The sequence below is a fragment of the Petromyzon marinus genome, chromosome 21 (genome assembly GCF_048934315.1).
Source record: "Petromyzon marinus isolate PM22_M1 ecotype Great Lakes invasive population chromosome 21, UKy_Petmar_22M1.pri1.0, whole genome shotgun sequence".
In the NCBI taxonomy this organism is placed as follows: domain Eukaryota; kingdom Metazoa; phylum Chordata; class Hyperoartia; order Petromyzontiformes; family Petromyzontidae; genus Petromyzon; species Petromyzon marinus.
In genome coordinates this window covers 12461406-12533494 of record NC_133687.1, presented here as the reverse complement: position 1 = coordinate 12533494, position 72089 = coordinate 12461406, and the positions used below count along the sequence as shown (strand labels likewise).

Below are 72089 nucleotides of genomic sequence, written 5' to 3'. Positions count from 1 at the left end.
CCACCTTCACCAACAGGCCCTGACCAGCATGGTGAAGTATGGTCAGCGCCCTGAGAACTATTGTTTAAGGGCGCTTTATCAATTTTAATTATAATTAATAAGCCACCACGACCCGCCGTTGCGTGGAAAGGGGCCTCATCCAGCAGTGGATTGATTAAGCTTCTATACTTGTGCATGTTATGGGGAAGATATTTTTGCTTTTTTTGTCTGTCCAGACAATCTTTATTACAAAAATATTCACCCCGGTACAAAGCATCTCCGTATCCGGTGGACCAGCGTGGTGAAGTATGGCCAAACAACCGATTACGACCAAAACGCCGTGGCATACCTATCAAACCATCCGGTTTACCCCGTATTCTTGTACAGGGAAATTGAGTTTTCAAGTCAAGTCTACACGGCGTACAGCCGTTTGAAATACGGGAAAAAACATTGTCTATTTGTGTGTGCGTCTCCCTTGTGATGGGACTTTGTTGGATAAACGACAAGATTGATAAGGGCACGTGGTGACAAATAACGTCTGAATTGGTCTGTTATGAGTAGGCACTGATAAGGGGTTGACAGATGTGGGGGGGGGGGGGAGGGCTTCATCCAGCAGTGGATTGAGAAAGCGCTGTAAGTTGTTATTGTTCTTAGTAATCATGGTGTAGTCAACATAATTGAGGTGGATTAGTAATCATGGTGTAGTCAACATGATTGAGGTGGATTCCCGCCCAAAATCGAACGCTGCATTGTTGCTGGTTTGTGCAGCCCCACTCGGCGCGTCACTTGTGACATCACTTCCCGAATGTAAAGCGCCCAGTTACTGAATTTTTTTGTTCACATTAAATTGGATTAATAACAGCGAAGGTGTTAAATAGGAAATACATTTACCTTTATACGTTTGTCGGTAAAATGTGTTTTGCCTTTTATGTAAAATAAAGTACCTCGTAATATGTGGTTCCCATAGCGTTAAATGTGAGTTGCTCCATACATATACGTTTAAATGTCTAACCACTGTATCCAGAGCCTTCATTTGGCTTATTTTTTGGAAGCCCCGACTTGAAGCGAGAAGCTTTGAGTTTGGGGTGAGAATTAAATAAAGAATAATTTGTGCTACGCTTCGTGTTGGTTTGACTTTTGTTAAGATTTGCCGCTTCATGGTGGTGTACACACGCTGGTATCGAGCAATGTGTGACACGGCTTAACAATTCCTGGGTTTTATACTGCACGAGAATCCGTTATGATTAGACAAATGACGGGCTAGCACTAACTGTTAAGCGCATGATTTAAGCTATTATTAGGTTTCCATACTTGTTGGGTTTTCATACTCTTTGGGGCTTTCGTTAAAGTCACGGAGATGATAGGTTTTTTTACTTGTACAAAACTGTGTGAAAAGAGGCGATGGGTGGGTGTTTTAAGTAAGGTAAGAGGCTAGGAATATAATAGTTAAATGACGGGAGGAACTGTGCAATGGTCAATCTTGTGTGACTTTAATGTTCACAGGTTTTTTTCGGTTATTGTCATCACCCTAAGTCAAGAAGCATGATCAAATCAATGGTAACATGACTTTCGCTATCAACACTGGCCAACATAAAAGTTAATCACCTTACTTTTAGCAGGACTATGCTACATCATATGCATACACTTCAAAAATCAACGTGTCGTAATGTTATTTTGCAATGTACCCAAGCTTAGTAATGTGTTATCGTCTCAATCCTGTCATCCACTGCAGACAATCAATTCGATTTCGTAAACAGGTCCCTGCAGGGTGGGCTGGTAGGACAAGTCTCTGCGCTGTCTATTGCTGATTTTACACCCAACAGCACGAGATTTCACTTCGTTAAAGTATTGAAAGGGGACGGACGGACACATTAATGTATTGCAGGCTGGTACACTCAGTTTACAACTTCGTTCCTACCAGTATAATTGCGACTTGTGATCGTCTCACTACATATCTCGAAAATATGTACTTTTTAAGGTCACTAGCCCACAGCCCTTTCAATCTTTGACTATCCCCGAAACGTAATTTTAATTCCAGCTAACTTTTTACGCCTTAAGCAACCAGACTACTACGACGACTTTAATGCTGTTGGTTTCCGGCAGTCCGGGGGGCATTGCATTGCGGCTCCCTTGAAGCGCATCCACTACCCTGCGTTCAGGACGTGCTCCCCCGTTCTGTCAGCTCCGTCCGTCCAATCTGACGTGCCATGTCTCTCCCAGTTCTGCCCGGCAATCAGCTGAACAAATCCCGGCTCCCACCACCACTCCATGCTCACTTCCCATCAACTTGACGAGTGACCACACTGCCACCCATAGGGTAACAGCACGGTAAATCCGGATTAAGGTTCTCGTAGGCCTTCGGTGATAACTTTCTTCAGCTGAAAATGTTTAAATAGATTTGACCCTTTCTGGCAATAAAACAAGTATGGCACTGGTGAGGCTAGGCCATAAAGAAGTCTGTCTCTGGTGTAGGCCAAATCAGTTTCAAAGACAATGCGTATATTATCAGAGTTTGTTTGCAAGTTCACCAAAAGTACGTGTGGTTAACGCAGACTTGATGCCTTGCAAAAGGTTTTTCATTTGGTGTTCGAACATCTTAACAACTGCTTTATTTTTCGATTTAAAGCTTTCGTGACTGCAATGATTCATCTTCTTTGGTTCTTTCGGTAAAGTCACGTAGAATGAGAATAAAATAATAAATTGATAAAATAAAATAACACAATAATATTCTCACGACGTTTCGGCCACAACACAAGCGGCCTTCATCAGGTGAAGGGGCGAGACTGTCTGGTAGGACAGCGCTGGAGTGAGAGAGCCACAAAGAGCCCTCAAATTTGAGGGCTCTTTGTTCCTCTCACACAGCTTAAAAGCCGTGATCTGAACGTGGCTCTCTCACTCCAGCGCTGTCCTACCAGACAGTCTCGCCCCTTCACCTGATGAAGGCCGCTTGTGTTGTGGCCGAAACGTCGTGAGAATATTATTGTGTTATTTTATTTTATCAATTTATTATTTTATTCTCATTCTACGTGACTTTACCGAAAGAACCAAAGAAGATGAACTGCTTTATTGCCAGAGAGCGTAAACCCTATTCTTATTTTTCATCCATAATACAGGGTTTTTTGGGGGGTTAGATTGATTTTTTTCATACTTTGTTGATACTAACACAAAAGGCCCCATGATTTCTACAGTTGCTGCTGCCCCATGTTACATATTGCGCAACCCCACTCGCCCTGTCACTTGTGACATCACTTCCCGGAAGTAAAGCGCACAGTAATTTAATTTTTTTGTTCACATTAAATTGAATAAAAAACAGCGAAGCGGTTAAATAGGAAGGAAATTTCCCTTTACACCTGTATCTGTAAAATGTGTTTTATCTTTTATGTAAAATAGAGTACCTCGTAATACGTGGTTCCCATAGCGTTAAATGTCAGTTGTTCAATACATATAAGTTTCAATATCTGAGTATTGTATCAAGAGCCTTTATTTGGCTCGTTCAGTTTTCAGTTTCATTTATTAATATTTTTGGAGTCCCCGAACTGAAGCGACAAAAAGCTTTAGGTTTGGGGTTAAAATCAAAAAATGAAGGTTTGACCGCGATAATTCAAAAAATTTTGTTGGACGCTTTCGTGGGCGTGAAACTTATTTGAAAGATTTTGACGCTTTATGATGGTGGTGTACGCACGCTGGTATCGGGCAAATGTGTGACGTGGCGTTACGATTCATGGGGTTTATACTGCACGACAATCCGTCCTCTGGACAGTACGGTCCCTTCACCTGATGAAGGCCACTTGTGTTATGGCCGAAACGTGATTTAATGTTTTACTTTTTTACCTACGTGACTTTACCGAATAGAACCAAAGAGTATGTAAAGAGCACTGTTTAAGGTTGTCAATCGGAGGTATTATAGGTTTCCATACTTGTTGGGTTTTCATCCTCTTTGGGACTTTGGGTAAAGTCACGTAGATGATAGGTGTCTTTAAGACTTGTAAAAAAACTGTGTGAAAAGAGGCGATGGGTGGGTGTTTTAAGTAAGGTAAGAGGCTAGGAATATAATAGTTAAATGACGGGAGGAACTGTGCAATGGTCAATCTCGTGTGACTGTAATGTTCACAGGTTTTTTATCGGTTATTGTCATCACCCTAAGTCAAGAAGCATGATACAATTAATGGTAACATGACTTTTCGCTATCAACACTGGCCAACATAATAGTTCATCACCTTAGTTTTAGCAGGACTATGCTACATTATATACACACACTTCAGAAATCAACGTGTCGTAATGTTGTTATTTTCGAATGTACCCAAGCTTAGTAATGTGTTATCGTCTCAATCCTGTCATCCACTGCATACAATCAATTCGATTTCGTAATAATTGCTACTTGCGATCACCTCCCTACATATCTCCAAAATATGTACTTTTTAAGTTCACTAGCCCACAGCCCTTTCAATCTTTGACTATCCACGAAACATAATTTTAATTCCAGCTAACTTTTTACGCCTTAAGCAACCAGATTACTACTACGACGACTTTAATGCTGTTGGTTCTCGGCAGTCCCGGGGGGCATTGCATTGCGGCTCCCTTGAATCCCATCCACTACCCTCAGTTCAGGACGTTGATGCGCCCTAGAATGTCACCTGGGAATGTTTAACACGTTGTAGGGGGGCCAATCTTGATTTGAAGCTTTCGTGACCGCATTCATCCATTCTCTTTAGTTCTTTCGTTAAAGTCACGTGGGTATATTTTATACCTAAGTGTACCTAAAGAACGAAAGAATACGTTGTTACTATTTTGCCGACCAATGTAATCCATAATACAGGTGTAGTTTTTGTTTTGGGTTAGATCGCGTAAATATATAAATGCGTCCTTAAACCCGACACAGCCAATTGGTAAGGTTTGTCACGTAAACAGAACGTGCCAATTCGCTACTAGTACAGCACCACATGTTGAGTGTTGGAGAGTCCAATATGAGTACCAACGTTTCGCCAGTAATTACAACTAGCATAATCAGGCTGTCGTAAATGTTGTGGATTTACTCTCCCAACACACCGGTGGTCACGAATTGGCGCGTTCTGTTTCACGTGACAAACTTGTCGGGTGGTGGAGGGCTTAACGACACATTTATATATTTACGCGATCTAACCCGAAACATAACCTGGGAATATTTTCCGAGGTTACTGCTCATCTCCGGTATGGGGCCAGGTCCTTGTCAACCAGTAAAAGTGTCATTGTACATGAACAAGTCGATATAAAGGAGCTGGTTAGTGTTACTACTACACCTTATCTCTCTGCCTATCCATCTCATTCAACGTACAGGGACCATATGTTGTCTTGGTGTGCTCTGGGACTGTTTTTTTGTGCTGTTGTTTTGCCTGCCTTGCCCAAGCTTTGGAATTGGTGCACTTATACAAGTTTAACTTTCTGACCCCCACCCCTAGTGGACATCTGTAAAAGAAAAAGAGCTTCAAAGCTCATCGGGTTTCTCCAGGATAAATACTGATTCTGACAGGACAAATATTTGGTGCCTTTAATACCAAACGCGCTACGGTTTCACTGGCCCTGTCTCGCTCGCCGTATTACACAAGGGGGGTGGGGGGGATCAAATAAAAAGTTCCAAGTGTCGAAATATTTTCCACAAAAAATAAACACGAGGATAAACATAATTGCGACGCTTCATATAGGTGAAGCATAAACTACCATTACATATATAAAAATATATATTTCTAACACTTTACATGTACACAACATTTTGTTAAGTACAAATCTTAAATTTCCCGCTGAATAACACCCCCCCCCCCCCCACACACTTGGTATCGCCACCAACGTCACGTGACGACATTTTCGCGCCAAAAAAAGCGCGGGAAAGTGGCGGCCTGGTCGGCGAGTTCAGAGATCGGTTTACTTTTTGTGGCGCGGAGTGTCAATTCGCTCGCTAAACTAAACAAGCCAAGCGCCGTTCATTGCAAAGAGATGGCGCCTAAAGACTACGCTGCTGAGAAAGGTAAACTGCTTGCTTTTGCGCTGGACGTCTCGAGTCTTACTTTAATCGTCATGAACCGTGATCGATCCACTGCTGGATGAAGGCCTCCCCATATCCGCCACCATCTCCGGCATATCTATCGATACAGTAAAATAGTCCCCCCGCCGGAACGCCAGGTGACGATGTAAATCGCTGCGTCTTCCTCAGCGGTTCCGTTCCTTCATGAACTATGCAAGTCGAGTTGTCGCCTCATCGCTTTCATATCCACCCCTAAGATGGGGGTGGGATGCAAATTCAGCGTTGTCACAATGTACGAGTCTATCCACAGGACAACTCTAGCCGCTCGCGTGTTACGTGTTGCGTGTCCTTTGTCAATCGACTGCTGAATGAGGGCATTCTCCACTCTGTGCCGATCGCGGAGGTTATTTGTCCATACTTCAACCGTTATCGTACATTTGTATTGGTGAAGCCAGGCAGAGTACAGCGCATGGGAGCATAGCAGTAGCGTACAGCGACGGGTTTTGCTGTCCTGGCCCCGCAGCCTGTAACAGCAACCTGTCATTCGTGCGTGGTGGTCGCTCATTCGAATCTATTTCGAGGCGCTCGGTCGACGATAAAAAAAAAACTTCCGAGTTTACCCGCTCATACTGGACGTATGTGAAAAAAGAGCTTCATAGCTCATCGGAATCCTCCAGTGTGTATGTATTTTTTTTAAGTTATGTTTCGGGTCCATTCTTGCGTATGGTAACATGTTCGGGAGCCAAATGTCAACTTCGAGGCCTGCTGGTCACGAGAGGCCTTCAGGATGGAAGAGTTCTTGTAGTATTTGCCGTTCCCTCCACCTTCGTCGAAGGAGCGCAACTAAAGTGGTATTATTGAGTATGGTCGGTTCATAGTTTTAGGTGCATGGCCACAATCGCGCACTACTGAGACTTGTGTTTAATTTTCCTTTTGCGAAGTAGATGCGGCCTATCGGCCTGTTCATGTCCTGTGATGCGTGCGCTTGATGGTTTTAACACCATTGTGTTGTTGGAGTTTAGGGGAAATTTGTTTCTCGGCTCAAAACTACGTTTCCTAGTAACGTCAGTGAGTGTTTAGAGAAGCAAACAAATTAAAATGTTTGAGTTTCCTCTCCAGGCAACTTGCGTTGTTAAATGCAAAATAAAAGTAGTTTTTCCACAGGTGGCGTTTTTACTGTTAAAGTTCATCTTCGGCCGTCTCCGCGAACTCGATATTTTCAACCACACCCCATTATTAAAATAAATAATAACAATATTTAGCTGGTTAATGAACTAATCTTCCCACCTGTGTAGGAGGTTCTACCTTGGGCTATATGTTGTGCCGGGTTCAGTGGCATTGAGACTGATACACATTACCCCTGTGTGTGTGTTGTGTTTGTGTGCGCACAGATAACTGCAAAAAGTTCCTGCAAGAGTTTTACAAGGATGATGGTCTGGGCAAGAAGCAATTCAAGTATGGTGAGCAGCTGGTAAGAGAGGGATCTTCAGAACGTTTCGTCACATGTCCTTAGAAGTGAAGTGTGTGCGATGTGTAAACATCTCTGCTGGCGTGGTACTGGGCCCCCAACTCCTCTACCATGTCGGCCTTCATAGGTGCTCGCTAACAGCACTTGCCCCAGCAGTCTGTTTAGGCTACACGGGGCATCTTTGTCTCACTCGTGGTGCCAGACTTTACATTCTGCACCAAGTGTAGCCAGTTTTGGCTGCGCCTATCTGAGGGGAGCTTACCGATATAATTGTCACGTGGTGTGTGTGTGCGTGTTTTTCATGGCCAAGAAATGAAATTGGGTTTCTGAACCTTTTTGGCAAACTACCGGGCATCACTTTTTGTTTTGCTAATTTTTATCTCAGGGTAGAGTAGAGTGGTGGCGTAGTGGTTAGTGCACTGCGCTACAGTACCGGTGAACCAAATTCAATTCCTGCCCATGGCTAACGTCAGTCGAGAGTCGTATCGGAATCCTTTCTCAGACTATCCCGAGCTCGACTCAACCCTTTTTAAAAGGGTGCCTCTTGCAGTGTTGTGACAAAGATCGTAAAGGCAGCTGGCCCATGTGTGGTGTCGGTTACACCACCACATCTTGTGCCGCACCTGCCCCGACATACCGCCAATGAATAAACTTTTTTCCTTGTGCGCAGGTGCATCTGGCTCAGCGCGAGCAGGTGTCTCTCTGCATCGACCTGGATGACCTTGCGGAGTTGGAGCCGGAGCTTGCTGAGCGCGTCGTGGAAAACGCGCGCCGCTACGCCGCGCTCTTCGCGGACGCTGTGAGCGAGCTGCTGCCTGAGTACCGCCAGGGAGAGGTGAGTGCATGGGGGGCTGTCGTTAACGTGCGCGCGTGTGGGGTTACTGCCGCCATATCACTCTTTACGATGTGATGCGGGTGGGCTGGGAGCGATGAGACATTGGTGAGCCCTCGAATGATTTTCTTTACCCGTTGAATTTCGATGGGCTTTTCCCACCAGTTTTTTTAACAGCTGTGATGCGGTGGTTAGTGCATTGTGCTCTGAGCCCGGCGACCTTAGTTTTTATTCTTGGTTACGGCTAGCTCACATCGGCGGCGAGATATATCTTAACCGGTCCCTTCACCAACCTGTTGAAGTTGAGTGAAACAACCTCCACATTTTCTGGGAGGTCTTCATCCTCCAGAGTGATTGACAAATGAAGAATCTCAATGGGCTTCCCGCCATTTGTTATTTAATAGGTGTTTGCCAACTGCACTTGCAGCCAGTGGGAGCCCTCACCGAGTCTGTGCATCGCTCTGGCTTGCTATTATCCCTGCAGCCAGTGCAGAAGGACGCGCTGGACGTTTACATCGAGCACCGGCTCATGCTGCAGAACCGGCATGGGGACGCGGATGCACACGACCCCAAGAACCAGTACCCACCGGAGCTCATGCGGCGCTTGTACGCACACACATGCATATGCACATTTGTTTTCATGCTCGCTCAAAGGCGAACATGTTTTTATCATTGTGATTACTATCACCATCGTTTTCTTTATTGTTTGGAGGAATTGCAATGTCCTTGAAATGCTGGACTAAATTCAGTGTCTCTATCCACACTATTTTTGAGGATACATGCCATATCATTATCATTGTTTTGATATAATTAAATACATTTCAAAAGTAGATATAGGGCACCAACCACTGCACTCCCCATTAATATGCTGTTTGTGTGTAAACTGTGTGTGTGTCTGAACGTTGCGCGTGTACGTGTGTGAACATGCCGTACGTGCGTGATCATGCTGTGTGGTTGTAAATGTGCCGTGTGTGTGTGTGAACTTGCCTTGTGTCTATGACCGTGCCCTGTATGTGATCTTACCTTCTGTGTATAAGCGTGCCCTGTGTGAACCGTGCCCTGTGAGCATGCTGTATGTGCACGTGTGACTGTGCCCTGCATATGCATGTGTAAACCGTGTTGTCCATGTCAACGTGAATTGTGTGTCCGTGCGCTCTGGCAGTGAGCTGTACTTCAAGGCGCCTGGCACGTTGAAGCCGCTGAGCGTGCGCGATGTGAAGGCCAACAGCATCGGAAGGCTCGTGACGGTGCGCGGCGTGGTGACACGCGCCACCGAGGTCAAGCCCATGATGGTGGTGGCCACCTACACCTGCGACCAGTGTGGCGCCGAGACCTACCAACCGGTAACTTCCCGACTCTGTGCTCACACCTTTGTCTGTTGTAATTTTTTGTCGATTTGAGCAGCATTAGAAATAGAGCAGGGGGCGCTTCAAGCAATTGATTCCTCGACCTTAAATCGGATATATATAAACATTTGGGAAAAAAAGACCTCGCCTCTATTCCCACTTGTGCCGCTGGACTGGAGGTGGTTGACGGGGCTTTTTGACGTGACGTCATTTGGCATTGTCAGCTGTATCACGCAGGGCATTGCTGGTAGGGAGTTTCCCACCTTCGGGAAGCAGAATATGGAGTAGGCCCCCATTTTTAAAGGGACCAGAATAATCTGCCACAATAAAAGTACAGGGTGACGGAAGGGTTAGGTGCCCGAGAAACGATCCGTAACCCGGATTTTCCCCACAAAATCAAGATAAAATCCCATATCTGGAAATAGCTGTGCTTCCCCACTTCTGTTTTCTCTCAGTACTGTATTGCGCTGTCGTCCGTTTTCTATCGCTACCTGCATCGTATCGTTGCACTTCATATTATTCTTTCATTTTATCGAATATGTACCCTAACACTAACCACTATTAACTAATGGAACATATACTGTATTCAATTGTTTATGAATGCCGCAAAACATTTAATATTATTTCTTAACACAAAGCAGTCGCTTTGCAAATGTTCTTTTACCGTGGATTCATTAGGCTAGGCCTAGACTTTCACACACAGGCACGCACACAAAGACAAAGTTGGAGTAGGCTCGTCTACACATACACACACATTACATACAGTAAATAACTCGTGAAATAAACTTAAAACGAAGAAAACTAGCGGATATACGACGTTGCACTGCGTGCACGTTTTGAGCGTTGCGCAAACTTCAACCGCGTGGCCTGCCGCCGCTTTCCGCCGCGCTGGCAGATCGCGTCCACCTCCTTCATGCCGCTGGCGCTGTGCCCAAGCCGCGACTGCCAGACCAACAAGTCCGGCGGACGACTCTACCTGCAGAGCCGCGGCTCCAAGTTCGTCAAGTTCCAGGAGCTCAAGATACAGGAGCACGTACGTGACGGCCACACAGCAGCATCTGCAGTTTGGGTTTACGTTAGGCAGGAAGTGTTTTTCGCGAATTTACCGCGGGGGCATATATACAGCGCCCCCCCCCCCCCCCCCCCCCGCATGTCATCGTCGGCCACGGTAAATTCGTCCTGGAAGAAGCGGCACCGTAGGTGGTCACTGTAGCACGATCCTATAACAGTCCAGCACCAGCATACAAGCTGTGCGCTTCGACAGTACATGCAGTTCTGGTTATGTTAGGATGCACAGAGTGTTCTCGGAATAATTTGGACATGTGTACCCATGTTGAGTTGGCCCAGTATTTCCAGTTCACACCATTGTTTGTCTGGAGAGATTGCTTCCTTGGTAGATGGCAATGAAGTTTAATACCCCTGCATTAGCACCCACCCCCTGAGCCAGTTAAGACACTGAGATCATGTTGAGTCTGTTTGGATGTAAATATCAAAGTATTACCTCTCATCTCTTTTGGCCAGTGATGGTAATTGTTTTGGCGAGGACAACTCGCACAGCGCAGCAGCTGTTGACATCTCTTGGGGTGGTACTTATTTCGATACAAGTTGATAAATCACTACGTAACTACGCTACACTCTCTCCCCCCGTGTCTTCACATTTCCCCCACCCGTGTCTTCACGTCTTCCCCTATGCACCCCACCGTGCAGAGCGACCAGGTTCCCGTGGGCTGCATCCCGCGTGCCATGACGGTGTGCGTGCGCGGAGAGAACACGCGTCTTGCTCAGCCCGGTGACCACATCTCCATTACCGGCATCTTCCTCCCCGTACTCAAGCAGGGCTTCCGTGCCATGCAGCAGGTGACAGCATTTCTGATTTAAAGGTCCTCTTATGTCGTACGGCAGAAAATTTGATCGGAGGTCGTCGCATTGCGGGCTATTTGGTCAGAGGCGGAATGGCTCACGTGGTTCGTAATGTCCGTATCGGAGACAATGAGCTAGCACTCCTGAGATCTATGTCGTCACGTGCGATAACATCTCGCGATGTTGCACGTTATGCTCTGTGTGACATCATTTCATTGCGCGGCCAAGTAAATATTTTCCAAGACAAACACGTGTTCAAAGTGTAACGTAATCCATGCGTGATTATTCCTCACTTGCTTCCGACAGGTTTTTATCCGTGTGTCGCCCAGTCATCGTCACCCTCAATTGCGGTAGCTGCCTGATTATACTTCACAAAATCGCACGAAGCCGTTCGGCCTGACCTAGGGACTCATACTGACCCTAGTGACCCCTGGCCGTCTCCCGCGCTCTCCAGGGGCTGCTGTCAGAGACGTTCCTGGAGGCGCACCGCGTCGTCAAGATGAACAAGACCGAGGACAACGAGCTCGACGTGGAGGAGCTGTCGGAGAGCGAGCTGAGGCAGATCACGGGTGAGCCAGGGACTTCTTTCTTTCGTTTTTTTGTCGTTTTCACCACCGTCTTCGCCGATCGCGCCGTCGGTGTCAAGTCGCGACGAAGACGTGCGGGAAGCGGAAGTAGAGCAAGCCGAGAGGGGAAAAAGTGAAATATGACATGTTATGCAGGCGCTCGCGTGCGTTGTTGACTCGGGAGTGGGTCTGTCTTTTTGGGAACGGTAGCGTAACGGTTTAGCGCGATGCGTTACGAACACAAGCACCCAAGTTCGATTCCCGCTCATGGCCAACGCCAGTGACGATTATCTGAACCGGTCATGGCCCTCCCCTAGGTCGACTCAGCCTCAAATGAGTACCTGGTGCAGTGTAAGCAAAGTCAGTCGGGCATGGCACTGGCTACCCATCCCCTTGTGTGCCGTGCCGGCCTTCAGAGGTGCTGCTCGCTTAACAGCACTGTCCCAAAAAATGTTGTCACTGCTTACAAAATCTTTGTCTCGTGTACGCGTGGTGAGCGCTCTCCGGCACTAACCTGTGGCGTTCGCGATGCCACAGAGGAAGATTTCTACGAGAAGTTGGCGGCATCTATCGCGCCCGAGATCTACGGGCACGAGGACGTGAAGAAAGCGCTACTGCTGCTCCTCGTGGGTGGCGTCGACCGCTCCCCGCGCGGCATGAAAATCCGAGGTGTGACCCCCCCCCCCCCAGCCATCTCCTCCCTTCTCTGATTAGCACGGTTGACTACGTACAGTGCTAAATAAGTTCGACCTACATACGGTTCAACATACATACCTCTCTCCTGGTGGTGCCTCCCCGGTCTCCTGCCAAAGCAGGTAAATCACAGCTGTGATTGTATCACGAGCAGGGTTGCCGCGATGTGACGATATTACGATACATGGTTCGGTACGAGATTCGCAATAATCGTTTAGTTTGTTTGCTAAATATTGTTTCGTCATGATTATCGTTGCCTATTGTAATTACTTCACGAAATATTTCTGAAGTAAACAAAATAAGAAATAGCTATTACACATGAAATAAATGCCGTGCAAAACATGGGAGAATATTAATAGGTGACATTGGGTTTTTACGAATTTTTCGCTGTTATGGTTCATTTAATTCATTCCTTGGTGACGGACAACATTTGCTTTGTTAGGGATACAGATTGCAAAGTTGCCATAACTAGAAGTCTTGCAGCAGGCTTATGTTGTGTGAACTTCAGTGGAATAACTTTCAAGTAATCGTTATTTGTGCTGTAACCACAACAAAGCACACAAAAATACAATAAAAATGCTGAACGGCTGTTGCAAATTTATGGGAAACTGAAAAGTCACAATCGTCGTATTGTGAACATTTTTTAATCGCGGAAACCCGACTTTACCTCTTCGTTTGAAAGCCCTGGGTGGTATTGCTGATGATGCAAGAGTGTCCGTGCGTGAACATCACTTGCCAGCTTTCAATTGGTGCTCGCCGATGGCTCGTGCCGCTGCGGTGCATTGTGGTTAACTGGAGTCTGTGTCTCGCCGTGTGTTTCCTCAAGGGAATATCAACATCTGCCTGATGGGAGATCCCGGTGTGGCCAAGTCGCAGCTGCTCTGTTACATCGATCGGCTCGCCCCCAGAAGTATGTGCACACAGTCGCACAAACACCTTCCTCTGGCATACATGGATAATGTGTATGTTTGTATGTATGTACGTGTGTAATTGTGTATGTATGTAGTGTAGTGGTTAATGCATTGCGATTTTCGATTCCCGCTCACGACCAATAATAGTGGTGAATATTTGAACTGGTCCTAGGCTTTTCCTACGTCGACGCAGCCTTAAATGAGTACCTGTTAAATGTGATTTAAAGCTATCGTGACTGCAAATATTCATATTCTTGGTTCTTTCGGTAAAGTCATGTAGAAGGGAAACAATAAAATAATAAAAATATAAAACAATAAAATTCTCACGACGTTTCCACTGCAACACAAGCAATCATCATCAGGTGTGAAAACCACAGCAAGAAAATGTTCTTGCTGTGGTCGAAGCGTCGTGAGGATTTTATTGTTTTATATTTTTATTATTTTATTGTTTCCCTTCTACGTGACTTTACCGAAAGAACCAAGAAAATGAGTACCTATTGTCGAGTGTAAATATCACCGCTGTGGATACATATGCAGCCGAGCGTGGTGCTAACCACGCATCCCTACGTGTGCCGTCCCGGGCTTAACAGGTGCACGATACCAGCACTTACCTCAACAGTCTGCACCACCGATTAGCATGGTTGGCTACTAATGGTGCGAAAGAAGTTCATCATACATATGGGGGGAGGATCTTTGTATTTGTACGCAAAACTCCTATACCACTGCAACAATTTAAAGGAAAAATTGCAAATATACTCGTAACTTACCTCGTGTAGCGTAGCCACATAGCAACGTTGCCCCCTGCGGCAATACTACCGCAGACGACACTCGCCTGCAAAACATAGCGCCTTAACAATAGCCTTGTGCTCACGAACGAATGGCGCAATGACAAAATGTACACATTCTTGGTTGTTATTTCCCTTCTACGTGACTTTACCGAAAGAACCAAGAATATGAATCCCTGCAGTCACGAAAGCTTTAATTTGAAAAATGTACACAACTACAAAATGACGAGCAACCGCCACAAACCCTTGCGTGCGCCCGGTAGAGTGCGTCTTTGCGCGTGCGTGCCTGCCTCTTGTGCGCGCGTGTGCAACCCTTGCAGGCCAGTACACGACGGGGCGTGGCTCGTCGGGCGTGGGGCTGACGGCGGCCGTGCTGCAGGACCCACTCACGGGGGAGATGACGCTGGAGGGCGGCGCTCTGGTCCTCGCCGACCACGGGGTCTGCTGCATCGACGAGTTCGACAAGATGGCCGACAGCGACCGCACCTCCATCCACGAGGTCATGGAGCAGCAGACCATCTCCATCGCCAAGGTGACTTGGGGGGTGGGGGCTTCGACCCGGCACCGCGGTGGCGAGGCGTTAACTCCTCGCCTGGTATGCAGGAGATCGTGGGTTCGATCCTGACCCTGATGCCTGCTGTACATTTGGAGTTTACGTGTCTCTTTCCCCGTGGTCGCGTTAATTTTTCTTGGAGTCCTCCGTTTTCTCCCTCCACATTTAGAATCGATGTGCGTTTAGAGTAAATGGCCGCTATACATTGAACACGTGATAGGCGACTTCGTGAGCTATTATTTCTGGCCAGGTTGCGATGAAAAAGAGCGCTATAGCTCAGTGGGCCTTGCCTGGTAAAATAAAATTAGTTTAGTTTCGTTACGCACAGCGCTCTGCTCAGATGGTGGAGGCTGAACGGTAGCGGCGGGGCGCGCGAGTCGAATCGACGATTGTGTTTGGCTGGCATTAGTGTCAAATCAAATGTCTATCTCGATGTTCAGCTTAGACCAGGGTTCTTCAGCTGGTGGGATATGGCAGGGGGGGAGGGGGATCCTTTTGCAATCGCTGGCTGGGGATAAAGGTACAAAACAGTATTTACAGACGTGCAAGACAAACACGTTGGAGAGCGTAACAATCCACGCGTGTGCACGGTTTTTCCTGACTCGTTTTGGAAATATCTGCTCATCACCTCCTCCCGCCCTCTTAATTATTATTTCCCTCTTTTCTCTCCACCGCGGGTCCCGTCACCCAGGCTGGCATCATGACGAGCCTTAACGCGCGCTGCTCTATCCTGGCGGCCGCTAACCCCGCGTACGGCCGCTACAACCCCAAGAAGTCGGTGGAGCAGAATGTGCAGCTGCCCGCGGCGCTGCTCTCTCGCTTTGACCTCCTGTGGCTCATCCAGGACAAGCCCGATCGCGACAACGACATCCGGTGAGTTGTGGGTTTCAGTGTAGGTGAGTGAGCAGTTTGGTTAAGAGTTGACGAGGTGGCTCAGAGGTTAGAGCGCTAAGCTGGCACCGCTGATATCCTCGGTACGAATCCAGGCAGCTCATCGGTTAAACTGGGTCGTCAAGCATAGTGAAGTGATGGTCTTAGCCTCCGTCACCAATGACTGCAAAAAAAATCTTCAAATTAACTTTGGTTCCGCATTTTATTTTGGCTAAATTCCAGATATGAGAGTTAAGAATATCAGTGACGGTCATCACAATCATTATCGTCAGGGACAGAGATGGTGGCCTCTAATGTGTCGTCCAGAGGTCACTTGAAGGAATTGTCGAAGTAGCTCTGTGGTATTTTCTTCCCTGGATCATTTTGTTTAACACAGAGTTGCACTGCTTCATGAGAGTTCTAAATTGATTCTTTCTCTAAAACTTGGTTTTGTTAACACAATTTGGTAAAAATTGGGATTAAAGATCAAATGTGTTTTTTTAAACTCATTGAATCACATTCCCTGAAATAAATCCAGTATCTTAGCATTGCCAGCTCAGCCCTTGGAACTCTGAGCCACCCAGCCACCACCTTGATTACTAGTTGATGTATTGCGTGTGAATGAGAGCGTGTGCATGTATACACATTAGCACTTCGCACCTAGCCTGGCACGAGCATTTTGGTGATTTCATTCACTTCGTGGCGAATGGTGGCTGTTGTGTGCATGAGCGTGTAACCGTGTATGTGGATGTATGTTATACAGGCTGGCGCAGCATATCACCTACGTGCACCAGCACTGCCACCAGCCGCCCTCCCAGCACACGCCACTCGACATGAAGCTCATGCGGTAAGAATCCGCTTTCTCTTCTATTTGCTCGCTCGTTCAATCACCTGTGCATTCGTTCACTTGCTCATCCACTCACTTAATTAGTAGCACATGTACTTATCCAACCACCCATACACTGACTCGCCCACTCCCCAAAACAATAACTCATCTGGCCATTCATTGGCTCACTCACATATTCACTTGCTCGCTTACTCAACCACTGAGTCACAATACTTATCCACCCATAGATCGCCCCACTCGCTTACCCCACCCATCTACCCGATGACCAACCCACCCTCTCGCCCATTGATTCATCCACTCACCCAATAACCTACCCGTGTGCACCCACTGACAAAACTCGCCCAATAACGGATACACTCGCACACTGACCCACCTACTCGCCTAATCACCCACCCACCCGTTGTTCGTGTAAAGATAACTCCTTTGCATATATCAATACTACGTATTGCTCTCGCCTTCACATTGCATTTGGGCGGGTGGGTTTTACGACGGCGAGGAATTTTTGTCTCGTGTGATCTCGGCAGGCGCTACATCGCCTTGTGCCAGCGGCGGCAGCCGGCCGTGCCCGACACGCTGGCGGACTACATCACAGCGGCGTACGTGGAGATGCGCAAAGAGGCGCGCGTGAGCAAGGACACGACGTTCACGTCCGCGCGCACGCTGCTCGCCATCCTGCGACTGTCCACCGCGCTGGTACGTGTGTACACCGGCCGGCGCGTGATCATTCTCTAATCCTGCATGTGCAGGCTTGCGTAAAAACACGCACGCACTGACAAATGTGTATTCTTGAGGTGTGTGTTTGTGTGTGTGTGTATGCGCAGTTGGGTAGAGCAGTGAGCACTGGTTAGTGGGCTGCACTACGAACGAGGTAACCCGAGTTTGATTCAGAATTGAGCTTTTTGGGCGAGATCGCATAAATGTATAAATGTGTCGTTAAAACTCGCCGACGCAGCCAACCAAGTAAGGGTTGTCACGTAAACAGAACGTGCCAATTCGTCACTAGTAAACCGAGTTCGATTCCCTGTTATGGCTAACATCGGCAGCAGGTGATATCTGAACCCTTCCTGGGCCCTCCCTTAGCTCGATGGCATTAATTGAGTACCTTGGTTCAGTGCGTAAAAACACCAGCGATGGAAACACAAAGTGGACGCAAGGGGCATTGTGCCGTCCACCCCCAGCCTCCTCATGCGGTGCTGTAGGCGCTGGCTCACGGCGCTTGTCCCAACAGCCTGTGTGTACGCTGTCTGCGTGTGCTGCAGGCTCGGCTACGTCTGGTGGACGTGGTGGAGAAGGAGGATGTGAACGAAGCCATGCGACTCATGGAGATGAGCAAGGACTCGCTCATCACCGACCGCGGGCAGCCGACCAGGTACCCAACACAGTTCCGTATCTCCCACCCTGATGTGAGGGAAGTTGAAAGGCGAAAAGTGTGAGGAAAGAAGCCGAAAGAGAATGCCACAATAGAGGGTTTTTTGGGTTCGATCGCGTAAATATAAATGTGTTGTTAAACCCGCCACCAATCAGCCCAGCCAATTAGTAATGTTTGTCACGTAAACAGAACATGCCAATTCGTTACTCGTACAGCACACCGATGTGTTGGAGAGTAAATCCACAACATCTACAATCGGGTATAACGACACATTTATAACCCAAAAAAAACCTGTATTATGGATGATATTGTTTGCGAAAGCCTACATGTTAAACAGAGAATGGGTTGTGATATGCAGTATGATGGTTAAACATTGTATTGTTCGGGTAGAGTCTTCAACATGGGTGGGAGAATCAATAACTGAGGTTCATTTGGAACGGTAACTATGTGAGTATCGACAGATGGGTGATTAGGAGGCGACTGAATGCCAGTGAGCAAGTGACTTCACGTTGAATTCTCTCAATCATTGTCACACTATTGTCGCACCTCACTGTCACCTGGGCAGTTAATTCTGAAGTTTCATCGACGATGCTTTTGTCCTCCATCGTTGCAACGATGCGACTGTCGTGATGATACTCGCGCAGGACCCAGCGCCCATCGGACGTCATCTTCAGCCTCATCCGAGAGCTGGCGCCGCCCGACGGCACGAACCGTCGCGTGCGCTACGCCGAGGCGCTGTCGCGATGCGTGTCGCGGGGGTTCACGCCGGCGCAGGTTCACACTGCGCTCGACGAGTACGAGGAGCTGAACGTGTGGCACGTGAACCAAGCGCGCACCGCCATCACCTTCGTGTGAACCCGCCCGTCCGCCTCAACATTGACACACGTACACACACAACACATACACTCTTATGATCGCATATAAATATGCGTGTAGTTGCCCGTGACCAAAAAAAAATTGTGTATTCACATTGCCAATCGCACAATGTCTGTTTTAGCGTATTTACAAAAAACTTAGATTACACGTGATCAGAGCATTAAAACCTTGTTGCCACGATGTAGTCTACCTAAACAAATGGAAAAAATAGGCAATTTGTCAACTATAAATTATGGAGGAGGTACATCTTTAATGCCCCTATTAAATACCACTTGCCATTAATATCAACATTCAGGAATCGCAACCAGGTTTTCAAGATCGTAGTGCAGTGCTTAAACCACTGTAACACCAATCCCAAACACTCTTTTAACAATTATGTAAACAAAAGTTTGATTCCAGGTCCCCAACTTTATTCATGATAGTTTTGAAATTGATTATGCTTAAGGAACTGGTTATCAGTCTGGTGCAATCTTCCGAGCAAAAAGAACGATTATACGGTGCCAAAGAAGTATGTTGAACTTCTTTGGCACCGTATGTAGCCAACCATGCTAATCGGAGGTGCGGGGGATGGGGAACAACAAACTAAACACACAATCACTTCAAAATAAATGGGTTTTCAATCTAGATTCAAAAGTGCATAGCTCCAGTGACTTCCTAATATCAGTCGGCTACGTACGATGCGAAAGAAGTTCAACATACATACAAGTACTGACTAAAATCCTAATCTGTAGTGTTATTAACCCTGCCTTGCTCCATGATGGAACATGCTTTGTAAGGTAATGTGTGTAGGCTAAAATGTGTACTTAACTTGTCAATGTTGTACACGTTTACTTTTCACTATAGGTTAGTTTTTCTACCCCAGTATGTGTGAATAAAAATTGTTTGTGATTCGCATCTACATTTTGTAAATCATTGCGATCATCATCAGCCGCGATCAATCCACTACTCAATGTCAGCCACCCCAAGCCATCGCTATCTCTCAGGTTCCTGCGATGAAACAGTCCATCTGGCACCTTGTACATGAGCCAATTTCATCGCTCCACCATCGCTGCGTTGGACGTCCTTTTCCGGTGCGTTTTCTCTTTGGCTGCCACTCCATCATTAGTCTTCACCACTGGCCATCATCCCTTACAGCTGGCCCCTGCCCAAGCCCCCTTGCTTTAAGTTACAGGTCCCTGCAGGGTGGGCTGGTAGGACAAGTCTCTGTGCTGTCTATTGCTGATTTTACACCCAACAGCACGAGATTTCACTTCGTTAAAGTATTGAAAGGGGACGAACGGACGGACACATTAATCTATTGCAGGCTGGTACACTCAGTTTACAACTTCGTTCCTACCAGTAAAAGTGGACATCCACGCTCTTCTCTCTCTGTGTGTAATTCACAGCGTACATTTCTTCACGCTGCTTTGTATAGCTTTCATTTTTTCAGTTGTATTCATGAATGTCCTTTTTAATGTACCACAATTAATACAACTTTGAATGCGCAGCATTCTGGTTACCATATTTCACTGCTCTCAAGATAGCCTATGTGCCCTCTGTTTGGTTGTGTTCTTTTTGATAGAAAGCTATGTTGACTGGTGTGGTTTATTCAGTATGGTTTAAAATGTGTTACAAGGTTCACTTGTGCGGTAGTGGTTGGTTTGTAATGCATGGCTTGTAAGGGGCCATTTAGTACGTACGCATGGAGGATGAGGGGGGGGGTAACCCAAATGCGTACGCTTGCGTATGGGGTGTCTACCGACAATGTACGTACGCATAGGAAACCGGGGGGTGGTGCAGTCTCGATAATTTGTCTACATTGGCCTTCAAATTAGTCCCGCTGGACTATCTGTTTGCTTAAACACGTTATTAATCCTTGATCGTTTCTGCGTGGATTAAATATCGGCCGTTCTATAGGATTCGGGGGGGGGGGGTGGATGCGTCAAGCGTACGTACGCAGGTGGGGGGGGGTGTAAAAAGTACGCGTGCGTACAGGGAGGTGGGGGGTCAAGTTTTGACAGATTTTTGCGTACGTACGAATGGATGGCTCCTAATGCAGTTACCTGGTCCAGTTTAGTATTGCAGCATATGTAATCCTCTACATGTTGTGTCCTGTTTGAATAAAGTGCTCTTTCATTTGTTACTTGTCATGTATTTTTTTTTACCAAATGCAACTTTTAATTTGGCGTGTCAAACTGCGACTGCATCTCTTATGTTTGCATACCTCGGGAAGCGTTGGTCTGACGCCTTTTCAGGAGGGTCCTGTCAAGTTTTTGCACCAGGGGATCATGGTTGCCATGTACAATTACCGCTGAGAAATTCGCTGGTAGTTTTTTTGTTTGTTTCAAATTTGACATTGGGACCATAACACGCATTTCCCTACTTTGCAAATGACGCCACGGGATCTGTCACGAGCGCTGTGACAACGCGTGGGGTTGTTTGCGGTTATTTGCCCGTAGTATAGTACCGTGAACCTGCAAAAAGGGGAAAATGCGCTGTCATTCAGCCCCCAATGCGCAGAACTTGCCATTGAGTTAATTTCGTTCCTAGATTTCCCTCGCTGCAGGAGGATCAAAGGTTCAGATATGTTTGCTATACTATTTAAGGAGATTGAAACGAATGCGCAATACCATTCTGAAATGAAATTGCAACCAGTTCGCTCCCCGGTAGTTTCAGGTTGCATGGGGTGAGTATACACAGCTGCTGCAATTTATTCATTCAAGTAAAATCGAAATTTGGACGATATTTATCCAAGCCAATAGGCAGAAGTTTTTCGTCGTGTCTCCCACAATTCAGGTTGGGTCTATGCATGATAATCTCGTGGCTTGTTAATACTCGCCGAAAGTTAAGGGAAGATAACATATGGAGAGGAATGTAGGTTTAAATGCCAAGAAACGACGGTGGAAGTGAAAGCGATAGGCACGTATTACAGTAGTTAAAACGTGGCCATGCGAGTTACGTCCCCTGGGATCCTTTGGGATGATGGTGGCGTTTGAGTCTTCACTCATTAAAACAAATCTAAGCAGCTACAGAACTTCCAAGCTGATAATATCTTTTACGTACATACCCGTGAGCGCTCGAAGGCCGTACCACAAAGAAGATTAGAAGGTATACGAAACGAACAGTTTCTTCTCGTTCTGTCATCTTTCTCTCACCTCAATGCCACGGATTGGGGTTTAGATTCACGTGCCCGCCAACAGGGGGAGTGCACAGGGCTTAATACCCACAATTCATAGCGGCTTCTCAACGCGGAAAGTCAGATACGCACTCACTTTAGTGAAGTTAAATAAAGGAGCGAAGACAGTAGACGTATGAATAATTAAATTGAGAATAAACTTCGAGAAGCATTTTCTGTTGCCAATACAATTGCATTGGGTGTCCCCGTAAGGGTCCCATAGTGTACATTGCATGGAAGCTGAGTATAAGTAAAGCCGAGAAGACATATAAGTCTTTGATGTGTTTTCGGGTTATACCGAATTGTTATTTTTGGAGGGAAGCGGCCGAAACCGTTGGGTTTGTCGCTTCCTCTACATAATTTTAAAGAAAGGGTTTTCAACCGATGCTGTGCTCGATTTGTATATAAAGTCCCGGTCGTAACCACGCACAGAACAGTACCAGTATGACATAGCGTTATGGTCGCCGAGTGGCTATATACGTAGTCGAGCGCAAATGGTTTATCTTTCATTTGGGCATACCAAATAAAACAATGTTGATTTTGAGAAATACGTTTTTTATGCTGCCAACATTTTAGAAATAAATACCCGAAGACTCTTCCACGAATACAAAGAAGTCGATCTGTTATCCTTATAATACATTTTGAAGGGTGGGCAAATTCCACTTAATTTTTCGCTGTTTAATCCATCTCTTAGTAATATCTCCGTCAATTAATTATATGAGAAGCGACACCCGTATAGGTTTTGGCCGCTTCCTTACAACGACACAGTAAAAATGCACTTATAAAGTTAGTAATATCTCCATAAACTTCATATGAAATTTCATAACCTGTAAAAATGATACAACCCCAGGAAATGCTGGACACTCCCGCCCATTCCTCCACAAAAATGTAAAAAAAATGTATGGGCTTCTCAGGCTTCTGTTATCCAAAAACATGTCTTATAAATGTAATAATTGTTTTAAGCTTGAAGCAACCACATTGTATAATGTTCTGGTGTTCCAGCAGTCAGACATTGAGTCTTGATGCGCTGACGTCACTGCCTTGATGTCATGTCATCGTTAACACCGAAATGTGAATACTCAAATGTAAAGTATTACATAACGCGTCATTATTGCCGTTGCTTATCCATATGCATACACTATGTTTCGTGATTATGTACCGTTCTAACTCGGGGGTTTGAATTTGCTTGAACATTTTTCTATATATAAAAAAAATGATCCCATGGTGTTGAAGTATAGTAGCCTAGTATACATTAACGTAACGCGGATGCGAATTATAGCATCAACAAACCTCAAATCTAATGTCAGGATGGATGCGTTGGTTACCTCAGTTTGCTGAGCGAATGCCAATAGTGTCATCAAAACAAATATCGTCGTACATATAAACTTGCATCGTAAATGCTATTTTTATTTTAAACAGTAATAAAAACATGGTCCACGTAAAAAAAATAATGCAGAGGAAATGTTTTAAATAAAAAAAAACAGTTCTAACACATCAATTCCACGCGGGTGGAAACGTTCTTAAAGTTAGACATCGTGTTGTAAAAAAACGGTTACAACCCCACTAATACTCGAGACTTCCGCCCATTTCCCCACGTGAAATAGTTTTTTTAGTCCATCCGACTTCTAAGTCTTTCGTTATCCGGAAAAAATATATATATTGAGCTTCAAGCAACTCCGTTACAATGTTCTGGTGTTCCAGCATAAAGACATTGAGCTTTGATGCGCATGACCTCACTGCCTTGATGTGACGTCATTTGTAACACGGAATGTGAATAACTCAAATGTTAAGTATTGTATTGCACGTCATTATCGCTGTTGTTTATTCATATTCTAACACTATGTTTTGTGACGATGTACCTTCGTAAAGCGGGGGGGGGGGGGGCGTCTGATTTCGACTGGAAATATTTTTCGTAAAAAAACTGTTTTCATCCCATAGAGTTATCGTATAAAAACTTAATATACATTAACGTAACGCGTGTGGAAAGCATGTTAATGTCGACAATTTGCGTTTTCATTTTTTGGAGACCCGACAAAGTCACCAGCTTAATTTTGAGGTAGCCTTAATGTGAATGGCTTCAATGAACTAATATTATTACAGTGTGTTAATAGAGAAGTTCAAGGCATTCAGAATGTAAGTGGGTTAACCTGAGTTTGCCTAGCGAATGGAAAAATATAGTGTAATCAGTTAACCAAGTAATTTTATATCAACGTGAAATGCCGTTCCTTGAAAACAAGCACATTTGAATATTCTAGATTTGAAGTTTTCGTGACTGCAATGATCCATACTCTTTGGTTCTTTCGGTAAAGTCACGTAGGCGAAACATAAATAAATAATAGAAATAAATAAATCACGACGTTTCGATTGCAACACAAGCAATCATCATATTTTATTTTTTATTTATGTTTTCACCTATGTGACATTTGAATTTACAATGCATGTAACCAACGAGGAAACGTTTTACTTTCACATGGGATACCTGGATGAGAAAACATTGAACAAATTATTCAAAATTTTGAATCTGTCATTTTCAATATCTGTTGCCCAAAATTGCCAGAATGCGTCTCAATGCAAAGTGCACAGATTGTTTGGAATGGGGCTGCGGAGTCATGCTTTAAATATGTTTCGTAATGATGTGCTTAGTATGTAAACGATGTATTTTTCTGATCCCATAGTGTATAGTAATATGGCCGAAAAAAGTGTCAATTGTGTACTAATATTGATCTGATTTAAAGCTTTCGTGACTGCAGTGATTCATATTCTTGGTTCTTTCGGTAAAGTCACGTTGAAGGGAAACAATAAAATATATAAAAGAATAAAATTCTCACGACGTTTCGACTGCAACAACACAAGCAGTCATCATCAGGTGTGAAAACTCATTGAGCCATGCACCCACGTCAACCTCACTTGCCAACTCTTACATTATCGCCTTGAGATGCCGGGGGGAGGGTCTCGCCTCGGATTGCTCAAAATCGGTGCACGATTAAGTATTAAAATCAAACTCTTTGTTTTTTTTTCGGTAAAATCACGTAGGTAAAAAATAAATAAATCACGACGTTTCGGGCGCAAAGGTGGCTGCAACGAGTAATTATATAAATTTTGATTTAAAGCTTTCGTGACTGCAGTAATTCATATTCTTAGCTCTTTCGGTAAAGTCACGTTGAAGGGAAACAATAAAATAATAAAATATATATAAAACAATAAAAATTGTCACGACGTTTCGACCATAACACAAACGGTCATCATCAGGTCATCATCAGGTGTGAAAAACCAACACCTGATGATGACCGTTTGTGTTATGATCGAAACGTCGTGAGAATTTTTATTGTTTTATGTACATTTTATTATTTTATTGTTTCCCTTCAGCGTGACTTTACCGAAAGAGCTAAGAATATGAGTAATTATATAGTCATGGGGGGAGGGGGCATGGTGAGTGTGGGCTGGGAGGTAGCGTTGTGTACACCGAGCAACGTAGATGGTGGAAGTAGATAAGCCGCCTTTTGTTATGCTGCCGGGTAAATTAGTAACGCATAGAGTTCAAACTGAAATGTGCAGGCTAAAAAAGACGTGTGATAATGTGGAGTTCATATTGTTGTTTTTTTCGGTAAAGTCACGTAGAAGGGAAACAATAAAATTATAAAACAATAGTGATAATTTTATAGTTTTATATTTTTATTATTTTATTGTTTCCCTTCTACGTGACATTACCGAAAGAACCAATAATATGAATCCCTGCTGTCACGAAAGCTTTAAATCAAAGTAATGCGGGGTATTTAAATTTAAGATTAGCCCAAATGTAATGCCTTAGCTTTAATGGGGCTTCCAAAAAAAAGATTGACGAAGAAAATGGAACAAGAACGCTGCTGATGCGCTATTTACGTTAAGATATAGTAAGCCGGTATACATTAACGCTATGCGATCATAAAATATATATCTCTTCACGCACAAAAGAACGTTTCAGGTAATGTGAATCCCCTTCGTTCTGAACGCATGTCATGACTATGCATATTGAAAGCATGTCAATAAAATAGCGTCGGATGTCGTTATCAAAAATAATAATATACACAATAATAATATACACACTCTGAGCGAGGTAACGCTCAGAGCGCGCGTCTGTGATAAAATTACGTCACGTCAAGGCGGGAGACGTCACACACGCGTCGGGACTCCCATGCGATTGCTGAGCACAAGGGCGCACTGCATGCATGGAAATCGGTTTGTGGTTGCTTCAAGCTTTAATTTTTATTTATATTAATATACAACAACAAAAATGTTGCTGGATAACAAAAGACTGACAAAGCTGATAGCTAGTTAAAAAAAATGCGGAGAGACCGAGTCTCGAGAATTTACTCGGTTTGGCCACGTATCAATTAATAAAATATATAAAATGTCATGGTATATATCGAACTTAACTTTCTAATTTTATCTCACGTTTATATTGTAAGGTTGGTGTTGCCTTGATGCACTTCACGTAAGAATGAATAAACGTAACTTTCGTCGTTTTTTTGCGCTTGTTCAAAGGTATTTGTTTTAACCTGCCAACTCGCCCTTACTGGACAATAGCTTGGGATCGCATTGGATTCCTCTCGGATAAGTAGAGTACAACCTTGGGTTGCGAGCATAATTCGTTCCGGAAACGTGCTTGTAATCCAAAGCACTCGTATATCAAAGCACTCGTATATCAGTTGTGATCACGTGACGCTCGGCAGTACAAAGAGTATGCGTACTACTCGTATTGCAAGACCTCGCTCGTTTATCAAATTAATATTTATTTAAAAATTTGCTCGTCTTGCAAAAGACTCGCAGACCAAGTTACTCGCAATCCAAGGTTTTACTGTATTCTGCTTCTGTATTTTATGATGACATGCTTAAACTGTTGTTGTTTACTGACATGCTTTCAATGTGTTTCGTAATGATGTGCGTTCGCAAAGCGGGGATTTGACATTGTTTGCAAATTTTGATTTAAAGCTTTCGTGACTGCAGGGATTCATATTCTTGGTTCTTTCGGTAAAGTCACGTAGAAGGGAAACAATAAAATAATACAAATATAAAACAATAAAATTCTCACGACGTTTCGACTGCAACACAAGCAATCATCATCAGGTGTGAAAACCACAGCAAGAGTCAAAACGTCGTGAGAATTTTATTGTTTTATATTTTTATTATTTTATTGTTTCCCTTCTACGTGACTTTACTGAAAGAACCAAGAATATTGTTTGCAAAGTTTAGGTTTTTTATAATCGATGTATATTTTGTATGATCCTATACATGAACAAAATGAGCGTGCCAATTGCGTGCTAACATCTATTTATTTGACATATTTTTGGGAAACCATTTCTAAAGAGATGTGCTGGCGCCAGATGCACCTCGTGCCACTCATGCCCTCCCGTCAATCCACCGGTTGCATTGGATTGTTGTGGTGGCATCTGGCGGGGGACAATTTTCACAAAACTAAGCAACTTGGTCTGCGAAAATGCGCCGGTACAAAAGCGAAATCATCGCCTGCAACGGAGGATTTTTGCCCCAATTTCCACGGATGCTGCTTCCTGCTGGCGCCCCAAGTACCGAATGACTTAACGATATTCTATGAATTGCGAAGGCCACTCGATTTACGCATGGAGATATTACGTACATTTTCGTAAGAATGTATGAATGATACCGAGCATTCGTAAGTCTGCAATTACTCTCTTAACACGGCTCCTGTGTGTTTGCCATCTCTGTGGCTGCTGGTTTTGCTGTTTTGGCTTATTAGCACGGACAAAAAAATGTAATTTAAAACTTACGTCCTAACCGATATATACTTAAGTTAAGAAATGCAATTAAATGAATAAAGCAGAAGATAATTAACTGTAAAATAAACTTACAGAATAAATATATCTGCAATTATATTTACAATGGAGTATTTATAAAATTATAGAGCCCCCTCCAGCCCATTGTGTTGAGTATAAGAAAAGCATCCAAGGGAAGTCTAATTAAGTTCTTATAACTTTTACATTATGAGACCTCCTTTGCCAGTAGCACGATATAGTAATAGGTTTTTACCCTTTTATCTGGCACCAAAACTGACACCTTTATACAAGGGATCATGTTTGCAATAACCACAACACAAGCTGTCAAAATGCAAACAAAAAGAGAGAACTCTGATAATAATATGCACTGTCCTTGAATTTGATTGGTCCACACCCGAGACGGCTTTTCTTAGAGCCTAGTCTCCATTGGTGTTGGACCAGAAGACGCCAAAAGGCGTACAACTCAAAAACATCGCACAATCAGAGTATTGAGAGCTCGGGGTAAGAATTTACAATGAGACCTCCTTTGACAGTAGCAAGATATAAAGGTGTCAGTTTTGGTGCCAGATAAAAGGGTAAAATCCTATTACTAGGTCCAACACCACACTTCATGGACGAATCAATCGCCTCAGCTCTAATTAATCTGCCCATGCTGGACATCTGTGTAAAACGAGCTTCATAGCTCATCGGATTCTCCACAGTCTAAATAAAGATTCTGATTCTCTCTCAGAGACAAAGGTCCCGTACTCTGGAATTCCTATTTTCACATTGTCAAAATATCATCATCCCTCAATAACGTCAGTAGTTGGCTCATCAACTCCATGTAGCCTAACTCCCACACATACATAAGCACACATGCGCACACACACACAAAACACACGTTTTTTTAAACACTGTAGTTTAACATGTTTGATTGTAATTAGTATCCTTTGTTTTAATTGATTGAACAATCTGTTTTGTGTACGCATTGTTCTTTATTTTTGGTGAGGTTTTCACATAAGCCCTCTTGGGTTTCCAACTTCACCTCCGCACCTTTTTAATTTGCACTGTTTGTCTTTCGATTGTCTTTTTGGTGTGCGAATAATGAAACCAAAATATCATCCATAAACCGTAAATGTGTGACGTGTTCTTGCATAAATCGCATCCCTGTCAAGGGGCTGTCCAGAAATGACGTCACGCACCTAGGGGGGGGGTCAGACATTTGTGACGATGTGTGACGAGGGGGGTGGGGGTGAGAAATGTGACGTCACGTCAAAATGCGCAACTTTAAATAAATATAGACGACACGTTCTACTTAATTAGACTTTTTAATAAATGTTTTCTCCTACATCAGAGTGCAGCGGCACATTAAATACGCACCACAATGACAATAGTTTAAAGCGATTTGAAGCATGTTTTATTTTGGGGGGGGGGGGCAGAGCTTTGTGACGTCATATTTGAGGGGGGGAGGTCTGACTTTTTGTGACTCCGTGTGACGAGGGGGGGGGGGTAAAAAATAGTCCAAAATCGCGTGACGTCATTTATGGACGGCCCCCAACCCCTTAGAAGTCAGTGCTCTACATTATTACAGACCAATTCAGACCTTATTGGTCACCCTAATAAATCTCAACGTTCATCCTACAAAGTCCCATCGCAAGGGAGAAACACAAACAAATACACAAACATTGTGCATTTGTTGTGCCCGTATTGAAACGTCTGTACGCCGTATGGACCTAAAAACTAAATTTCCCCTATATGCGCGGACGAATCGACGCACGACAACCCTGCGACGAGAATCGATTCCCTGCTCGTTGGGTTCCGGTTCCCCCCCCTGCAGCCGCCGCCGCCCCCCCCCCCCTTGGCAACCGTTGCCAGGGGCCCAAGCGGCGGGGGCCTTCGCGCGCGTTGCGAGGCCGCGCGCCGTTTGCCCGCCGGTTTAAAAAAAAAACTTCCATCGGCGTCGTCGTTGTCGGTGTTGTTGTTCAATTGTAAAATGTTCAACGAGTTTACAAAAAACGTGCAAGTTTAAAAGAGCTGGTTGAGAGAGAAAGTCCGTGGGTTTTCGACGCAAGCGTAGTTTGCCGGCTGTGGATCACGAGAAGAGGTGAATTATGACACTGTGTAACAAAAAATATATTTTTTTGTGTTCCTGGGTAGTAAGTGTTATTTCCTAATTGCTTATGCCTCAAAAGTACAGAAAATGTGTATTATTCTCCACAAACTTTGCTTTTGTGACCAGGACAGTGATATTTTTAAATGTACCCTATTTGGTGTGCATTTGTCTTTCCTTCACGTAAAGTCGGGGTCACAAAAGCAAAGTTTGTGGGGAATAATAATAGTCACTTTTCTATACTTTTGAGGCATAAGCAATTAGAAAATAACACTTACTACCCAGGAACAAAAATCGTGTAACCTAGTGTAATAATAATGCTAAAAGTCGCGTAGTGAGTTTCATTGAACGCGGTTGCGCCCGTTAAGTCTGCAATTGTCAATGGCGAGTGAACCAAAGTTAAGCGTTTTAATCTAATTTGCTAAAAATAAATACAGTACTCACGTACGGTATATACAGGAACGACGAGAGCACATTCGCCGTGTGTTAGCGTAAGTACTGCGGTGAGAGATGTTTAAAATGTATAACTTTAAGCAAGTTTGTGCCCACGTGTAATTAATTATGCGTTAGAACGAGTGTTTTTTTTTTGTTTACTTCAAGTTACCTATTATTCTACGTGGATTATGTTTTTTTTATGTTTATTTAAAATAATGACTTACGATGCGAGATTATGCTGTGTATACAGAATTAGGTAGTGATATGGCATTCATTCAGCAGTGGATAGACAGCGGTTGATGATAGTACCCGCATTTGAACGTTAACTTTACGATGTGAACCAATACGTACCGTAATTATAAACAAGCTTTGATACCGTACTTTAAAAAATTACACGATTTATGTTTTAGTGTAAGAAGTATGTCTTGTTTTATTTACACGCAGTACAATCGTTTAATTGTTGCGAGTCAAATCAGACTTAGAACGGTTCTACAAAGGACACCAAATAACCCATTTTCCCAAAAAACACAACAACGCCTTGGTCCTGCTATGCCCTGGTTTGTGTCTTGTCGGCAACTGTGAATGCAGTTTAAGGAGTTAACGTACGGTTGTTATTACACGCCGCCACATGGCGCCTGAATCTTCGTGGCAAATACACGGGCCAAGCTTGGGCCACATTTGGTGCGACGTCTGAATTCGCGGACGGAATTCCAGACAGACCCCCCCCCCCCACCGGCTTACAGTACTTTATTATTATTCACTCAAACCATGGTGCCCCTAGTTCCTGTAAGAGTGACTGACCGTGCTTCGTGACCTCGGCATGGATACCCACGAGCGAGGGGTTCTATTCGTGCGTGTGGCTAAATGTTCTCGAGATCAATGCCGATGTTTGCCGTGAGCCACGACGAGAGGGTTTTGCTGTTCCTCCTCCGTTCAAGTTTGGGTTGCAAGACCACAATTGTGCGATCGTGGCTTGTCCTTCATTTTACATTCACGAAGGTGCGCCGCGTCGTCGTGTTGATGTTCTGCTGCGGTGGATGGTCACACCAGTGTCTTCGAGGAATGTCAAAGCCGGGGAGGTGCGATGTTAACACTGACCGAGCCAATGTTAAAACAGTCCAGCGTATTCTTGGTTCTTTCGGTAAAGTCACGTAGAAGGGAAACGATAAAATAAAAAAAAATATATACAACCACAGCAATATTTGTTTTGCTTTGGTTTTCACACCTGATGATGAGTGCTTGTGTTGCAGTCTAAACGTCGTGAGAATTTTATTGTTTATATAGTTTTTATTTGATTGTTTCCCTTCTACGTGACTTTACCGAAAGAACCAAGAATATGAATACCTGCAGTCACGAAAGCTTTCAATCAAAATGTACAGTCCAGCGTGTTGACCAGGCAATTGTTAAACCGATATCACGAGTTGCCTGGCTGCCCACAAGTTGATGAATTCAGCAAGCTCACCAAGCCAATATCAGCAGTCTTGTTAGCCAACACATAGCAGACAACTCAGTCAGGGGTTGACCCAAGGTAGCGAGTTGACTAACCAAGTCACGACGTTGATTATTGGGCGTTGACCAATGTAATGCGTTCACCAAGTGAGGAGTGGACTTGGATAATTAATCAACCAAGCGAACTGGTCAAGCGGAGTTGACCAACGCAGACTTGACCGATTATATAAGTTGACCAGGCCAGAAAGTTGACCCATCTAGGAATTCACATGTTTGTTAATCAGCATACAGCAACTTGTCATTGTCTGCGTTCATGAGCAAAAACCATCCCAACTCAGCCACCTAAGTAAACAGTCGCTCCGAGTGGGTTTAAAACTCTCTAGCTGCAGACGCCAACACAGCCGCTGAGCACGCTGAGTCCTCTCAGCGTTTTGTTTTAAATTCCTGTTTCGTTTGGCTTGTTGCGTGGAATGTTAAAACCACCGGGAGGCGCGTAACGGGTTCCCAATCATGGCCAGGGGTACAGTGTTCTGGACCACAGGCTATGGGATCAGAGACTCCATAAAGTTTTGCTCATCGCAGAATTCTTGAGTTGTGTTAATTCTCAACAAAGTTATGATAAATTAATAGAGCCGGAGTATTTTCAGTAGTGGTCTATCAGCGATTTTCTAAGTTTACGGTTCGAGTTTACGGGTGTGTAGTCTTGTAATGGCCAGAGTTGGCAAATTATTCGTTTTATAATGTAAACGTGGATTACCAACAAGAACAATAACGCGATAGGTGAGTGAGGTCGCGTGTGCATGCATGTTGGTTGTGGTTACTAAAATATGGGATGGGTTGTACGAAATGCAGAGTTTGCTAAAATAATGTTTTGAGAGATGACTTCAGTACAGTCTACATTGTAAAAAATGCAAAAGCTGGACGTTTCAGTTTAGCATTAAGGCAGCTGGGAATGCCTCCCTTAGGTTAAAAGCATGTGGAAGATAAAAGTTAATGTTTATACATGGGGAGGGGGTGTGTAAATGACAGTCACGGTGGACATTCTTAGCACAAATGTCCATTATCAACCCTGAGCCAGTGGTTGGAAATTCCACGTATGCATGGCGGGTGCCAAATCTGTGTAGTTGACTTTGTGCAAAGCTGAGTTAGGAACTTGTAACTTTTGTACCGCGAGTCCTGAACACTGAAATATGTATTGCTAACAGATAATTTGTGTGATTATTGATTTATGTTTACTCACACTTTTACCCTCTGTGACTTTTTCATGCTAAAAATTGGAAATATTAAATTCATCTGTACATTTTTATGCCAAGACTCCCACGTAAATGAGTTTCAATGTTTCAATGCTATCATCTGGTTCAAAACAATGTCTAATACATGTTTTATACATATATTTCTCATTTACATGGCAGCATCCCATTGGTGGTTGTCAGCTCATGTACAACCCCCCGTAAAAGCTGACCCATCTTTCTCAGTAACACAAGGGGAAAGCCACCCCATCAACTTCGTCTTGGCCGCTTGGCCATGCGGCCTCTTGCCCATCTTACGGTCGGTCATTCAAGGTGTATATCCAATGCCAGGTGGTCGGTTCATACCAAGGGCATACCTTTAAGGTCGCATGCCAACCATGCACCAGTGATCTGGCTGTTGCTATTAATCCTGCTGTTACGGCTGCTATTAATCATTTATCCTGCTGCTATGCAGATACCCAGATAGACATCCAACCTTTCACTCAAACATCTGGCCGATCAGCCATTGGCAACGTTGCTACCCATTCACCTGGCAATGTAGCCACGTCCAGCCTCCCACCCTTCCACCCCTGTCCCCGGCCACCCATCAACCAGAACAAGTGGTCACCCAGCCTCCTAGCCACCCTTACCCACCCAGAGCAAAGCGTCCTGGGCGTGTACAGTGAACGATTGTTGGATGTGTGCAGCAGCGTGGGTGACTTCAGTTATAAAAATTCAGTTGCCTCACAACGGAGTCAAGCCATGGGTGGTGGGGGTGTTGCGTTACCGAGGCAACAGGGGGGGGGGGGCTGCATTAGTAACCGCGATGCAGCTCACGGACTCCTTACCACAGCGTTACGGGGTGGGTTCTGTGAAGACGGCAAGGGCCGTGTTCCAATGTCTAATTGTTGCTGTTGTTTGGATGCTAGGGTTAATTTGTGTGTGCGTGATGGAGGCTTGAATGGAACTGATCGTTTTTTGGCCATTAAGGAGATCTGCGTTGCATTTGTGATGTAAATCGTGCATTCTGGCACCCGCTGTATATTATTTGCACCGTTGTTTTACTGTAACATGTTTAATAGAGAATAAGCATATATGTATTACGCGACAGATGTATAAACGTGGAAACGGTGACAGTGGGAGATATGTGTGGCTTATTTGAATGTGTTTGACTGTGGTGGAGGTAATGTAATGGGTGTTATGTCGATTGGTGGTGCTGGTGATGTGGTTGTATGCAGGTGTAGGTAGGTGCTGGTGATGCCAGGACAAGCGGATTTGCCCATCATGGGCGGCTCTTTCAATCCAGGGGCCTTCGCGGGCCCTCCCGCCTACACGCCAGTGCTCATGCCTTTCAAGGTACTCGTCACAGCCGTGTGTACGCTTGTATGTGTGCGAGAGAGCGATTAATCGTATGTCTAAAACAGTAATTTCTCATTTAATGCGTTAGATGCATTCCTGGAAAATGCCTCTTTAAGCGAGAATGCTTTAAACGCTGAATTGATGAATACACGTTACGGGGCACAAATAAATAAAGCAATGCAAATTTGCATCGCATTTGTACTATACAATCAGCCTGCAGTCATCCCACGACGGGACAAATAACTGACACGAGGGTACACCGCGTACTATATCATTCCGTGCATATGCCCAGAATTCCCATACCGCTCAGCCGCGCAGCTCAAGAAAGTAGTTTGTCGTCGACCACTCAGAAAGCGCGTTATAACGGTGCGCGTTCCACGTTATGACGGGCGCGTACTGTGCTGTGTGCGAAAAGTGTTCCCAAACAGAGGAGCTGTGCTATGGTGAAAACACGTTGCCGTGAAAACGCGTTTAGCGAAGACTTATGTTCAAGACATAGGGAGAGATTTTGTTGATAAGCCTTTGGTCAAATTACCCGGAATGCGCCCCATCTCGTCAGACCTCGGCAGCTTTGCAGAGTTGAGTCTGGATAACACTTGGATGGGTGACCACCACGAACTAACAGGCTGGCATAAGCTGTGAGGCTACATGGAGGGCACAATAGGACAGTGCAGTAAAGTACATTGTTATATTGTACTTCTATGCTACCAGGTCTGTGTTCTTCACCTTGACCAACCCGCATTGACCAGCGTGGTGAAGTACGTTCAAATAACCCCCACGGCCTACATGGCATGATGAAGCCCTTGTCCAGCAGTGGATTGGCAAAAGAGCTGTGTGTTGATTTATATTTCTAAAGAGAAAAGAAGAAGTTGCGATGCAATTATTGACTCATAATTAATCTCCACTGTGTTGCGCTGGGTTGAGTGTTGTGCCTTTCGCGTTTTGATTTCACTCCCAAAGTTACGTATGCGCTTTGGCAATGTGCATTGTGCAGTGCACGACATATGCTCTGTGTCGTAAGCTGTGCGTCTCATGTTGCGTACCATGGTCATGTGCCACGCGGAGTGTGCTGTGCGTCATGCGGTGTTCTTCATGTTATCGAAAGAACAACTTGTCGTCGCCTTTAAATGATCAAAATTGCAGTTCTTTGGGTTCATCAATTAATTTTTTTTATTAAAATCCACCATACATGGTACCATTTGGTAGAGACTATAAAAAGAGCGTGCCCAATGAAGACTTGGATTAAAAACATTGTCGAATGGATGGGCTTAACCACAATCAGCTGATTTAAAACTGTTTTGTTTATTATACCAAGTAAAGCCCCAGTGAGCTATACAGCTCTTTTTCAGAAGCGACCTGGCCACAAGTGACAGCTCATCGAAGTGGCTTATCACGTGGAAAGGTAGAGGGTGATCATAACCAGAGCCGCCAACATGGCACTTTGTAATTGTAGTCGCCAGTTTTATTGTATTGTTTTTGTGCTTTGCTCTACCTCAAGTTCCGCGAGCGCAGGGAGCCTGTGGACTGGCGGCGTCTGGGCGCGGTGGACGTGGAGCGCGTGGCTCGCGAGGTCGACGTCGCCACGCTACAGGCAACTGACGCAGCCTCCTCCAATTCCCTCCACTCACACACATTGCAGCCATCTTCTGTCTGTCATAGCCTTCAGCAGCTAGACGACGTGTAGCCTTTATCAAAATCAACCCGAGTGTACTCGGTCCGGTTGATTTTGTTAAACTCAGCTGGATTTGAGTCTGATAACTAATGTGTAAAACATGTGTTTTCGGTTTCTGCATAGGGCAGTGCAGCATTAGGCAGTGCAGCAACATCCAGTTTTGTAATGCACTATGCTCTTTGGTTGTATTCGGTAAAGTCACGTAGGTATAAAACAACAAAAATCACGACGTTTCGGCCACAACACAAGCGGCCTTCATCAGGTGAAGGGACCAGGCTGTCTCGAGGACAGCGCTGTCCTCGAGACACGTGCTATGCTGCATTTTAGTTATTAGCTTCCTACCCTCCTTTTTCCAGCATCGATGTTTTGACATGGGAATTTTTAGCTTTTTTTGCTGCACGCTGACCTCAAGTTTCGAGTTCAAGTTTAATCTCCTTTAGATATCATGCAAGTTTTTTTTACACTTACCAACTACGGTTTAAAGCATTAATGCGATAGCTCTGTCTGTAACAGGGAGGCACATTAACTCAATAAAATGTTCCAATGTGAACTAACCTGTAGTATAAAGTAGCATTGAAATTATCTACTTACCCGATAGAAAACCAGTCAAATTGTTCAATGGATAACTTAAAACGTAGAGACACAACCGGAGAAAAGAGGGCTCTTTGCAAAAATACAAACACATTTGACCCTGACAGCTGTCCATTGGCATCCCTACCGCTAATTACTTGCGAAAACAAACGTGCGTTGGAAAGCATTACATAATCCACACTATGTTTTATTGTTTTATTAACTAGTTTTGAGTTGCTCCTTCCCGTAATCTCCACGGCGGCGGTGCGTGCTTTCCCCACTCACAGGAGTACATCACGACAGTGACGTACTGCGATGTGACCAGCGAGCGCTGCGCACGCTGCCAGGCGCCCGCCGACCCGCTGCTCGTGAAGCTGCTACGGTTGGCCCAGCTCACGGTCGAGTACCTGGTGCACACGCAAGGCTGCCTGGGCGCTGGCGCGCACGCCGCGCACACGCGCACGCAGGTAAACAGCTCGACTTCGGGGCACGGGCAGTTGCAGCACTGGCGTCTGTAGCAGGGAGCACTTGATAGGAAGAAAATCACCTCCACAAAAAGGAAATGGCTCTTATCTTGCGCGTACCAGCAGAGATTAATTTCATCCAGGTTACTGACCGGCAATTGTTTTTTAATTCTTGCACCCAGCACACCACCGAAAGGTACGGTTGGCTACGTACGGTGCGAAAGAAGTTCGACATACATGTTAGTCACGTGCTTACTGCAGTCTACCAGCGACCCGGAAAATATTGAGGAATTAAACTTTGCATACCAGGCATATAACCATGCATCGTTTAATTAATAAAAATAGCTTATTGTACTCATATATAATACATGAATTAGTTTTTAAGTACAGGTAGTCCCCGAGTTACGATGGTGCGACTTAACGATATTTCGATCTTACGATGGCGATTAGCGATACGACAAAATTGCCATCAACAACCTAACATCGTTCAAGTATGCAGACGACGGACAGAATCTTGGTGAGTACAGTACAATATGATACGTTACGATACGTTCAATGCATGTATGATACGTAGCTTTAGCCATTTCATTTTAGGGTTACCACGACACGATACATACGTTCAATGCATGTTAAAAGTTTTTATAGCAGATAGGATTGTTTCCTGAAAAAAACTTTTTATTAAATTGCAGTTCATATAGGTAGGCTAAGAATTTACCTTGTTTTTTTACTTTCCATTTTACTGTGCAATGCAGTATTGTAATTAATCAATACATACAGTATATAGTTTATACAGTATGGTACCGTAAATTGCTCTGTTTTACTAAATTATTACTATTCTTTAAGACTCCTGGGTAGGCTAGGCCATCTTCGACTTACGATATTTTTGACTTACGATGGGGTCGTCGTAACGCATCTCCATCGAAAGTAGAGGACTACCTGTATATTATTTATGTGAATCATATGCAGATATAATTATATGCAGCTTTGGGGCTGTACTACATGGTAGTCAGCGGAGGATGGTGCAGCAACATTCTTTGTTCTACTGTACTTTTGTGCCTCCACATTTATGCTCATTGCCTTCATCAACGTGCACTGGCCAGAGTAGTGAAGTATGGTCAATAACCCCCACTACCCGCATAGTGTGGCAAGTCTCTTACCCAGCAGTGAGTTTACCAAATGTTTGAGCATGTCTATGTGTTTGTATTGTGTCTTTATTTAATTCTGTCTCATTTGTAGAGTGTTAATTCAATTCGACTGATTTATTGAACTACACTACCAACATATGATACATTATATGGGTTTTATCTTCCTTTAATTAACAAAATAATGGAAAATTCTACTTTAAGTTCATTGTACAACTGACCACAGGGACTTGCACTAACTGGGAATCAATGTACATGGAACCCTAAACACATTGTACCTTGGAGAAGTGGAATGACGTATACATGGGACCTTGAGCAAACTTGTACTTAGGGCACAGAATCTGACGTAAAGTGCACACGCGAACATGTTGCACAGGAATCAGGGCACACCCAATGTGTGAGTCTCGGTGAAACCCAGCAAACTAGGACACGCAAAGACACAAGAGACAAAGGATATGGAAAACATGGGATCCAGGACACATGAGATCGAAGACACGCAGAACCTGAGATGCAAGGAACACACTGTATTCAGGACATGTGGGATCTAAGACATAGTACCTGGGGCACACAATACCTGGGATGAATTGAACTTAGAAAAGATAGTACTCGAAACACAAGTGACTGAGAAGATATGGAACCCAAGATGCATGCGGAAAATAGAGTAGGGGAGCGGGTTAGGCTGGGCAGGATAAACTGCCCAAAATGGCTGCGTGGGTCCTAATGTTTTTGTCCGTGGCTCCAAAAGCCTTTTAATCAGCCCTGGACACAGGAGACCTGGGAAACACCTGATCTGGGACACACATCCTGCATATCTAGGTCAGGAACACATGGCGATCAGGACGCGAGGCGACACGAGTTGACATGTAGCTTAGTTGCTCACGAAAAGCACTTTCTTTTCTGTAAGGCTAAACCGAGGAACGTTTGCTTTTGTGGGCACGCACGCAGGGTCTAGCGGCGGAGCTGGGCCGTGCCCGAGCCGACGCGGAACGCCTTGCCGAGGAGCTCAAGGCCGCGCGCGACGAGTGCCGCCGCAGGAAGAAGTTGGTGGCGGCGTTGCAGCTCATGCTGCAGGCCAACGCCAACCACTACCACAAGGTGCCCACCGCCATGCAGGCGCTCGCCCCAACCCACTCTGTCGCCCGTGACTTGGACTCGGTTGCCCAACTGACCCGGGCAGCCCGGTTACTGGGGTCACCGTAATATGGCGATTCAGCGAATTGAGGTCTGTGATAATCATATCGTCCATTTTGCCGAATATTGTTGCGTTTTGATAATGGTTGCCCATCACATTTTTTGTAATATCTGCTGTTTTTCTTTTTAAAGCAACCACGTGTTTGTTCGTTATGGTGCTTTGAAAATAGAGCAAAGCACAAAGATAATACAATAAAAATGCCCCGTTCAGTAATAAAGGCTTAGAAAACTGAAATTGCAATGATCATCATATTGTAAAAACTGATACAGGGTTTGTGTGGAACAAATGAATAAGAGGTTTGTAGGGGTCAGCAATAAGGGGTCTGTGAAAGTCAGAGTGGGTTGCCATTCGGACTCTGAAAGATCATGAGAGTTTTTGTCTGCACTTCTCCCCATCTGAACGTCCGACACTGGTTTGACAACAAACATCAGTATGTCTAGATTTGAAGCTTTCGTGACTGCAAGGATTCATACTCTTTGTTTTTTTCGGTAAAGTCACGTAGATGAATTAAAATAAAACAACTCATTTAGTTGCTTTCTTTTATAAACATCAGTATGGCCTGTATGTAGATTACTATAAAAAATATAATGCCATTCTGTCTCATAGAGGTCCGAAGCATGGTCATATACAGGTCGACGATCCCTAATCTACATAGGCTGATGCTTAACATATGCACCCCGTAGTTATCCAGGATTTCATTAAAAGTTCTGTATTCCAGGCATGTGTTAGCATAACCAGGATTATAATATTGTACAGACTGCTAAAGCTTCATCGTTATCATCATCAGCCATGAATCAATCTTCTAATGTGGGAAGACCTCTCCAAGCCGTCGTCATTCTCTCATGGTCCTTTGGTGTAACATTTCAGGGGTGCCATGGTAGCGAGATGTTAACGACCTCACCTGGTCTATAGAAGGTCGTGGATTTACCGAAAGAACCAAAAAGTAATTCCTGCAGTCACGAAAGCCCCAAATCACATTTGGAGTTTGCTTGTGGTCACGTTCAATTTTATCTGGGTCCTCCCGGTTTTTCTCTCCATATTTAGAAACTTGCGTATAAAGTATTTGGCTGCTATAAATTTCCACATGATAAGCCACTTCGTTGGGTTATCATTTGTGGCCAGGTCACTTGTGCAAAATGAATTATATAGCTCAGTGGGCTTTACCTGGTAAAAGAAAAAGAGTTTAGTTGAATAGTTTTTAGTTTTCATATCGCACCTGCACACGAGCTGATATTTCATCACTCAATCTCCGTCTTCTGGGTGTGTTCCCTTATTTGGCTTCCACTCCATAATTATTCCCGACGACCAGACATTATCCCTTCTGGCAAAATTTCCTACCAAAGCTCACATTTCATGTCGAATAGTGCACAAATACGCATGGAAAGGTGTATGCTTGGGACTACATTGAGATATAGAAAGCGGAACATGTAAATTAGAGAGCATACGCAAGTTAGATTTATCATATTTCTAAAGCTTATATATACATGTGGAAGTGAATGTTAAACTCTTTGATAAATAACTTATGATATTTCATATGTTAATAATTTTGATACTGGCAAAAAAGGGTCCCATAGATATAGTACATGGAATTAATTTCAGTGACATCAGATTGATCAGTTTCATGAATTTTCACCCTCTGGTGCCACGAACATAAGTCTCAGCCACCAGATGAGTCCATTTGGAGCTTTGCCCCTAGGGTGGGTACGCATGAATGCACGGGCACATGAGGCCATGCACTCGTGACATTAAAGCGGAAGCAATTGCCTTTTTCATGGTTGATTAAAAAAACCATCGTGTTTTAACGCCGAGCCTCGCTGCCCCGCCGCACACGATCACGTCAAAAGCGAGCGAGCGTGTGCAGCCATGCGACGCAGTGCATGCATGGAAGAGAAGCCGTCTTCAGACTCCTCACACCGAGGGTGGGAAACCTGTCCATTGCTGAGGGCTGTATACGTAGCGGTAAAGGTGTAGCCCCACAATTACTTGTTCACACCACTGCTGACGGAAAGGCCTCTACTAGAAGGAGATCTAGAGAGACCCTCTACCAGTAATTTTGGCCTACTGTTCCATGCTGACCTGATGTCTTGAAAAGAGGTGGGAGTACCCGCACTTTACCCTACCACTCGCTGATCGACTAACTGTGGACTTTTCATTATACTGTTGGGTAGACAGAGGCGGGAAAATTGATTCAACTTGCCAATTGTTTCAACTGCTGCGCTGGGAGAACGAAGCAGCGACTAGATTGAGAGTCCAGGGTTCTAACTCTTAGAACACATCAGCATTCTGAGGGCTGAAGAGGGCTTACAAATACCTTTGGTGGGCCATGCATTTGATCACACTCGGACTCTATTGCATTGATTGTGTGCTCAGAACTACTTGAAAGAGAGAAGGTGACTGAACACGCTAAACGTAGAAACACAATGTTGCCAGGTCGAAAATATATTCCTCTCTAGTACCTGAGTAGTGCAGCCGAGATGCTTCCAATGATGCATTAATGTTGTTGGTGCACCATTCCAAAGTGGTAGTGCTCATGTGACCCTAGGTCGCATGATATAAAGTCATAGGTTCCTCATCTTTGTATTACACCATGTGACTGCCTGCATTGGACGCATGGCTGTGCTGAGAACGCCACTGACCTTTAAAGGCCTCTCTCCCCGGGGTGGCGTAGGGTGGGGCACGCATGGACGGGGGTAGATAGGCGGATAATGTCTGTCCGTGGACTACGGAGCCGGTTTTCTGTGATACGGTTAACGCTACGTGACAATACAATTTACATGCAGTCCGTCTTTGAGATCTGGAAAGCTTCACTGACATTCATTCAGGTTGCGAGTTCAAATCCTTGTCTGGGGTTTGCCCTCTAGGTTCGATAAAACAAGTACCCCTCTGTGGTAAGTCAGTAGTGGTTGTCCTACTGAGAGACTGGTCCACTCCATAGGAATGTGGAATTTCCACCACAGCTCCATGGCCCCCAACAGATTAGCTCCACTTGACGCAGTTATCTGGCTTGACCACCTGAATGTGAAATTGTAGTTGTTCTGCATCGACATCAGCCATACGAAAGAAGAATGCTCCTTTGAACATGGAGACACTTGAACTTAATTATTTGGGAGAGCCTCACTGAGTATCCGATCACTGAGTTTCCACTCAACCACTCGAATACTGTGCCTACCTTAAGAGGTGCTTACTAACAGCATCTAAAATGCATCTCACCAGGGCTCCTTGTGTGTGCCTGTATGTATGCGTGTATGCAGTGCCAGTTTTGTGACAAGGCCTTCATGAACTATGCCTACCTTCAGAGCCACGTGGAGCGCAGACATCAGGAGGTCACAGAAGGAGGTACCTGGGCACATACACACACAGAAAGACCTGAAGCAAAAGAACAAGCCTTAATTTAGCCCTGCAGACCATATGAACGAATGAATGCTGTTTGTGAACACCTATGAAGGTCTGCACATCACATGAGGGGATTTTATGGCCGGAATCACACCCAGTTGCCTTTTGCTTCCCCAGTGCTGATGTTTACACACCACGCTCATTTAAGGCTGAGTTGACCGAGGGGAGGCCTAGGGCCGGCTCAGATATCACTCACCACTGATGTTAGCCATGGCTGGGAATCAAACAAATTCTAGATTTAAAGCTTTCGTGACTGCTAGGATCCATACTCTTTGGTTCTATTGGGTAAAGTCACGTAGGTGAAAATAAAATAACAAAAAATCATGACGTTTCGGCCACAACACAAGCGGCCTTCATCAGGTGAAGGGACGAGACTGTCTGGAGGACAGCGCTGGAGTGGAAGAAGCCACGTCGTGATCTAAGCGTGGCTTCTTCCACTCCAGCGCTGTCCTCCAGACAGTCTCGTCCCTTCACCTGATGAAGGCCGCTTGTGTTGTGGCCGAAACGTGATTTTTTGTTATTTTATTTTCACCTACGTGACTTTACCCAATAGAATCAAACAAATGTCAAGTTTGTAATACAGTGCACAGACCACCTAACCAACACTAATCCAACCCTATAAAAACAAAGACCCCCCCACATATCCTTAATAGACCTTTGGGGAAAGTGCTGTTAGCGAGCATCTATGAAGGCCAGCACGGCACACGAGGGGGTGGGTGACCAGCACCATGCCTGGCCACCTTTGTCTCCATAATGGCTACCTTTTCCAACACAGACACACAACTGGAGGGCCAACCGTTGTATGATATGGCACCACATGCTGTAACGCAAAAGTGGTAGCGCGTCCGTCCATCTGTCATTGTGCCGCGTGTTTGCAGAGCGCCAGAAGAAGCGTCGGGTGGAGAAGCTGGAGGATGAGCTTGAGGGACTTAGGGATCAGCTGAAGCACACGCAGGGCGACCTGCAAAACGAGAGGGAGGCGCAAGCCTTGTTAAGCCAAAAGGTATGAGAGCAAAGACAGATTACCTTCATATACCATTTACAGTAACAGACCTTCACTCATGCTACTCTTGCTGCCTTCCATTGCCTGGAACTTCCTTTTCAAGTCTGGGCTCAAGACCTTTTTTTTCTTCTGCCTCTCTGTATAAAATAAATATGCCCACTGTCTATGCGCAGTGTCTGCAGATGCAGCCGCAATTCGATGCTGCGTGTGTCCAAATTGTATATGATAAAGTGACGAAAAGATTCCTCGCTAAATAAATAATAATATGCAGTGTTTTTTCAATCCATGCTGGGTGAAGGCATCTTCACGCCATGCCTGTCATACTTCACCACACTGGTCAGTGCAGGTTTTTGAACACGGTGATTAACGCTTTGCGCTGCAAACCTGGCATCCAGAGTCTGATTCTAAGCATAAGATAACACCAGTAGTGAGTGATGCCAGACATAGTCCTGGACCCCCTCTTCCTCACCGCTTTCACCAACGCAAAATTAACAAATTTGGCACTTTTTAGTCCCACAGTTCAATATGAACAGGTGTTGGCACCACACGCCCAAAGACAAAGATCCCCCCTATATAGCCTTAACAGACTGTTGGGGTAAGTGCTGTTAGCGAGCACCTATCAAGGCCGGCATGGCACATGAGGGGATGGATGGCCTGCAACATGCCTGGCCGCCTTCGTCTACCTAGTGGCAAGGTTAGACACCATGCCAGGTACTCAGTGAGGATGTGTCGACCTTGGGGAGATGCAGGACAAGTTCAGATGTTTATCACTGGTGTTGGCCGTGAACAGAAAACGGAATTCGGGTTGCCGGATTCGCCGCTGTACTGCCGCTCCCCACGCACGCACGCACGCACGCACACTTGCGCGGGCACGCTCACGCTGACAGGATGACGCGTGCGTACGTGCTTGCGTCCCACAGGAGCAGGAGGCGCATCGCGAGCGTGAGAGAGGCGTGCGGGAGTGGCAGGAACGCGAGCGCAAGGCCGTGCACGGGGAGGTGCAGCGCACGCGCGAGGACCTGCAGCGTGAGATCAGCGTCCTCAGCGAGCAAAATGTGGCGCTAGAGTTGGTGAGCAACAGTGCTGGGCGACATGAGCAACGATAGGACATCAATATCAATGACCAGCTCCTGTGTATGCGACCTCGATGGTATCGCGTCATAGGTCATGGTGATGCATTTTCTACAAGCCACAACGGCCGATGCTGCCGATTCACTTACCTTCAGCTGTGTCATAGGTAGTCGACCCTGATTAAAAAGTGAAAAAAAATTACCCCTGACCCTCTCAACATTATTTAAGTTTGTGTGTGTGTAACTATGAGCTACTCAGTTGTTGGGCATTTATGATGTCGGTAACCTACGCCGATGCAGATCACTGCTCTCTGATGAAGAGCGCTCCTGGCATCGGCTGAGTGGGTGGCCGAGGTCGGGGTCATTTGAACATTGAGGCCATACAAGGCGATGACTCGCTGCCGAACATGCACGCGTAAACACGCTCGCGCAAGCGCACACGACGTGAGTGGCACTGTTTTTTTAAAAGTACACGCGCAACCATTTATGTCGATCCACTAATGTGGCATAACATGATTGGCAGGGGCCTTGGGGGGAGGAATGAGATGGGCACCCCCCAAACTGTCCAGTCTCTGCTCCTCTTTGTAGCCCAGCACGTGGTTCCCAGGGGGAATTTCATCGCTTACACACTCCATATTTGTGGGTGTTTTCGCATGTGCAGCGTGTGCAGGAATTGGGGAAAAGCCGCACAGAGGATGATATGGCGAAGCAGAACAACAGCTTAATGGCCCTGAAGGAGCAGCTGCACAAGCAGGCAAGTACTTGTGCATGTATAGCTCTTTCGTCAGTCAACTGCTGAGTAAGAGTGTCCTCACTTTGTGTGGATTGTGGGGGCTGTTTGATGACCAAACATCACACTGATAAGTTGCGGGTTTGTGAAGGCAGGCAGCATAGAAGGAGAGCATAGAATTACAATACAACAATAGATTTTCCTGCACTGTCCTTTGATTACAACGTGTACCCCACAGCAGCCTATCACAGCTATTTTATGCATGATGGTCACCCATACAAGCACTCTCCAGCATAAACTTTTGCTTAGCTTCCTGAGTCTGATGAGATCCGGTGCATCTCTCATATTTTGGTCTTGGGGAGGCAAGTGCTTACTGGTTGTGAAATTGACTTGCAATGATTAACATGTCTTTTGACCAAACCACCCTTATACAAATAATATAAGGCCACTGGAAAGTTGGATAGAGTGGTTGTGCAGTGATGAGCTCACAATACTGTGAACCCGACAACCTGGCCACACCTGAAATCAGTGGTGAGTGGTAGCTTAACCGATCCTCGCACCTCCCCCACACCACTTCACAAACCCGCATCGACCAGCGTGGTCAAGTATGATCATACAACCTCCATGACTACAATGGCATGGAGATGCCTTCATCCAGCAGCGGATTTGTAAAGGGTTATGAATTATTATTAATCACTGAAACATCTGGTTGGGTGGCATTGTATGATGACCATTCACTTCACAATCTTTAGGTCATGAGTTCAAATCCCAGTTTGGGATTGTTATGCTTTTGCAGACATCTAAGGGGGTTAGGGTCAGGCAAGTTCCTAGTGAGATTGCTAAAAATAAAACCGGGGGTCTCCTGAGGTTGCACAAGACAGGCTTAAAATCTGTCTCTTCCCATTCCAAGTGCTTTTGTGCTTCTCCAGGCCTTTATAAAAGCAGTGTTGCCAAACTTGGCACAGCTGAATTGCCCAGTGCTGTGCTTTGTTGTTAATCCCGCTAATTAACATTCCACTGGGTTGTGTTTTCCATGACAAAGACCAGAGAAGCGGTGTCATCTTGCTTACAATAAAATTTGCATTGCATGGGTTTTTGTGTACATTGTATATTGTCGTGCAAGCTGGATATTATTTCCAACCGTAATTAAACATTAGTGGCAAGTGCTATTCTACCCCAATCAATTTAGCTTTTAATCAGTATCTCCCACAGTTTGAAAAGACAAAAGGTGGGTAGGCGTGGGTGCTGGCTAGATACTACGTCTGCTTGTGCTGTGTACCTCATTAAGTAATCGCGAACAGTATTTGCCCTTGCAGTCTGTAAAGCTGAATGTGTTTTGTGTATGTGTATGGACAGTTTTTGGTTCAGATTTGCTACAATCTTAATAGTCTAAATGATGTTCCTAATCTTGTACATCATGAGCACATAGTGCTCTAACCACTCAGGTGCAGTCCAGACTGCCACATGCATAATTGACATGCTCCATACTGATAATAAAGTATTAAAGCTTTCGTGACTACATAAAATTACTCAATGTTTTTTTTCGGTAAAGTCACGTATGTAGAAATACAATAGGTGGTCCTTTTTTGAGCTGCTCTCTCTCTCTGCCTCCCTGTCCGTCTTTCCTCCCTCCTTACCTCTTGGTGGACTTGTATATGTATTTCTACTGACCGTGTACCTCGTATTTTTCATTCTATCTATGCTGGTATGTGCAATCCAAAGATTGAACACGAAATTTAACACTCTTCTGAAATTCGTGGTCCGCCAGAAAGTGTCTGTGTTGTTGGCCTGACTGGATGTGCTTCACATAATGTTTTTTCAGGTTTGTTGAATTCTCGTCTCTCATCTTTTTGTTGTATTTACCTCCGTGATTTGTTCTTGACACCTGATGAAGATCGCTTGCGTTGTGATCGAAACGTCGTGATTGTTTTTTGTTTTAATATAATTTTATTGTATTTCTACATACGTGACTTTACCGAAAAAACCAATGAGTGTGCTCCATACTGGTCAATTTGACAAGTGGTGCACCCAGCAAAAAAATGTTTGAGGGGACGCATTGCAAAAAAAGCTGCATATGTATTTCGCTTAACCGATTTGCACGATAATAGTGCTTTTGAAAAACAAATATGATTGCATAGTTTCCATTAAACAAATTAAATTGAAATGAACATTGAACATTGATTAATTATTTTAAGTTTTACATCTTTAAAATAATCAATGATTTGCAATGGCCATCTAACATCTAACAAATGTCACTTTCATTAACCCCCACGCGAGTGTGCCTCTGATGCCGACCACAAGCTCCAGCTTCTCACTAAGCCCTTTTGTTATCATAAGCGTCTGTCGATATCCTGTTATGTCTTCTAGAACACGAAGATGCAAAGTCTGCAGAATAAACATGAGCGTGAAAAATCTCAGGTACTTATGCATCCATGCAAACAGGGACGCGTCCACTCTAGCACAAGCAAAAGTTGTATAAAGTTAGGAGCACCTTGCACCCGTCAAGAATTATAAGAACGCCCGAGTTAGGCTGCATTGGCTATGTATTGTTAGTGCCAGCAACCCAGATATGTGGGATGACATTTTTAATGTTTGAAGTGGGAACTGTGCTTCTGTTTTGCGCTCAAAAGAAAAAACTGATCAGGTCATGGTCCAATGGTCGTGCTTTAACCGCTTATTGCAAAGGTTCACGGTTCAGATCCAGCAGCTGCCTTGGGTAATACTGCGGGGTGTGTTAACCATTAAAATACATCCCGTCTGCTTCACGGAGGGCTTTAAATATTCCATGACATCATTTGCAGGGTAGACCATTTTGTGCCAGCGTCATGATCCAAATTTGCCAATCATTGCCCCCCCCTACTGGCACACTGTTGCCTGCTTGCAGGGCAGGTGCTGTGTCACCTTGTGCCCACAGAGACAGCTGCCACTGGGGGTTCCTTTTAAACGTTTGAAATGAGATGTGATGTAAATTGCCCTGAGACACCCCAGCGTGCAGAATGTTATATCAAAAATAAATGATTATTTACATGAGATTGATGTCTAGTGGAACATGGGGTTCCACTAGAGATGTGGTTGTTCTTGAGGGGTGTTGTGGATGATGGTTTTCCATTTGTAAGAAAGCATACAAAGCTGTTTCATATGTTACTACCAAGGTAGGACAGTAAATACTTGTTCAAAGTAGATGAGAGCCCATCGATAAATTACCAATGATGGTGCGGTATACTTGGCGACCTGCAGAGCAACAAAAGCAATATTGTTCTGACAGTTGCTGTGCTGCCACTCAGTAAAGGTTGCTAAGGATGGAGCGGTGGCACAGTGGTTAGCCAACTATGTGCTATAATCTTGATTTGAAGCTTTCGTGACTGCAAACTTAATTATATTTATGACCATGGCTAACATCAGTGGCGAGCGATATCTGAACAGGTCCTGTGCCCCTTCACGAACCCACACGTACGAGTGTGGTAACATAGTTTGGCTCAATTCCCATGACTGACACAGCATGGAAAAGCCTTCTTCAGTCATTGGAATGTAAGGGCCATAACGTTTGAATGGCGGTGTGTGCGTGCATTCAGATGCAGCGAGACCTGGATTCGCTGCACGATTCCCTTTCAAATGACCAGAAGGCTATGAGCACTCAGCTCTCGGAGCTGCGGAGGCTGGTGAAGGAGCGAGATGCCCTCATCCGCGAGCAGAAGCGCAAGGTGCCCACTTTGTGATTGCATATTAGCCATTATTAATCCGCTGCTGGATGGAGCCCTTCCCAAGCGGTCGTCATTTCTGACGATCTTCTGATGTAATAATCCACCCCCTACCTCTGCAACTCAGCTGTTTAATCGCTCCATTTCCCCGGTGGACATGCCCTGGGCGAGATAGAAGACAAGGGTAATATAAATCACTTGTAATCGAAATTATGCAAATGTAATTATTGTTTATCTTCATAGAATGCATCGTCTATTTTTAAGCGATATCTTTGAAACATGATAAAGGTAATGGAATCACGATTCCTGTCTGTTAGCACTTTAACGGCCTCAAATTTGAACTGATTTTAACAGATGTACCAAACATTTATAGTTAAAATTATCCCTCTTGTTGGGTGGAAAATCTGCCAACTCGAAACAAAATGGCGGCCATTTGGCTGCCATTTAAAGAACTTGAAATCTGAACCTCAACACATCTAACCTATAAAACTCCTATAACTGCAATTTTACATCTCATGCCCCCCGTTTGAGCCCCCAAAATACACATTATAATGCATTGTTGAGGTAATTCATGATTACTATATACTAATTGTGACATTAATATGTGATATCTGTAATGTGTTTATATGATTTTGTGGTAAATGGAACTCAATAAAGACGTATGAAAGTTATGAAAACGATTATGAACGCAATACAGCACTTACACGCGTTCAGATTTGCGTTGTTTCTTAAACTAATATTTTCCGTCATGTGGGCACTTATCAGTGTCCCTCAACGTGTGAGCAGTGTAAGGAGATGCTCATAATATAACCAGCACTCGTGCGAAATACGTGATTTGTTTTACGTAAGCATGGTTAATTTGTATCCTGGATAAACTTCCAACGGGTAATCGAGTTGACTGCATTTGATTAAATGCAACTTGAGAATCAACTGTTCTCCATATAATGGGGGGTTTTCTGAAATATTTTTGTTCAAACAGATTCAAGGTCTTTCTTCAACAAGAGTGGAAAGTGAGTATCTTTTTAAAACTCTTCTAACTTGAATGCACATGCATAGTACGATCATATACAGTGAGAGAAAAACGTATTTGATTCCCTGCTGATTTTGTACATTTGCCCACTGACAAAGAAATGATCAGTCTATAATTTTAATGGTAGGTTTATTTGAACAGTGAGAGACAGAATAACAACAAGAAATCCAGAAAAACGCATGTCAAAAATTTTATAAATTGATTTGCATTTTAATGAGGGAAATAAGTATTTGACCCCCTCTCAATCAGAAAGATTTCTGGCTCCCAGGTGTCTTTTATACAGGTAATGAGCTGAGATTAGGAGCACACTCTTAAAGGGAGTGCTCCTAATCTCAGCTTGTTACCTGTATAAAAGTCACCTGTCCACAGAAGCAATCAATCAATAAGATTCCAAACTCTCCACCATGGCCAAGACCAAAGAGCTCTCCAAGGATGTCAGGGACAAGATTGTAGACCTACACAAGGCTGGAATGGGTTACAAGACCATTGCCAAGCAGCTTGGTGAGAAGGTGACAACAGTTGGTGCGATTATTCGCAAATGGAAGAAACACAAACTAACTGTCAATCCCCCTTTGGCCTGGGGCTCCATGCAAAATCTCACCTCGTGGAGTTGCAATGATCATGAGAACTGTGAGGAATCAGCCCAGAACTACACGGGAGGATCTTGTCAGTGATCTCAAGGCAGCTAGGACCATATTCACCACGAAAACAATTGGTAACACACTACGCCGTGAAGGACTAAAATCCTGCAGCACCCGCAAGATCCCCCTGCTCAAGAAAGCACATATACATGTCCGTCTGAAGTTTTCCAATGAACATCTGAATGATTCAGAGGACAACTGGGTGAAAGTGTTGTGGTCAGATGAGACCAAAATGGAGCTCTTTGGCATCAACTCAACTCGCCGTGTTTGGAGGAGGAGGAGGAATGCTGCCTATGACCCCAAGAACACCATCCCCACCGTAAAACATGGAGGTGGAAACATTATGCTTTGGGGGTGTTTTTCTGCTAAGGGGACAGGACAACTTTACCGCATCAAAGGGACGATGGACGGGGCCATGTACCGTCAAATCTTGGGTGAGAACCTCCTTCCCTCAGCCAGGGCATTGACAATGGGTCGTGGATGGGTATTCCAGCATGACAATGACCCAAAACACACGGCCAAGGCAACAAAGCAGTGATTCAAGAAGAAGCACATTAAGGTCCTGGAGTGGCCTAGCCAGTCTCCAGACCTTAATCCCATAGAAAATCTGTGGAGGGAGCTGAAGTTTCGAGTTGCCAAACGTCAGCCTCGAAACCTTAATGACTTGGAGAAGATCTGCAAAGAGGAGTGGGTCAAAATCCCTCCTGAGATGTGTGCAAACCTGGTGGCCAACTACAAGAAACGTCTGATCTCTGTGATTGCCAACAAGGGTTTTGCCACCAAGTACTAAGTCATGTTTTGCAGAGGGGTCAAATACTTATTTCCCTCATTAAAATGCAAATCAATTCATACCATTTTTGACATGCGTTTTCTGGATTTTTTGTTGTTATTCTGTCTCTCACTGTTCAAATAAACCTACCATTAAAATTATAGACTGATCATTTCTTTGTCAGTGGGCAAACGTACAAAATCAACAGGGGATCAAATACTTTTTTCCCTCACTGTAGATACATGAGTGAATTGTCGTATAATGTCAGTGTCATTTGGTATTGAAGCCTAAAACTTCCACTAAGTCATCTCAGCCTAAAATTTGTAATGATAAGTACGGGGGGTTGAACGTAAATGATGGTGCGGCACAGGTGGGCAGACATGCGTAGTGCCGGCAACGCAACTCTGCGTAGCACTTTCAACCCTAATGGATGTTTGCACATGAAATCTGCCCCAAATATTTATTCAGGCTGAGGTATCTTTGACGTTTATGTGTATGCATGTATGGAAGGCATCTGGAGGAACACAGAATCAATAACCTAAAAGCAAATGAAGTTGTTTTTTTCTTATAAATTACATCAGAACCCCAGATAGAGTCTGAAGAGGAGGAGGAAGAAGAAGAGGAGGAAGAGGCTGAGGAAGAAGGTGAGATTATAGTTTACCAAATGAACATGTGTCCACATTTCCGAGTTTATTTCTTGCAGATATTTTTTTTCTAAAATCTAACAGCAGTCAATTTATTATTAAGTAAATGAGCAGGTAATGGGGTTTGTTTTCAACAAATTAAAATAAACAAGTTTTAGTCTTCTAAGCAGTGGGTCATCTGGATAAATGTCTCCCAGTGGCACTTTTTTGACAGGCCACACTGTACGGGTGAGATGAAATCATGTTGAAATATGCTTAAATAGACAAATGTCACTGGAATACATCGGTGTGCAAGGCTCAGAAGTCGATGAATTACCATTTATTTTAATTTGGTGATTATTTTTGATATTAAGAACATATTTTGAGGTTAAAGGATTAGCCCTGTCCATGCCCTAACATTAATCCTGGCTGTGATGCTCTACCCAGCATCCTATTCATGTCTGGTGTCTTCCGCACTTTTGTCCGGCTCAAATTATGCGACTAGTCTTTTCCTCCGCACTTGTACAGTTGCCGCGATATGGCACGACCGCAGGATGACATTTTGTACGATATGTAATCCATTATCATTCTATCGTGCGTATTGCAAAATATTGGTAGTAGCGCGATCTAACCCAAAAAAAACCTGTATTATGAGCGCAATTATCATTGCTCGTTTTTTTATTATGAATCATTTATTTCCCAACAAAAAGATTATAAAATAACAAACTTAATAAGTTGCAAATATTGATTTAAAGCTTTCGTGACTGCAGGGATTCATATTCTCGGTTCTTTCGGTAAAGTCACGTAGAAGGGAAACAATAAAATAATAAAAATATAAGCAAAGAAAATTTTCTTGCTGTGGTTTTCACACCTGATGATCATTGCTTGTGTTGCAGTCGAAACGTGATAATTTAATTGTTTTATTATTTTATTGTTTCCCTTCTACGTGACTTTACCGAAAGAACCAAGAATAAGTTGCAAATAAATAATTATCTATCTGTTAAATGCATGTTTTGCAAAATGTTTTCCAGAGTAATTTTAAGACAATTATTTAGTTGTTCTTGCAATTATTAAATAAATTCCTCTATTGCCGGCATGTGCGTTATAATAATTACAGGTTGTAATTATTAAAAGTCTGTAGACATGGCAAGCTTATGTTGTGTGAACTGCAGTTGAATTGCTTTATCCCGTGACCTTTATTCGACTAGAAGTACAGCAATGCACAAAAAACTGTAAATACCGTGAAGCACAATTACAAAGTTATGGGAAACTTATATCACGATAATCGTCATGTCGTGAAAAATGACATCGCGGAAACAGTGGCCTGCTTCTCCCCGTCTGCATTGCAATCAGTGTTTGTTTGTTAATGTGATCCAGTGCTTTATTGTGCTATTTTAAAATCATTTTTGAAAATCCTTTGTGAAACAAATCGACTTGAAATGTGTCTTTTGTTTCTGTACGTTTCTGTGAGAGACAATGACGGGATCCTCGTGGTCCACAAAGAGCCATGCTATTTGGCCTATGAGACTATACAGTTGTCACAAGACCAGGTTAACCATTGCTTACGTGAGATTCAATGACCTTTCAGGTCAGAATCTCCCCCCCCCCCCCCTCACTCTTAACATTTCAAATTAGCGATCGCATTGTTTGTAATTATACGGCAGTCAATGTACCATCCTTGCAAATGAGAGTTTTGGATTTTGTACTAAATTGCTTTTGCACAAATCTACGTCCCATCTTCACGTGAAACATTTTTTTAAATGTAAAAACACGTAATGTGTATTAAAAAGTTATTAAAGGTGTGCACGTGCCTCCATAGAAACGTAATGATTTTACGATTTAATCACATTTTTATTAATTCACTCTCGCCCCTCCCTGCTGCCTCGCTTTCCCCCTAACTTGTATTTACTAACGGCGTTAACACTTCATGTTGTATTTTCTGTATGATGTTGGGGCCTTGTTTACTTTATGTAACATTGACATTTAACAATACATATTTTAAGTTTAACAAATACACTCTTTGCATTGTATTGCTGTTTTAATCCACTTCTTAATGTTTTCTTATGTTTATTTATTTTTTACATTTGTTGTATTTTTATTAAGCATGATTTTCCTTTTTAAAATGGTTTCTGGTTTCTCTGAATTTATTTTCTTATTTCCAAACATTCCCAAGTCTCTTGGTCTATTTGTGACTTTGTCTTTTTTTATTTTAAATCCATTTCTGTTCAACCATTTTATTTTAACCGACAACATTTCCCAACCTCTCACCTTCTCCGCGTCTTCTACTCCCTGCCTTTTGATTCTCGCTTCTCGCCGCTCACCCTCTCGGTACCAAATCCGCGCGTCGCGTCCATGGCAGTCGATGCAGAGAGGAGTCTCCAGACGATCACGGAGGCCACGGAAGACGACAGCATCGGTAAAACCATAACGGCTCCTGGCTCCCCTCGAACCTCCCACTGCCCTCAGACTCCTCGCGCTGCCGTTGAGAAATGCTCCTGGGTTTAGAGCTGCAGTTCAGAGTGTTTATTTGGCCATTCGGCATCTTTATTACGTTGGAAGGTAAAGGTGCAGACCTGCAATTTCTTGCTCGTGTCGCTGCTGGCAGAAAGGCCTCCATGAGAGGGAGCTCTAGAGAGCTCCCCTTTTGAGTTATTGGGCCTGATTTTCCATGCCGGCCAGACATCTCGGAGAAGGTGGGCTTAGCCACACTTTACCCCACCACATGCGACTTACGGATTGACTAACTGTGGTGAACTCATTTATACTGCTGGGTGAATGGGGACGGTGTATTTAAGAACGTTGCACCACTGTTTAAATATCCATGCTGTGAGATTTAATCGATCCAGCGACCTCTGGATTGTAAGTCTGGTGTGCTAACCATTACACCATGGAGGCTTGCTAAAGAAGCATTGATTACAAATAATGTCAGCATAGATGACCACTGGCCCATGCTCAATTGAGCTTGAAGACACTTTAACCAGACTCATCGGGCTTCACAGACAGTGGGAATTGGGTGACAAAGAGTGCTTGAAGGAACTTACAGCGACAACATTTTCATGACAATTGCTGTGCATTAACAAGACTGCTCACTCTCGTTACCAACAAATTGCAGTCATTAAAGTAAGCTTGATTAGCACTGATTAGTGTCACCCAATGTGTTTATTCTTACAGTACTGCCTGGGTCCTGCCACTGCTCTTAAGCTTCCCTCTTTCTCAACTTCCCCTCCTGTTTGACACTCCGTATCCCCATCTCTCTAAATTAAACGCAGCCCTCCTCTCGTCATCCATGTCTTACCTATCTCATTCATTCCTTTTCTGAGCACCTCCATATCGTATCCCGTGACCCAGCGATCCCTGACTTTGATTCCTGACCCCCCCCCCCCACCCTCCTCTTCCCTGCTCTCTGCCATCCTCACCTACTCAGAGGAGCTGGAGAGCTCGGGCGAGCGGAGGCCCCCAGGCCCGGGCCTGCTGCGGGAGCTGCGCGCCAGCCTTCAGAATGCCCTCGATGAAAAGCTGGAGGGCATGGGCGTGCGCCAGGTGAGGGACTGCACCAGCGCTCCTGCCCACAGTTGGGTTTTCATTCATTCGACAGTCCACTTACACTGGTGCATGAAGGAGTGCCACCTATTGTTGCATGAGAGAGGCTTGTTCAGGTGACTCCATAGTGAGAGCTACCATAGAATCTTTCGAGATTGTTCTCTGACAGCTTTAGACGACGGTAATATTAGAGGCCATTCTCTGATGCAAGGGAGTTTAATTATCTCGCAACAGTGTAACTCCAATACCCCAATAGGAATATTAATGGCGAGAGGCGGTCAGTTGGCTCAGAAGTTCAGAACGCTGAGTTGAGATTCTGGGTTCCATCCAGGCAGCCGTCTGACTGTACAAAAAATATCTCATTAATATGGTTTTGCACTTCATTTGGCTAAATTTCAACACTGACAACTGAAACAAAATGTTGACTGCCAATTAACAAACATGACTCTCATGTGGCAGGGCGGATGGGAAATTGTTGCCCCGAGAGATCACTTGAAGGGATCTCTGAGGTAGCTCTGTTATATCCACTTCTGTGAGCTGTTCTCTATCTACTTGGATCTCTCACGGAGAGATAATATATAGGGAAAATTGTATATATATATATATTTGTTTGAATGTAAGGGAATAATCATGGTGATGGGTGCGAGATCTACTGTCGTGTTCTACCATCCCGCGTGTATGCTTCGTGCAGGGCGCTCGAGGGATTTCACAACAGGTACTGCTGTCCTCGTTGTCGGTGCTGCGCGCCCAACGATCGCAAGCGACGAGCCGCCACGCACGCCTGCCCACCATCCGGCGCCGCCTCAAGCGGCAGTTGGAGCAGCGGGTGCAGCAAGCGCAGCAGGCGGAGGCCGGCAACAGCGGGGCTGCGACGACGGTTACAGCAGCCCCCCGTGGGGGGAAAAGTGGCGGTGCACGGGGGGGTGGCTCGGCTGGAGGGCCCTCTAGCGGGGGTGCGGCGCGCAAGCCCGTGAATGGCGTCGGCCCCAAAAAAACGAAGGGCACCTCGGGAAAGGCGGCCGTCAAGTCGGAAGGTGATGGCAGAATTTGCAGTGCTTGTTTGACCTGCACTGCTGGGTCATACAAGGATGTATGTGTGCGTACAACCCTTTAGTCCAATCCACTATTGTTCTATGAAGGGGGGTGATGGGGGTTTGTTTGACCATCCTTCAAGACATGGGCAGAGGGGTCAGTGAATGTTGGGAGCATAGGCGGAGGCATAGACGTGCTCGTTATTTTTTTTGATGAGCCCCCTTTGAATGCTTTTGCAGGAAATCCCCGGCGTGGCTCCCCGGGGCCACAGACCAAGGTGATCTACTCAAGGCCGGCAGCGGCAAACGTGGCCAAACCCAGGTCGCCCGGTAAACAGGCCGCAGGAAAACCCGGAGCAAAGGCTGACTCTGGAAAGACATCCAATGCCCGCACCCCAGCTGGCAACGTGAGGTGCGTATATGGGAACCGCCATGCACACACAAGTGTGTGCAACAGTATGCTTTTGTGTGTGTGTATTTTGGCTGCATAACGCTGTGTGGAAGCTACCTGGTTTGTCGCTCCACACGAAGCTTCGGGTCTTCTCAGCCACAATCATGCCCTACCTTCTCGATGCTTGCGAAACGTGGACCCCCCCTAATGGAACATCTTCGCCGATTAGAAACATTTAGGCTGTCTGCCTTTGATTCATTCTGGGTTTATCCAGGTTGGATTGTGTGAGGAGCTCACAAATCCTTGAAAGATCTAAACAAAGTCCCATTGGTGAGTTCCTCCGACAGACAAGGCTGCGTTGGCTGGGTCATGTAGCCCGCATGCCCAGCCAAGGTATGCCTAAACATCTTTTGTTCGGTTGGATACAGGGGCTAAATGGGCGCATCACAGAGATATAGTGATCTGGTACAAAAGGATGAGGAGCTGAGTGGACTTGTTGATGACTGGTACCAGCGGTGTCAAGTTCGGCCTCTGTGGAGGAGGCTCGTGAAAGACACTACTGGGCAGTTGGAGGCAGTCACCCTGCAGCAACAACAGAGAGCAGCGGAGCGATGTGGTGCATTGGCCAGTCATCTCAGTCAGCCGACCCATGGCACCTGGGCCTATCCCGTGACCTGTTGGCGGGTGTTCGACACTTCACGTGGCCTTAACGTGCACAAGCACCGGGGTGACGTCACCACCACTTAGTGGTGAATGGCGGTTGTTGTGTTTATTTGTCGTGCATATATGTACGAGTTAGATTTGTATGCGCGTGTGGAAGCGTCGGCTATAGTAATACAGAATTGAGTGAACATGGATAAATGAACCCACTGGTGAATTATAATGATCGTCTGAAGTTCATAGGGTAGACCTCAGACATTCAAGACATACAAATATAAGTGAATGTATGGAATACACCAACTTCTGAGATTACACTGAAGACGTTTGTTCTCCCTAGTGTCACAATTCAAAGTTCGCCTTTATACATGTTTGCTTATCTTCACTTTTTACGACAGTCTGTGAGGTTAAGTGTTTTATCTTTCTGCTTATATATAAAACACTCGTATGTGTACATGTTACACTTATATGTCTGTATGTGTATGCTTGTGTTCCATCTCATTGACGTTCACGTTTTTTAAGTCATTCCATATAAACCAGTTAATGGTGTCTGACCATGGCCTATGTGTCGTGCTCACTCCAATGTACTCTCATGCACACACCAACACAAACCCACACCCACGTGCCTGCACACACAGGCAGAAGCCAAGATCAGTGTCGTTTGCGTAAGTGCGTTCAGATTGATTTGCTTGCATTTTGTGAATGACGTTCTGTTCTTGATGACAATGTTGAATTTGTTTCTTCAATCCTGCGACCACTACATTAAGAAATATAAATACATAAACAACCAAAAAAGTAATTAAGTTTTCTGGGTATTATTGTTTTCATGCTTCCAAAAGGCACGTTAAAAAAAACAAGTCAGAAATTGAGCTGAATTAATGTTGCCTCTGTTCGCAGTATTGCAAGAAATAATTGCCTTGGTAACGGATGTGTTCTGCTTTTCAGAAATACAGTGCAGAATATGGTTAGGCATTTTTTATTTTTCTGCATGCATTTTCTTTTGTTAATTCTGACGCACCACCAGTAACTGTGTGTGCCTGATGTTGCCAAGCACTTTCATTGGGCATTGCCTCGGGGGTCACTGGCTGTTTACTCATTTAATATTCAGTGGTTCACAAAAAAACAGGTCGTCACCTTTCCATCAGGTCAGCTAACTGGCTAGCTAGGCAGGTTTCTGGTAAGTTTGCTGACGAGCGGGGTGGTCGGCTAGCTGGTTTGCTGACTGGCTTGCTAGTTGGTCATTTGGCTAAATGGCCGCTTGAATTGTCTAACTGGCCTTTCATCTGCCTAGCTGATTAACTGATTGACTGACTGGCTGCCCGGTTTGGTGGCTAATAGAGTTTCTGACCCGCCCAACTTGATAACCGGCTGGCTGCCTCTGTGAATGACCAGTTGGCTCACTCGCAATTGAACTGGCAAACAGGCTGTCTTTTTAAGATGCCTGGCTGTTTAATTGCACAGTTGACTAACTGACTGGCTGGCTGTCTCATTGGTTTGCTGACAGGCTAGCTGGCTGGGATAGGGCTGATGGTTGGGGTGACGTCCTTGGCACACCCACATGTTAACTCGACCCACCAATTTTGTTGTTGTTGCTATGACATTTTTTTCTGGATCCTAGCATGGTGTCTGGTTGGGGTCTGTCTTGTATTTGATTGCACTGTTTTGCTGTGATGTCACTGGTGTGGGTGTTTGTGCTATTATTTTCCTTCAATCACTTTCCTTTCGCCCTTCATCATACCTGACGAGTAGATATTCAAAAGCGCACTGATTTTTTGGGCTTTCTACTTTTATCCTAGCAATGAGCTTAGCTTATGTTTGATGTGTCAAAGTCATTGGTGGAAATGCTACATTTTAGTGATGGGGACCAATCTCTTCGCAGATCGAACCACTGTTGACTTTCCATAGACATAGTGCAGCTTTAACAGTTCCTGCTTATTTTACCCCATCTGGAGGGACAGGACTCATAACCCGTGACAAGAATTTAACTTGTGACATTTCAATTGTGAGTGAAGTACTCGAGCCAGTGCGCTGAACAGCTTATACTGTGTGCATGCATTGATACTTTAGAATATGAATGTAGTATTTTGTATTTTCTACGCTTGACATATTGTGCTCATGTATATACATATAGGCTTCATTTAATTGATAGGTAAGTCGTACACACACCATACACATGGTCAACAAATTGCCTTGTCGTCCCAGCACCCCTCCCTTCACGTCAGACGACGACTCTGACATTAGCACGGGTCCGCCGGACATTCGCAAACACCACGGCCCTACCACCCGAATGGCTGAGAAGGGGCCATCCACAAATGGGCGAATCGCGCGCCAGCTGGCCGAGGAGTGGTCCGATGGCAGCGAGCTGGAGTCCATTACCATCCCTGGACAGAAAAAGCCCCAGTCCACCGCCCATCCGTCCCCACAAGGTGAGCGAGGAATGCGCCAGTCGGACTTGTGCTCTGTGTCAGCCTTAACAGGCACTTGCTTGAAGCAACTTCCCCAACGATTTATACCACTGTCACCAATTGTTATACGCTTATGGGCATAAGCATGCATGTTTTTTTTATATCCATCTGGAAATCCGATGTGAATGTATTAAAATGCGAGTCAGTGCCATGAAGTATTTGATTATGAAGTATAAATATTATGCTGTCCGTAGAGGGGTGACTATCGTTTGACAGAGAATTTATGGGGAGGGTTGTGATCAGTGCAAGTTGAAGGATTTTGTTTTTTAAACAGAAATGCATACTCGAGTGCTACAGTTGTATTGCGTTTGTTGTTTGTGTCTGTTCATCTCTCTGTCTGCATGTCATTCATTATGCATGTGTTCCCATCTGTAAGTTCGTCTGCTGTCTGTGTTAAACTGCACCCGAATATTGCATGGCAGATGTGGCTATCTCCTACACTAATGGACAATTAAGAACAACCCAAATTGTGATTGTGGTCACCAGTATAACACTATCAACCACTCAGTAACGCCAATGCCTGCGTTGATCATTTGCTAGCAGCATTTCAGATATTCATTACCAGGCTATTCCTGAAGCTGTCCACTGGCTCATTCACCAACCTCAACATTAACTTTAAAGATTGCTAAGAAACTCATCATAGAAACTAAGTAGAAGCTTTATTGTATCTGTCTGTGCCCATTTGTCAGTCCATCTTGCCTTTCTGCCAGTGTGTCGCTGTCCATCCATGCACGTGTCTGCGTGTGTGTATGAATACTGTAGGAGAGAAGGTGCAGATTTTAAGCCAAAAAATCGAGCGGCAGCTCGCCAAGCCAGGAAGTAAAAAACCATCGGGCGGAGTCCACGTGATGACCTCCACACCAAGCAATAATCCCAGCAAGGTGAGGTGCTGATGTCACCATGCACAGAACCAAACAAGGGTGAAAATGCTGTGATGCAGGTGGGCAGTGATTCATATGGTGACCTCAACCAAAGCACATCAATAAAGCTTTGAGAAGAGAATGTCAGCAAAACCGATAGCTGGAGTGAATGGTGACTGTATAAGGAACCTGCTATTGATTGGTTTCACACACATCTATACATGAAAAAACCAAAGCAATGTATAGAGAACTTTATGTCAAAATCACTGTTTCATGGCTTGTCAAAGAAATTTAACCGCCTCTACGGGGAGGGATTCCACACATCCTTAAGATCATTCAACAGACTCCGGGATAAGAAGGCTCAACTAATCGAGTCTCTCACCTTTCTGAAGAGATGCCGCGACTCTAAGCTGTCTCTCTCCCCCTCCTCTGTTCCGACCATGGACGAACTCGTCCGTCTGAACGGGGCCCGTAGCTATCCGTGGTGCTAAAGTTGAGGGCGCTTTGTTCCTCTCACACAGCTTAAAGGCCGTGATCTGAACGTGGCTCTTTCACTCCAGCGCTGTCCTACCAGACAGTCTCGTCCCTTCACCTGATGAAGGCCGCTTGTGTTGTGGCCGAAACGTCGTGAGAATATTATTGTGTTATTTTATTTTATCAATTTATTATTTTATTCTCATTCTACGTGACTTTACCGAAAGAACCAAAGAAGATGAATCCAAAAGCTCTCCGATATGTTTTCGTGTTGTACCGCATATTGTTCGACACATGCTGCGAGCTTCTTAAAAAACTTAAGAGACATCGGACATCATGCCGGACAACATGTGGGACAACCAAAACGGCTCAGCCACAAACACCTACCGAGTAGTATAAGTTCTATTGCAAGTGTCACACCTGGTCCCCTGTGAAAGCAATTTTCCTTCTTCTCTGCCTCGGCAGGCGAGTTCCGCCGCGGGACAGAAACGCATGAACGAGGTGGAGGACGAAGACGACAACTGGGACATCTCGTCGCTGGAAGACGCCCCCGTAGGAGGACGGGCTGCGGCACGGCCGGGACCCGTGCCGGCCCCACGCAAGGGCCCATCTTCGCCGGGGCGGCCACACTCAACCGCTGTGCCCATCACCTCCACTTCCAAGGCTGGTGAGACACTCACGGGTGTGTACGTACGTACGTATGTTGAGCATCTTTCGCACCGTACGTAACCAACAGTGCTAATCGGAGGTGCGGGCGAAGGGCAAGGGTGTGGGGCAGGGGTGGCGATTCTTTTCTTTACTGAGCGCCCAATAGGACTTTCAATTATCGTTGGCAGGATGCATATTCACACGCCCATTCTGTCACTTCAGAATAATCAGAATCTTGATACTGGAGGAATCCGACGAGTTATAAAGATCTTTTTCACAGATGTCCATTAGGGGCTGGTCAGAAAGTTACAACAACAAACAATACAGGATAGGAGTGCAAAGTATAGGAAAGGTAAGCAAATCACAAACAAACTAAAACTAAACTTCTTTTTTTAACCAGGTTAAGCCCACTGAGCTATGAGCATCTTTTTCAGAAGAGACATGGCCACAAATGAGCTATCATTTGTGGCCAGGTCATTTATAGCAGCCAAATGATCGCAATTGTTTTGTGTCACAAAAGTGGTATTCGTTTTATCTGCCCCAGGCAGATGATGGATTTCAACACGCATCCTTTCGATTGCGAGTGAAGCAGTCTGCTTACAGCTATACTCGGCTTATAACAAAGCATGCATTCACCTATTCAAATGTGTTCCTACACTCACAATGCACGCATCGAATCATATGGGAGAATCGGTTATTTTCTATTCGTGTGTTGTATGTAATGGTTTATGTAACCCATCAGCCTCTAGAGGTGGTATATCCACCACACTGTTATAAAAGATACATTTTTTTAAGTGAATCACAGCCCTAAATTGCGAGTATTCATGGAATCATGAAGGGAGGGGGGGGCGAGTCGTGTGCTGGGCCAGTAAAGTAACAGTCGGTGCTTGCTGCTTGCTAAAGGCACTTGCCCCCTCCTCACCCCAGTCTGTAAGATGAAATGGTGGATCCTTGTGCCGATTGTGTGCTGCAACAGGTTTGAAGGAGCAAGGGTCAGGCAGCACTCTGAAGAGCAGCCTGGTTACCGTCACAGACTGGACCAACGATGACTTCTCCGACCTGGAGTTGTCCTGAACTCCAACCCCGTGGGTCGAATACCCTTTTTCCACTACACAACCAAGCCATTCCAGGGCCGTGCTGAGCCAGTCCGGCGCAACTCACGAGGCACCAGGTTGCTTTTTCACGACCGAAGCGGAGCCGTGCCGCTGACGTCATATGCAATGAGTCGAGATGTCTTTTAATAATGCGGTGCCACCGTGTCTTCACAGTGAACTGACTGACATCACAAACATAATGTACATGTCCGTAGCCATGCCCCTGGTCCTGCTTGGCCCCCAGCCAGATGCAGATGTCTCGTGAGGCCAGCACAGCTTGGCACGGCACATAGCCAGTAGAAAACCACTCGGATGTGCCAATAGAAAATGGGTAACAAAGGGGTCTAAGCATACTATGGCACGGGTGCTAGAGGAGCACCACAGAAACAGCACCATAGAGGCTAAATACGCACTGCGATGAAATCTCATTGTAACGTCCCTCAGGTTAACATACTTTTTGCATGAACATATTTAGTCAAAATCCCCAGAAGATGTACGGCATAAATAACGTTACAAATATTTCCAAAGAATGTACTTCATATTTATTTGCATATCAGATTAACATTATTTGGAAGTTCTGGTCGTTTTTTTTACTTAGCACTACATGAGAATCACTTTGTGGGCCAGTCTTATCCCTGTCCTATGGATACACTCGCCCCCGCCATAAGAACGTGGATTTTCTACGACTGGCTTAGAGCTGTAACCGGGAAACGAACTCCACATAAAACGCTAATTTGAGCAAGAAATCACTATTTTTACAACGTATATCTCACCATCGTAAAAGCATGGTCATGATGCAGCCAATTAAATGTGGTAGCTTCACAGCGATTGACAATGGCAGTGCCGTGCAAGCTGGTTCAGTAAAGCCAGCACACGTTGCAGCACTCGTTACACTGTTAAAGTTATATATAGGTTTGGCATTGCCCTGTGGACCAATTTAATTTCTCAGAGCATGTTCGTCGAGCCAAGGCGAACTAAAATTCTGATTTCTTTGGTCGGTAAGGTTGCAAACGCAACAAATTGAAAGCCAGATAGACCCCTGTGCTATGGACATTGAGGTGCTCTGTTGCCTTGTCTTCTTGGTCTATTTTTGCACATTTTTTTGTCATTTCAAATTAAAGTATTTTCATTATAAAGTATAAAACGTACGTACGTCGTAATGAGATTTCACTTTACAGGGACTGTCACATTCCAAACTGAGCATTAAATTTGCTCACAAATCAGTACTATAGGCACTTACAACACCTCAGAGCCTAGCCCAGCACTACAGCAGCTAACAACACAGAGGACAGGATAATAGGGCAGAGGCTATCTAACACTACAGAGGATAACAACACTATTGGGGCTAATAACACTGCAGATGCTAGCTCACTACTCCAGGAGCTAAAACAACTTCACATATAGTGTATGGTGTGATAGCAGGATGATGCAATAGCTATCTGAACACAACAGAAATTAGCACAGTCCACAAGTATATCGTGATGTATTGTGCGGTTAAACACAACACTACAAGGCCTAGCACTCTATTACAGTTGCTTTATTTGGGCAAACTTAAAAATCGTGGGGGCTCACGCAAATACCACACAAGGTAGAACACAACATCAGAGGCAAACTTAGCATAGGAACAAGAATGACTAATTTGGCTGAGTACTATGTAGGTTGGCACAGCACTCGAGAGAGTGTGTGCAGATTAGCTTTTACAACACTACACTACATAACTTAGGACAATCGAGAACAGGGCGTGCTGATGTGTGAAAATATTTCTCAGGAACAAATTAAGTGGTACGAATGCAATAGAATATCATCGTTGTACTGCAGTAGTACTGTGTGGTAAAGTGGTACCTTATTTCAAAGTTGTATTCAAAATGCTTTGTAAAAGGCAGTATCACATTCCCATGATTTATTCAGGTACTTCATATTGTATGTTATAAAAACACTCTCGATGCTGGGACCAGGTACGTGTGTATACACATGATAGTTTATTGTGTGTTATAAAAACACTATCGATGCTGGGACCGGGTACGTGTGTATACATATATGATAGTTTATTGTATGTTATAAAAACACTATCGATGCTGGGACCGGGTACGTGTGTATACATATATGATAGTTTATTGTATGTTATAAAAACACTATCGATGCTGGGACCGGGTACATGTGTATACATATGATAGTATATTGTATGTTATAAAAACACTATCGATGCTGGGACCGGGTACGCGTGTATACATATGATAGTTTATTGTATGTTATAAAAACACTATCGATGCTGGGACCGGGTACGTGTGTATACATATGATAGTTTATTGTATGTTATAAAAACACTATTGATGCTGGGTCCGGGTACGTGTGTATACACATGATAGTTTGTGGTGTTGTCATCTAAAACAATCTTTTTTTACATGAAAAAATACATTGCCGTGTCTTCACTTCTTTTTTAAAATTATTTTTCTGTTTGAAGTTAAATGCCTCTGGGTTCGTGATTATTCACATTTTTTTAAAGATCTTATTGGCAAGCGGGTGTTGTGTTTTGTGTGTCGGACCAGTGCAGAAAAGGTTAAGAAAGTTAATATGTAAGCCACTTTTGCCTTGTTTTTTTACATCCATTTCAGTGCAAAAGACCAGTTTTTGCACGTGAAACAGGTATTTTATTAAGACAAAACTCCAATATTACTTTTCTAAACAATTATGGGGATTTGAACTCTGTACAGAAATGTGAGATCCAAGTCCTGTCCAATCGTTATATGATATATAATGTGGGATTTAAGTTGTACAAAGACTTACGTGGATTCAAACTCATTGCAATAATTTACAATACTACTCGGATACTTTTAACTCTTTACAATAAATTTTTATTTAAAGCTTTCGTGACTGCAGGGATTCATATTATTGGTTCTTTCGGTAAAGTCACGTAGAAGGGAAACTATAAAATAATACAAATATTAAAAACATTAAAATTCTCACGACGTTTCGAATGCAACAAAAGCAATAATTTAACATATGAAAGATCTATTCGGAAATTAACTCGAAAGAGATTTGATTAAATACAGTCTTGTTGTATGTGGTAAAAGGCTACCGAAATAATTTTGTAATAGGTTCTTCAAAACATGGGAGTGGTGGTGCGCTCGTCTGCATATTACTGCGCTGAATTCAATTCCCGGCTACGGCTGACATCGGCAGCAAGCAATAACGGGGTCGTGTCCGCTCCCAATCACCGCCCACACTGATCAGCGTGGTGAAGTAGGGTCAAACAACCCTCACATGGGGGAGGTCTTCATTTGGCAGTGGATTAAACGAGCTAAGTTAATACTTTAACTTTTAACCTCAAAATTTGGCAGAGAAATCCTGCTTGGTTTGGGGCTGTCTTTGTGATGCGTCTCTAACGTGAACTACTTGCAGGTGTCCAAAATCCCATACCGTACTCTGGTGGGGTTTATTTGTTCTGTAAAGCACATTTACAACATATCAACAAATTGCTTCATATATTCCTGCACATTGCAGGTCAGATCATTAAAGTTTTTTTTTTAAAGTGTAACCGTGACATATAGGTACATTAGAATAATTTTATATTGTAAATGTTGCTTTGCCGTACAGATATAACTCACATTATCTGGATAGAAAACTGATGTTATTCTGGAACTATATTTGCTTTTGGTACATTTTGAAATGTTTACCACCTTGTCGCCAACATGAACATTTTTTTTACAGTTTTACAGTAATGTATGAGTTAATAACTGCACAATTTCTTCGCTTTGCTGGTAACAACATTTTTCGATGCGTCTCCCACCTCGTAGAATCAAATTTCAATAAAGTGGTTCAGTAATAAACGTTGTCAATCTGTGGTCATGTCATTGCTGATAACATATATAGGGAGCTCTAGGAGTATTGGTGCAACTGGACAGTATACAGCTCAATGGATCATGTCAGTGCTGCATTAAGTTAGGGAGTATACAAAATATTTTAAAATACTTTTTATTAAACACGCTTTAATTAAATGTACCGTACTAGTAATGCCAGAACTCCACGACTCCAGGAAGTGGCCCTGAAGCTTGCCACGGCGTAAGGGGACCGTGGTGATTTACAGCCAACGTCAGTTGAGCGTGGACAATTAGACCCAAGCCGAAACAACATATACAAAAGATTGTTTCAAAATCTATATTTTATTTTAATGATAGAATCTAGTATTGTCATCAGTATGACATAAGAATACCAAGTTTGCAGTCGATACCACATTGGGAGGTGGGTTAAAATTGAGTTACAAGATTTGAGGATACGACAACAAACAGTTTATCAAAAGCGTGTAAAATAATGTTTTAAAATGTTTTGATTATTTTATGATAGAATATAGTATAGTCATCAGTATGACATAAGTATACCAAGTTTGCAGTCGATAGCACATTGGGAAGTGGGTAAAAATAGAGTTACAATATTTTTTGAGGATACAACAGTGAGATAAATAAAAGCGTGTAAAAAACTTGTGGTGTCGATCTCAGCGAATGAGTTGTAATTTAACGCCCCCCTTAGGGTGCAATAGCAATGTTGAGTTATCACAAGCCAAATTAACATTCACCAAAATGTTTAGAATTATTATGATAGGCTTGTCAAAACCGTCACTTTCCTTCATTGTTCCATGATACAACAATCCACCCAGCACCTGCAAACGAGCCGTTCTCATCACTGCATTTCAGCGGTGGATGGCGTTCTGGGCACGTTCCCTTTGGCTGCCACTCAATAGTTAAAGCAATTCAACCTAAATTTCGATTTAAAGCTTTCGTGACTGCAAGGATTCATCTTCTTTGGTTCTTTCGGTAAAGTCACGTAGAATGAGAATAAAATAATAATGTAAAATAATACAATAAAATTCTCACGACGTTTCGGCCACAACACAAGTGGCCTTCACCTGAAGAAGGCCACTTCACCTGAAGGCCACTTGTGTTGTGGCCGAAACGTCGTGAGAATTTTTTTGTGTTATTTTATTATTTTATTCTCATTCTACGTGACTTTACCGAAAGAACCAAAGAAGACAATTCAACCTACTCTCTCCCACGTGTCTATATCACCAACCACTGCTCTAGGTATGCGTATACCTAGATATACTGTAGCTCTGATAATTTTGTTGCCACCTTGTACATTATTTTTTGCTTATTTATCCCGAGCCTTCTTTATTCAGTTCGTCCTAACATTTCTACAATGTGTAAACACTTAGACAGTCCTCTAACTATACCTACCCGTAAGTATACCTACCCCTGCATATAGGAATGCCAATGGTATATCTGTACACACGTACGCAGACTTATAAGAGTTTCACACGTGTGTGTGTGTATATAAAGCCATCACCTATACACGTAGCGAGAGAAAAGTCAAGTCTTCTTGCATTGAGGCCAGGAATGCTTTGTTGGCTACGAGCCTCAAGACGACTCTCACCTCGATCTGTTTTGCGAGAGAATGAATCGGTGAAGTTGAACAACAGAGCCACACGTGGTCATGTCACAGATGCTGTGTGCAGTGAATAGAAAAAAACATCCAGTTGCTGGTTTAGAGAGGCAGGCAACAGCGACCCTTATGTGGGGTTTTTTTAATCTGCCAGCCTTCTGCGGGGTTCATCAACGCACATTGCCACTGTTAACATTGCCACATCAATCTTTATTAATCGGCAAGTTGTGGATTGTTGGTTGGATTTGCGAAGATATTATTTGGGTTGACTTCGTGATATCATTTCCAGATATCACTTTCAAAAAACGATACCGAATAACCTCGAGGTGACGATTATTGCGATATGGCGACATCCATTTCAGATAACTATTGTAATTGGTAAATCACATTTTTTGAGGGGTAAGTTCGGTGATATACATCATTGTTATAACCATGGTAATACGCGAATTGACATTGAGAATACCGTCTTTTTTATCCACTGTCAAAACTTGCCGGAGACATCCTCTCGTAGCTTGGTTTGGGGCTGGCTTTGTCATGTTTCCCTAATTTGCATACAACTTAGTCCCATAGTGTAGAGGAAGGCAACCGAAGGATATCTACTTTCAACGAAGGCGCGTAACAACAGCTTGAGATGCAGTTCGTAAAGTTCTGTGTAAACCTGTTGTCCAATTTTTTGTTTTCGGGTCCTTCAACGAGGGCCCGGGGATTTTTTTTAGTGCAAAAATGAAGCTCGGATTTCGAAGACTTTTGAGATCTCGTATTTTTTTTACGCGGTTTGAGAGATTTCGACGTCACTTCCTCATATGTTGTGGGTCTTGTCGGTGTTAACATTGACCTCCCCCCCCCCACCTGACCGTCGTTTTTATGATTATGTATTTTAACCCCTCCTCGATTTAACAAAGGGGCTGTTGTATGTGTACATTTGTACACTGCAATCGCGAGCTTTTGGTTCACGTGTGACCCTCTAAAACTTGCTGTGTCTGCCATCCCCCGCCCTGTCTCTGCATCATCTCGCTGCGTAAAGAGCGCTGCAACGCACTCCTTAAGAGGGATAGCAATTGCGTGTTGAATAATATCGGCTCACTCTTACCAGCTGTTGTTAATCCCAGTAAATAAATGTAACGCACGCGTTTCATTTAATCACGACGTTAATTGCATCGTCACTCGTGTTGATTTTACGCGGCTCGCGATAACGGCGGTCCAGACTTGCAGGAACAGGAAGTGACGTCTCCGAGTCGGCACCAGCGAGCGTCAGTTCCGTGCAGCTGATTAATAAACAAAGATTATTTTTAGAACTACGCTCTTTCTTTTGGGGGTTAAAAAATATATATATTTATTCGGTAGAAAGAGTCATATCGAGGTGTATTTTAAATCCGTTTAACGATATCAGCATTGTTAATCACAAAGCGCAATATCACACCCCATAGTGTAAATGAAAAGCAAAAGTGTATTAAAATATTATGCAGTGCGCGATGTGCATCTTTCGTCATCCATGATCAACCTTTCTATTTTTGCAAGGTTCTCGGCAAGCCACGTTGTTTGTCGAAACCTGAATAAAGTTTCCAAATGCAGTTGAAGCTGTTTGCTTGCTTTAGTTGCCATATATATGCACATCATGGGGGAATGAAGACTTTTATCTTACGGTAGATTTTTGCACATCACAGGATGTCCCAGTAAACTGCACAATTTCATAAAAAAACATTTTCCCCATTTCGCCTTACAAAATTTGCCCGTGGTTCTAGTTTTGTTGATCAAATATCTGCGTGTACAGCACATATTCTTGGGTCTTTCGGTAAAGTCACGTGGATAGGTTAAAAAAAATACAAAAACTACGACCTTTCGATCGCAACACAAGCGGTCATGATCAAGCATCGCTTGATGACGGACCACCGTAGTTGTTTGTAAAAATAAATGTTGAACCTACCCACGTGACTTTACCGAAAGTCTCAAGAATATTAATGCCCGCAGTCACGAAAGCTTTAAGTCAAAATGTACAGTACAGCACATTATTTGATTAACATGGCTCAGTATTGTTTTCAGAATCTTTGTTCATCCTGGAGAAATCAGATGAGCTATGAAGCTCTTTTGCAACAGAAATCTACAAAAAACAATTGGAGCGCAAAATATAGCATAGGCTAGCAAAGCACTAAAAATAAAGTACACAAGTTAAAATTGTAATTACATCAAGTCTCAAGCTTGGCCAAGGGCAGGAAAATAACAGAAAAAGTCCCAGACCACACCAAGACGCAGTCCGTCAATAAACTTGCACATTAAAAAAATAAATGGACTATCGATTACCCGGATAATGATCAAAGTTGTTGATAATGTATCTTGAGAACTATTTTTCAACCATTACGTTTTCCTTTAGTTCATTTCCATTGAATGTTATGACTATACCATCAGTGTTTAGATATCATCTCGATTTATATTCACGTCTATCTTTCATAAAGCCTCAATGTGGTATATGCATTGTCTTTGAAACTGATTGGCCTCAGCAGAGACAGATTTCAGGGCATATATTATCAGAGCATGTATTTGTTTTCATGTTCACCACAAGTCCGTGTTGTGCTTGATGCAGCAGACATAATTCCTTGCAAAAAGGTTTCTATTTGGTGTTTGAACATCTTTACACGTTGATTTATTCTTATTTTTTGCTCATAAGTTTATACTGACAAAACAAGGTCCCATGTTAATGTTCAGATTGTTATATATTTTTTTATATTACAGGGGTGGGATAATTTATATAATCCATGAGGCGACGGGAAAACATCCACCAGAGAGAAATATCCTTCCCCACGGCTCGATCGATAAACCTCAGCGCTGAGAAATGCGAGAGCTGAGATGACACCCGCACGATGCTTCAGGGAATAAATGGCACACACCTCCAAGAAAACACAGATCTTTTTTTTTTAAACGCGAGACCCCCACAACGCTTCTCTGTCATTAAGTACTGATTAGATCCCCACCAAACGCAACGGCTTGGTGAGAACCCGACAAAAATTTTTAATTAGTCGAGAATAACTAACGGAATGGCGAAATCGAACA

The 72089-nt window shown here is 44.1% G+C and overlaps 2 protein-coding genes across 11 annotated transcripts; both read left to right on the top strand.

Moving 5' to 3' along the window:
- The first annotated feature begins 5791 nt into the window (after positions 1-5791).
- MCM7 (minichromosome maintenance complex component 7) lies at positions 5792-21069 on the top strand. Of its 2 annotated transcripts, XR_012942541.1 has the most exons (17): positions 5792-5977; positions 7366-7445; positions 8113-8277; positions 8759-8880; positions 9437-9617; positions 10516-10653; positions 11328-11477; positions 11935-12049; positions 12584-12715; positions 13566-13649; positions 14756-14967; positions 15680-15861; positions 16622-16705; positions 17230-17398; positions 17965-18074; positions 18719-20121; positions 20296-21069. XR_012942541.1 is itself a non-coding variant. In XM_032957942.2 (16 exons), the coding sequence occupies exons 1-16, from the start codon at positions 5947-5949 to the stop codon at positions 18927-18929; spliced, it is 2166 nt and encodes a 721-aa protein (XP_032813833.1). In that variant the 5' UTR covers positions 5792-5946; the 3' UTR covers positions 18930-21069. The 2 variants fall into 2 exon arrangements, 1 of the variants encoding a protein (XP_032813833.1); XM_032957942.2 differs by having other exon boundaries at positions 18719-21069.
- An 8666-nt stretch (positions 21070-29735) lies between these two features.
- On the top strand, positions 29736-67438 carry LOC116944367 (cilium assembly protein DZIP1L). 9 transcript variants are annotated; one of them, XM_076068595.1, is made up of 22 exons: positions 29736-29976; positions 34334-34451; positions 35953-36039; positions 36978-37163; positions 39248-39397; positions 42746-42830; positions 43766-43890; positions 44811-44960; positions 45622-45714; positions 48058-48108; positions 49263-49391; positions 50368-50398; positions 52410-52472; positions 54811-54867; positions 55876-55991; positions 56683-57025; positions 57263-57434; positions 58709-58735; positions 60273-60496; positions 61298-61416; positions 62335-62536; positions 63494-67438. In XM_076068595.1, exons 2-22 carry the CDS (start codon positions 34353-34355, stop codon positions 63589-63591), a joined length of 2607 nt encoding a protein of 868 aa, XP_075924710.1. In that variant the 5' UTR covers positions 29736-29976; positions 34334-34352; the 3' UTR covers positions 63592-67438. The 9 variants fall into 9 exon arrangements, 7 of the variants coding, with proteins under 7 accessions (XP_075924710.1, XP_075924705.1, XP_075924712.1 ...); XM_076068590.1 differs by having other exon boundaries at positions 62335-62551; XM_076068594.1 differs by lacking the exon at positions 29736-29976 and adding an exon at positions 31690-32646 and having other exon boundaries at positions 62335-62551.
- The last annotated feature ends 4651 nt before the right edge of the window (positions 67439-72089 follow it).

Coding starts and splice junctions, on each gene's coding strand:
- MCM7 (XM_032957942.2), top strand. CDS start 5,947: ATGGCGCCTAAAGACTACGCTGCTGAGAAAG. Junction 7,446..8,112: donor TCAAGTATGGTGAGCAGCTG/GTAAGAGAGGGA, acceptor CCTTGTGCGCAG/GTGCATCTGGCTCAGCGCGA. Junction 8,881..9,436: donor CCGGAGCTCATGCGGCGCTT/GTACGCACACAC, acceptor GCGCTCTGGCAG/TGAGCTGTACTTCAAGGCGC.
- LOC116944367 (XM_076068590.1), top strand. CDS start 34,353: ATGCCAGGACAAGCGGATTTGCCCATCATGGGCGGCTCTTTCAATCCA. Junction 49,392..50,367: donor TCCGCGAGCAGAAGCGCAAG/GTGCCCACTTTG, acceptor TTGTTCAAACAG/ATTCAAGGTCTTTCTTCAAC. Junction 57,026..57,262: donor GGCGGCCGTCAAGTCGGAAG/GTGATGGCAGAA, acceptor ATGCTTTTGCAG/GAAATCCCCGGCGTGGCTCC.